General features: G+C 39.3%; 1 protein-coding gene across 4 annotated transcripts; it reads left to right on the top strand.

Annotated features, from left to right (window-relative positions):
* Positions 1–32,857: 32,857 nt before the first annotated feature.
* SEPSECS (Sep (O-phosphoserine) tRNA:Sec (selenocysteine) tRNA synthase) lies at positions 32,858–71,341 on the top strand. 4 transcript variants are annotated; one of them, XR_008717028.1, is made up of 12 exons: positions 32,999–33,186; positions 34,558–34,712; positions 36,462–36,580; positions 36,895–37,053; positions 39,544–39,697; positions 43,817–43,919; positions 52,016–52,145; positions 52,276–52,367; positions 64,715–64,808; positions 66,261–66,351; positions 67,064–67,197; positions 67,704–67,842. XR_008717028.1 is itself a non-coding variant. In XM_055588169.1 (11 exons), the coding sequence occupies exons 1-11, from the start codon at positions 32,935–32,937 to the stop codon at positions 68,005–68,007; spliced, it is 1,458 nt and encodes a 485-aa protein (XP_055444144.1). In that variant the 5' UTR covers positions 32,858–32,934; the 3' UTR covers positions 68,008–71,341. The 4 variants fall into 4 exon arrangements, 3 of the variants coding, with proteins under 3 accessions (XP_055444144.1, XP_055444143.1, XP_055444145.1); XM_055588169.1 differs by lacking the exons at positions 32,999–33,186; positions 67,064–67,197 and adding an exon at positions 32,858–32,991 and having other exon boundaries at positions 67,704–71,341; XM_055588168.1 differs by lacking the exon at positions 67,064–67,197 and having other exon boundaries at positions 67,704–71,341.
* Positions 71,342–72,089: the final 748 nt, after the last annotated feature.

Below are 72,089 nucleotides of genomic sequence, written 5' to 3'. Positions count from 1 at the left end.
TAATAGAAATTATATAAACTGCTATAACATTTCTAGAGAACAGATTAGAAATAGTTATCACTATTTTAAAAATACATACCCTCCACCCATACATTCAACCACTAAGAATATATTCCAAGGAAATATTAATATATTAAGCCAAGAGTGCAAAATGCATATCTTAAATGTTCATTAAAGTATTGTTTAATAAATTTGGAGATAACCAAAAATATCTATCAGTAGGAAATGAGTTCTGATATAATTTCTATTAGGCAGTGGAATACCTAGCACTTGTTTCACGTGCTATTATGTTGCTGGGCTGATGACTCTCTTAATCTATAATTTTTTCTTTCTTGTGGAAATGGAATGAACAGACCAGGATAAACATCTATATTTCTTATACACTGCCAGAACCTGTTCCCAGAAGACGGACTGTGTATTTTTGAAGCAAAGGAGGAGAGTGTGTGATACTTGTGAATTCCTTTGCAGTAGTTCCTCTTTGTTAGAGGTTGTGCTGAATTGCTTTCTATGTGTCTATCTGGGACCTTTTCATATTGTTCATGGGGTTCTCAAGGCAAGAATGCTGAAATGGTTTGCCATTTCCTTCTCCAGTGGACCACGTTTTATTAGAACTCTCTACTATGACCCATCTGTCTTGAGTGGCCCTACACGGCATGGAAAAAACAAAGCTAAAAAATGATATACGTTGTGATTTATACTTTTTATATTAAAAAGCACATAAGCTCTTTCATACTCAATGGACATGGGTTTGGGTGGCCTCCGGGAGTTGGTGGACAGGGAGGCCTGGCGTGCTGCGGTTCATGGGGTCACAAAGAGCTGGACACAACTGAGCGACTGAACTGACTGAAGCTCTTTCATAGACAAAATATTTTTGATGCACATATGACCAATGTAGTAATGGTGGCTATGCCCGGGTGGTTTTTTTAGAAGTGATCTTATTTTCTTCTATGTACTCACTAGTGTTTGATGCCTGCCACATCCCCATGAGCATATATTACTTTTATAAACAAGAAACACAACTATTTTTAAAAAAATATGCCAAAGTGAGAAAGCCAGGTAGGTGGACTTTGGAGCCTGGCAGGTCCATGCAGACACATGGAAAGCACAGAGAAAAAGGTCAATTGCAGATTGTTGGGCAGAGGGCATTTACTTTCTGACCCATTTATACCCCGCATTAGATGCCAGGGGTCATGTTTCTTCCTGAGTTATGTGGAAGTAAAAGGGATGTCAGAACTAGTCTGCTTAATGGAAGAGTGTGGTAGACTGAATTCTATGCCCCTAAAATTCCTATATTAAAGCCCGAATCCCTAGCACCTCAGATTGTGACCATATAAGGTCTTTATTTTTTTTACTTTTTATTTTATATTGAAGTATAGCTGATTAACAATGTTGTGATAACCTCAAGTGGACAGCAAAGGGATCCAACCATACATATACATGTATCCACTCTGCCCCAAACCCATCTCCCATCCAGGCCGCCACATAATATTGAATAGAGTTCCCTGTGCTAGACAACAGGTCCTTTATGGCCATCCATTTTAAACAGCAGTGTGTACCTGTCCATCCCAAACTCCCCAACCAACCTCTCCCCCTAACCTTTCCTCACGCCCCAACCATAAGTTTGTTCTCTGTGTCTGTGAGTCGGTTTCTTTTTTGTAAATAAGTTCATTTGTATCATGGACATAGGGTCTTTAAAGAGTGATTACATTAAGATGAGTTCATTAGAACGGGCCCTAATCTAACCTTACTGGGGTCCTTATAAGAAAAGGAAATTACACACAGAGAGACACCAGGAAGGCACAAGCACAGAGAAAAGACCAGCTGAGGACGCAGCCAGCAATCAGCCATCTGCAAGCCAAGAGGAAAGCCTCAAAGAAAAATCAACCTGTCGACGCCTTGCTCTTAGACTTCCAGCTTCCAGAGCTGAGAGAAATAAATTACTGTTTAGCCACCCTGTCTGTGGAATTTTGTTATGGCAGCCCTAGCAAACTAAAACAAGGATATTCACAATTTTAAGTTTTTGCATGCTGAAATGTGTAAATATTTCAGCCCAAATATTTTCACAGATGCTGTCTTTTTTTTTTTTTTGCTTTCATTCAGAGTGCCTTTCTTCAACAAATATTTCATAAGAAAAACCTCATCAAATAAGTTGTCTCTACTTATGATTGTGCATAATTACAGGCCTCCTAAATTTCATTTTATTCCAGTACAGAACATAAATTTATCCAATTAAAAATAGGTGCTTTAGCAAATGATTCATTCTGCAAGTTGAGATATCCCAAAATGCAATTACAGAATTTTAATATTAATATTGTATACCATTTGGAGGCTCACTGTTTAATTTGTTCAGTAGGTCCTGTGCTCATGAAAGGACAGATTTCAAGTCTTCGTGTTTGCAAACCTTGCTTCTAATAACAGCATTTTGGCATTTCATTTGATAAATATTTTGATCAAACATTTTCATAAGCACACAAAAAGATGTCCAACTCTATTGGCCATCAGAGAAATATCAGTTAAAGTCACAATAAGATACCACTATACACTAGAATGGAGAAAGGGAGAAACAGTGACCCTATAAGTATTGGCAAGGATGTGGTGTAACTGGAACTTTCAGATACTGCTCGTGGGAATACAGTCACTTTGGCAAACAGTATGGCATTACCTTAAAAAGGTAAAGGGTCATTATCATACATCTACATCATACAAGTAGGAATTCTACTTCCAGGTATTCACCCAGGAGAAATGAAAATATATGTCTAGACAAAACATGTATATGAATATGAATATGTAGCAGCATTAGTCATAATAGTGCCAAACTGGAAACACTTAACATGTCCATTTCCTTTAAGTGAGTGGATACACCAAGTGTGGTATAGCCATACCATGGAAAACTGCTCAGCAATAAAAAGGAAGGAAATGTTAATATAGACAACAATGTGGATACATCTCAAAAAATATTATTCAAAACTGGTCCCCTTACTTGGAGAACATGGAAAGAAAGAGGCAAATCATTGCAGATTTGGTGGTGGCAGTTTTAATAAGCAAAGGGCCTTACATATAAGGTTTGCCTTGTTTGGTCACAACACTAAGTAGATCTCCCAAACTACCCACCAGAATTTTAAGAGTTTGTGCAGAAGCCTTAATGGGGTTCAGTTATGTATACTGTCTGCAGGCATGCTCAGTTGCTTCAGTCGTGTCCAACTCTTTGTGACCCTATGGACTGTAGCCCACCAAGTTCCTCTGTCCGTGGAATTCTCCAGGCAAGAATACTGGAATGGGTTGCCATTTCTTCCTCTAGGGGATCTTTCTGACCCAGGGATCAAACCCACATCTCCTGCATTGGCAGGCAGATTCTTTACCCACTAAGCCACCTGGGAAGTCTGATACTGTCTAGATGGTCTCAATAACACATTGCTTTCTCAAGGCTGTGTCCTTAAAGTTGCTCTTAGTGCAGGTACAGTGGGGAAAATGCACATTCCAAGGACAGAGGAGCAGGGGACAAGGAGCCTTGACCGCTTGGGTCCAGATTGAGGGTCAACTGGGGTCACGTCCTCTCAACGACCTCCTCCAACATGATGTGATTCCAACATTGCTTTGAGGGAGTATGATCTTCATCTTCAAGTTGTTAAAGTGGACTGAGAGAACATGAGTAACCTGCCCAGGGAAAATGGCTAGTAACTGGTGAGGCTGGGATTCAAATTAGGTCTGAGTTCAAAGCTCACATTCCATCTACTACATGCCTTTGATTCCTTAATTGAATCTGACATTAGCATTTAACATGATTTGGGGGGGCCATTTGGACATGTCATGAATAGAATTTAATGATAAATCTCATGTTTAGCTTGTTTTAAATGTTTTTTTCCTCTCCCATCCTCTACCACAATCACAATGCTCTAGCAGTGGTCTGAGAATGTCTCAGGTGTCCTCCACCCCTTGGTCTCCTCCATCTGCATCACCGTCTCACATTCCCCTTTGCTATCCATCAGTGGTTCATACCTTGTAAAGTACAGCCCTCCAGGGGGTATTTGGGAATGTGGCTGTCAAGGAACATTTAAATGCCTGGTACTTAGTGGGCAGGAGTCAGGAGTGCCAAGCACTATGTCATGCATGAAGCATGAATGAGTCATTTAGCCCCAAACTGCCAATAGCACTGCCTCCAAAACTTTGGCTAAATCCCATCTTTAAAGACCTAACTCAAGTCATCTCTACAAGGCTTTCTCTGTCCAACCCAGCCCCAAGTCACCTCTCCTTCTTGAATGACTCCTTGCTACCACTGCTGCTCCTGCATAGTCTTTAGTTTTACATTTTCTAGTTTTCTTCTCTTCTTGATGTAAAAGCCAATGTATTGGAGTGCATTGGAGGTACTCTGCCTTTAGGAAGCCAGTCTGCTATTCAGTTGTATCCACCACTTCAGAAGCACAGTGGTTTGCTTGCTCAGTCAGTCCAAAAATGATTGAAAAAGGCTTCTATACGCAGTGCTGTAGGGATTTCTTTAGGGTTTGTAGCTCGGGAGACATGAACAGTGGGCCCTTCTACAGAATGAGTAGACACATGCATGCTACAGTTGCCAGGGAGACTTGGGGGTGGGGGTGGGTTGAGTAGGGGGCCTCAACCATGGCCGAACTTTGCATGGGGCTCCAGGCAGCATCAGAGATGGCTCTCCCGAAACCTCCTGGTAGCACATTATTCTGAGCGAGCTGTCACCATGATTCATGTACCAGGCCATTAATCCAGTAAGAAGCTGCTAAATGGGCAGACGAACAAAAACAGGAAGCCCTTCTGAGAGCTGTAAATTATCTCTTACAACAGCTTTATATACTTGAAAGTGAAGGGTATTCTGAGAGCACTGTGGAAAGTACCTGGAACCTCAGCTTCTAATAGAAACCTAGGAAATTGATTCAACTATTAACAAATTGAAGACTTATTTTTGTACAAGTGGCTGGGCTGGTACAGAGATGAATAAAAAGACAGTACTTAATCCTTCTGGGGTTCAAAAATGAGAGAGAGAGAGAGAGTAATTTTAAAAATCTACTTTTCCCTCTTCTCTGACCCCATAGCTAGTCCTAAGAACTAGCCCCTTAATACCCTCTCCAGACTTTCTGCTCCTCATCACCACTACTGCAGGCTTTCCAAAAGCCTGGATAGATGGATGCAACAGACTCTCAACATGATTTCCTTGACTACTTCTGCCCCATCCATACAGCAGCACATGAACATTTCCAGAGAGCAATTTGATCACGTGAAAGCAGTAAAAGTATTAGTCATTCAGTGGTGACCGACTCTTTGCGACCCATGGACTGTAGTCTGCAGGGCTCCTCTGTCCATTAAATTCTCCAGGCAAGAATACTGGAGTAACTAGCCATTCCCTTCTCCAGAGGATCTTCCTGACCCAAGGATCGAACCTGGGTCTCCTGCATTGCAGGCGGATCCTTTACCATCTGAGCCACCAGGAAAGCCCAATCTGATCAAATCACTTAGTCATGAATGAAAACCCTTTAATGGCACTCAAATGTTTTTAAGGATGAAATCTGAACCCCTTACCAAGGCCCTTCACCATCACAGGTCTGTTTGCATCTTCAGTTCAGTTCAGTTGAGTCGTTCAGTTGTGTCCGACTCTTTGCGACCCCATGAACTGAAGCACACCAGGCCTCCCTGTCCATCACCAACTCCTGGGGTTTACCCAAACTCATGTCCATTGAGTTGGTGATGCCATCCAACCATCTCATCCTCTGTCATCCCCTTCTCCTCCTGCCCTCAATCTTTCCCAGCATCAGGGGCTTTTCAAATGAGTCAGTTCTTTGCATCAGGTGGCTAAAGTATTGGAGTCTCAGCTACAACATCAGTCCTTCCAATGAACACCCAGGACTGATCTCCTTTAGGATGGACTGGTTGCACCTCCTTGCAGTCCAAGGGACTCTCAAGAGTCTTCTCCAACACCACAGTTCAAAAGCATCAATTCTTCAGCACTCAGCTTTCTCTATAGTCCAACTCTCACATCCATACATGACTACTGGGAAAACCACAGCCTTGACTAGACGGACCTTTGTTGACAAAGTAATGTCTCTGCTTTGTAATATGCATCTTCAGCTTTTCTGTAATATAATTCTCTAATCCACATATACCAACCCAGTTTCCCAGTCTTCATGTTCTCACTTGCTGCTCCCTGATGTTAGGTGCCCCAACCTGAAATCCATCCAACCACATTTTCGAGATTCAGCCCAGATTCCATCTCCTCCTCCTCCTTCTGTTCACATAGGTCAGGGATGCCTCTATTTGTGCTCCCATCGCCACTCTGCTCTCTCACTTGTCACATGCACCATAGCTGACTCCTTATTTGTCTCTCCAGGCAACTTTGACTTTTTCAACTAAACCACAAGAACTATATTTGACTCATCTCTGACTGCTCAACACCTAGCAGTGAGTCTGGTGTTTGCTAGGTGCATAGTAAGTGCTTGCTGAATGGATTTGAATGAGTCCTATATGAGGTCATAATAAATAAGACTAGAATGGCTTATTCAGAGATGCTGTATTGTGCTTATTTCTCTATGTGGTCCCTGCTTTGTTTCTAATATTGCACTTGGTAAAGCTGTCATGGACAGTTGAATGCCTCATTGTTCCTGAATGATGTATGGGAGGGGTATGATGTTGAAAAAGAGACAAGGTCTGTTATCCTTGGAAATCAAAATACAGGTTTCCAATACAATTCTGTCTCACAAATGATAGGAACATTCATGTTCACAGTGATATATGCATTTGTTGTTGTTATTTAGTTGCTAAATTGTGTCCGACTCTGCAACCCCAAGGACTGCAGCAAGCCAGGCTCCTCTGTCCTCCACTATCTCCCAGACTTTGCTCAAATTCATGTCCATTGAGTTGGTGATGCTATCTAACCATTCCATCCTCTGCTGCCACCTTCTCCTCCTGCCCTCCATCTTTGCCAACATCAGGGTCTTTTCCAGTAAGTCAGCTCTTCGCATCAGGTGGCCAAAGTACTGGAGTATTCAGCTTCGGCATCAGTCATAGAAGAGCTATAGTTGAGTGAACCAGTGAAGTTGCTCAGTTATGTCCAGCTCTTTGCGATCCCATGGACTGTAGGCTCCTCCATCCTCCTACCAGGCTCTTCTATCCATGGAATTTTCCAGGTAGGAGTACTGGAGTGGGTTGCCATTTCCTTCTCCAGGGGATCTTCCCGACCCAGGGATCGAACCCAGGTCTCCTGCTTTGTAGGCAGATGCTTTACCATCTGAGCCACAAACATTTTAGTTAAGCAACTGACTTTGATTTGTCACAATTTTGTTAAACGATCTGCTTTGATTTTCACTCTGTTTTATTTATTTTATTTTATTTTTTTGGACTGTCTTGTAGTTTCCTAGGGATACCATAACAAGCCACCACTAACTTGGTGACTTAAAACAACAAAAATGTATTCTCTCGAAGTTCTGGAGGCCAGAAGTCCAAAATCCACATGTTGGCAAGCTGCCTCCTCTGAAGGCTCTAGGGGAGGATGCTTCCCTGCCTCTTCCACCTCCCTTCCTTGGCATAGGGTGACATCACTCCTGTCTTGGCCTCCATCTGTACATGGCCATCTCTCCTCCCAGTGTCTTCTCCTCTTCTGTCTCTTCCGAGGACACTTGCCATTGACTTTAGGTAATTCCCCAGGTAATCCATGATGATCTCATCTTGTGATACTTAAATTATGCCAGCAAAGGCCATTTTTCCAAATAAGGTCACATTCACAGGTTTCAGAAATTAGGGTGTGGACATAATTTTGTTGGGGGGAGGTGCATAATTCAATCCACTATAGGCTAATTTAAATACATTTATAAATGCCATCTGGATGGAATTCTAGGAGGCTAAAAGATTATTTTGTAATTATAAATTACAAATAACTTTTGAAATGTTTGAAAGGGGTCTTATTTCCTAAAGTAAGGGGCTGTGACTAGGTGAGTATTCATTATTAATATTAAATGGAAATGCCACCTACTGGTGGCTAAGATCCATAACTGGCAGAGCTTGGAAGTAACAACACAAAATGCAGAGTAACATGTGATAGCACAGATAATACACTTAATTACATGGTGTCTGTTAGCATTCTTGAAAATGTCAAATGGCTATTCAAATACATTGGATGTGTTGGGATCAGTAAGGACAATCAGCAAGTCTATTTTTCTCTTGGGCTTTGAAGCCCTGAGTTGAATGGGCAGGGTTAGAAGCCTTTCTCCTCTTGGAGCTGATGATATTTCATGCTCATTAAGAAAGAAGCAAGGAGAGGCAGATTCTTTTGGAATCACTGAGTATTAATTCAAAAGTCTACAAGAAAGGGGATAGGAAAAGTAGTGCATAGATATTACTATTGTGCCACGAAATCAATCAGTTTATCCAGTCCAGGGGTTGGCAAGCTAGGCTCTTAGGCCAAATCTAGTCCACTGCCTGTTTTTGTAACTAAAATTTTATTGGAACATAGCCATGCCCATCCATTATATGTTATTTGTGGCTATTTTTTTTTTTGTCTTCTTCCAGTTTTATTTAGATATAGTTAACATACAGCACTGAATAAGTTTAAGGTGTACAACACAATAATTTGACTTATATACATTATGAAATGATTATCATAGCAGAACATCCATCATCTCATATAGATACATTGAAGAAATTGAAAAAAATATTTTTCCTCAAGACGAGAATTCTTAGATTTACACTCTTAAAATAAAACTTTCATATATAATATAGAGCAGTTTTAATTACATTTATTATGTTGTACATTATCCAGTGGCTCAGTGGTAAGGAACCTGCCTGCAATGTAGGAGACACGAGGTCAATCCCTGGATCAGGAAGATCCCCTGGAGAAGGAAATGCAACTCACTTCAGTATTCTTTCCTGGGAAATCCCAAGGACAGAGGAGTCTGGTGGGCTACAGTCCATGGGGTTGCAAGTCAGACATGACTTAGCAACTGTTAGCAAGCCCAATTACCACAGGACAGGACAGTGAATCCGAGAGACATGGTGTTGAGGCAATGAATACATGGAAACCTTAAAAATTCAGAGCAGAACTGTGACTATATGCTATTGCCCACCTCATGCAAATTCTAACCATCCTTTTAGATAATGGGAGGGGGAAAGTACACTTAACACACTAATAGCCACATATCATATGTGACTATTATGAAAGTACAATATGAAAGTACACTTAACATATTAATAGCCACAGTTCCCAAGTTGTGTTCCCATGCTGTATTAATTTAGGCTTCCTAGGTGGCACTAGTGGTAAATAACTCGCCTGCCAATGTGGGAGACATAAGAGATGCAGGTTCGATCCCTGAGTTGGGAAGATGCCTGGAGGAGGGCGTGGCAACCCACTCTGGTACGCTTGCCTAGAGAATCCCATGGACAGAGAAGCCTAGCAAGCTGAAGTCAATAGGGTCGCACAGAGCCCACTCCAGTACTCTTGCCTGGAAAATCCCATGGATGGAGGAGCCTGATAGGCTGCAGTCCATGGGGTCGCTAAGAGTTGGATACGACTGAGCGACTTCACTTTCACTTTTCACTTTCCTGGATTGGAGAAGGAAATGGCAACCCACTCCAGTGTTCTTGCCTGGAGAATCCCAGGAACGGGGGAGCCTGATGGGCTGCCATCTATGGGGTCACACAGAGTCGGACACGACTGAAGCAACTTAGCAGCAAAGTGACTAAGCAGCAGCAGCAGCACTAGATGTTGTGTTGTTCTGTATGCATTGTTTCATGTAATTTTATTTCATATTCAAGGGGACACTCTGAATTGGCTGTTACTACTGACATTTTATAGATGAGGAAACTGAGGCATAGAGGACCAAGTAACTTGCCCCAGATCACAGAGCTGCTAAGTGACACAGGTGGGAATAAACTGTTCTGTTTGGTTACTGAACTAGATTTCTCATTCATAAATTAAATGCAAACTTTTTGTATCTTCTAATTATCTAAATTAGCACAGAAAAGTTTTTTTTAATTTAATTTTATTTTTAACTTTACAATATTGTATTGGTTTTGCCATATATCAACATGAATCCACCACAGGTATACACATGTTCCCCATCCTGAACCCTCTTCCCTCCTCCCTCCCTGTACCATCCCTCTGGGTCGTCCCAGTGCACCAGCCCCAAGCATCCAGTATGGTGCATCGAACCTGGACTGGTGACTCGTTTCATATATGATATTATACATGTTTCAATGCCATTCTCCTAAATCATCTGACCCTCTCTCTCTCCCAGAGTCCAAAAGACTGTTCTATACATCTGTGTCTCTTTTGCTGTCTCGTATACAGGGTTATTGTTACCATCTTTCTAAATTCCATATATATGTGTTAGTATACTGTATTGGTGTTTTTCTTTCTGGCTTACTTCACTCTGTATAATAGGCTCCAGTTTCATCCACCTCATTAGAACTGATTCAAATGTATTCTTTTTAATGGCTGAGTAATACTCCATTGTGTATATGTACCACAGCTTTCTTATCCATTCATCTGCTGATGGGCATCTAGGTTGCTTCCATGTCCTGGCTATTATAAACAGTGCTGCAATGAACACTGGGGTACATGTGTCTCTTTCAATTCTGGTTTCCTCAGTGTGTAAGCCCAGCAGTGGGATTGCTGGGTCATAAGGCAGTTCTATTTCCAGTTTTTAAAGGAATCTCCACACTGTTCTCCATAGTGGCTGTACTAGTTTGCATTCCCACCAACAGTGTAAGAGGGTTCCCTTTTCTCCACACCCCGAAAAGTTTTATATACCAAGGATCATAAGAAATATAGTATATAATGACATATATTTGTTGTTGCTTTTTGAAAAATACAAAAGTGTTTTTTAAACCCATTGAAACATTCTAAAATAAACTTTAGCTTTAGTTATTTAATATCTAGTATTTAACTATTTAAACTATATTATATGCAGAGGGGCAGTGAATTCACTTGTGGAGTGCACCCTCTTCTCTTGGTGATAAACATGATTAAAGAGAGAGCTCATTCAAAAGCTACACATGGGATGGAACCTTGGCCAACAGGCTTCATATAATATTGTGGTTCTGTTGGTAAGACAGTGAGGAGAACTGTCTTAAGCCTTGTCATCTGGGGACCAACTTCTAAAGTCTCCATACCTGACTCTCCTCACCTGGTTCCAACCAACCTATTAGTTATTCAGGGCTGGTGTACTGCACAGTATGGTGGGGGTTATACCATTCTCACTGCAGTCCACACAAATGCCAACCCTAGGGTTATGCAATACACAGCCTGGGAAGCTATATGTAGGTGGCTCTGAAAAGAATGGACAAGTCTTTCTGATACCTGCAGTTTGGGTGAAATTTACGTCGCTCGTAAAATAAATTGTCATCCAGTTGTCTGCACTGCTGTCTGTGAACCAGAATTAATGTGAGTCCACCTCTGAGACAGGTCCATATTCTCTGTTCTCATACCACCAGAGTTTTGGATTTGGAAGACCATGAACCAGTCCCTGGAGTGCTGTAACACTGTTGAAGAACCAGATGCCATTATGAGGTCTCTAGGCTTCCTTGGCATGACCATGACTAAACTACATGTCCTCCCATTTGTGGAAGATGTTTTGCTGTGCCACTTGGGAGAGGAGGACTAAATCCCCAGCTGTTAAGACGGCATCAGCTAAGAGGGCTCCCTTGTCCCCTTGGGACAGCTTCTGAGGGTCCATCTGGCTTCAGAATTCCTTGTAAGGTTGGCTGAAGCTCCTACCAGGACTGTGTCATAGCTCAACTTCTCCCACTGCCCAGTCCTGCTCTCTTCCTTTTCTCCCACAGGTGCTAATAAACAACCTGTATGCTCATCTCCATCTCAGAGTCTGCTTCCTGGGGAATCTACCCTGTGATACCACTCAAGCCTCAAAATTCGAGACCCCCAACCTTAGGGATTGGGAATTGTCATTATGGAAACAGCAATGGAGAACTCTCCACTTATTCATCCGACAGTTATTTATTGAGCACCTGCTATGAGCCAAGTCCTTCCTAGACATTAAGAACAGAGCAGTGAATAGGAAAAGTGTCTGCTTTCTGGAGAACTTTCTAGTGTGGGAGGCAGACAAAAACAAATAACAATTTAATATGTTAGGCAGAGATGTGCACTTGAAGAAAAATAGAGCAGGGTGAAAGGCTGGAGTTTTGGGGTGGAAGGAACTGCCTTAGGATGGTTCAGAGAAGGCCTTTCTGATGTGCTGACATAAAGCAGAGACCCAAAGGAAGTCAGCAGTGCAAAGATTTGGGAGATGAGCACTCTCAGCAGAGTCACCTAAAAAGCAAAGGCCCAAGGTGGGAATGAGTGCTGGGTTTGAGAAACAGGAGGAAGACCAGGATGGCAGAGTGGAGTGAGCAAGGTGACAAGTAGTAAGCTGGAGAGATCAGAGGCCCAGAAGGGTGTCTGAGCACAAGGGGAAGCCTTAAAAGGTTTTAAGCAGAAAAGCAACAGAATATGACTTATGTTTTAAGAAGATCACTCTGACTGCAGTCAGGGGAAGAGTGGAAGCTGGGGACTAGTGAAAAGGCCCTGCAATAATTTAGGAGCGGGATGATGGTGACTTAGACAAGTGTGAGGGTGGTAAGAAGTAGCTGGATCTGGGGGTGTATTTTGAAGGTGGAACTTTAAGACTTGCTGATTGTTATGGACTGAATGGTTCTGTCCCCCTCCCCCCAAGGTTCATATGTTGAAGCCCTAATCCCCACCACCCAGTGTGATAGTATTAGAAGGTGGTGCCTTTGAGAGGTAATTAGAATTAGATGAGGTTATGAGAGTACAGCCTCCATGATAAGATCAGTATCCTTAAAAGAACTTCTTCTCACCACCCTGTAAGAAAGCCGCAAGAACTGAGCCTCCAGCAAGCCTGGAAGGGGGTTATCACCCTAACCAACCAGGCTGGTACTCCGATCTTTTATTTCTCTCCTCCAGATTGTGAAAAAGAAATTTGTTGTTTAAGCCACCCATTCTGTGGTATATTGTTACTACAGGGAGAGCTAAGACACTGATGCATCAGATGAGGGGCTAGGGGTGGGAAGAGAATCAAGGTGGCTCACTGACATCTTGGCCTGAGTACATGGACGAATGGTGGTGTCTTTACAGAAATACACATTCTCCCCATTTGTAGACTTCTAGAATCTTTTGTGCACAAGTCAGAGGGCCCATATGGCCATTTGTATTTGCAGGAAAATCCTTCACTGCATGTCTGAGAAGACATATGATGAAGAAACTAGAGGAGATAGCATTTAAATTAAAACAAATATGCACTTATTGTCTTAAAAGAAATATTCCTTGTGGGAAAGAGAGAGTGAGTGAGAGAGGTTGCAGTCAGAGGCATTCTGCTTTTATTATCACCAGGAGAACTGTCATCTCACTTGTAGAACAGAATGTGCTGTGTTAGTCGCTCAGTCATGTCCGACTTTTTGCAACCCCAAGGACTGCAGCCCGCCAGGCTCCTCTGTCCATGGGGATTCTCCAGGCAAGAACGCTGGAGCGGGTTTCCATCCCCTCCTCCAGGGGATCTTCTCAACCCTGGTATTGAACCCAGGTCTCCCACATTGCAGGTGTATTCTTTACTGACCGAGCCACCAGGGAAGCCCCGAACAGAATTAGGTATGATAAATAAGGTTCGGCTTCCCTGGTGGCTCTTGAGAGTCCCGTGGACTGCAAGGAGATCAAACCAGTCAATCCTAAAGGAAATCAGTCCTGAATATTCATTGGAAGGACTGATGCTGAAGCTGAAACTTCAATACTTGGTCCACCTAATGTGAAGAACTGACTCACTGGAAAAGACCCTGATGCTGGGAAAGATTGAGGGCGAGAGGAGAAGGGGATGACAGAGGATGAGATGGTTGGATGGCATCACTGACTCGATGGACCAGAAGTCTGAGTAAACTCTGCGAGTTGGTGATAAACAGTGAAGCCTGGTGTGCTGCAGCCCATGGGGTCGCAAAGAGTCGGACATGACTGAGCAACTGAACGGAACTGAACTGAAATAAGCTTCAAAGCCAGGGTACTGCAAATGCAGTTTGGGGTCTCTGGTCAGTTTTGCTGGCATTTATTGATATAATTATAGTTTTCTTAACTTTATGCAATAAATTTTATTTCAATGAATGTTTAGGACAGTGTTCGGCAAAAACTGATCTCATAATTTTTATAAATTCAAATGCAACTCAGTGTACCATGGGCAGAGAATTGTCCTTGATGTCTTAACCAACTGCTAACCAGAACTCTGCCTCTGTTTGTATTCACTTTTACTTTGACTGGACATCTCCTAAAATCCCAAGAAGGAAATATTTCTAAGCTATAAAGAACTTGGGAACTTGTTTTTCGAAAGTACATTTCTTTTTTTTTTTCTTTTTCTTTTTACTAGTCAAGGAATTTTCAGAAATGTGCCATTTGCCTAAGGGCAGATAATTTAAGATCTCTCTTGTGATGGCTTCAAGTAAGTCAGTGATTGGAAAGCTGATGCATGAATATAAGACATTATTATTCTACACTGATGCTTCAGAGGAGGAAACTAGTTAAGGGAATATTTTCCTCCCTAACATTTTATCCCTGCTGAAATAAGTCAAAATACCCAATGTTCTTTGTATTCAGAGGTGACACTGGCACCAGCACAACTGTCAGCTGCTGTCAATCCCAGGCTATTGGAAGCAATGTCATGGTACTTGACTTGCTTTTCACTTTGCTCAGCATGTCTTGGAAGCATCGCCTCTACTCGTCTCTTCCACAGCTCACTGTTCAGCCAAATTGCACTATTTCAGCAGGAACTCAGCTAAATACTTTAAAGCTAGTGGACCAGCCTCCTTCTTGTTGAGGTTTTAAGTCTGTTTTTCAAAGAGAGATCCTCAGACAGGCACCAGCCACACTGCCTGGGGAGCTTGTTACGTTGCCTATTCCTGTACCTTATCTCTCAATGGAAGGATTCAAACACTGGGAATGGGAGAGCAGATAACCAGCATATTAAGCAAATGCCCCCGGTGCTGTCTATACGCTGATGGTTAGGACCTCTGATACAGTCACCAATTATGTTTTGGTTGAGCCTCATGTATTCCTTTACACACTGGGCTGGGGCATCAACAGTCTGTAGAAGCCTATTTCCAGAAATACATCTGGACATCTTCACAAAAGGCAGGTTGGTTCATATGACTCAAAGCTTTGCAGAAAACCCCCTGTCCCTTAAATATTTAATGGCTTATATTTTGAAAATGTCCCATGTGCAATCAAGTATATGTCTTTCTAAATGGCTAAATAGATCTGGAACAAAGAAAACAAGCCAAATCCAAAACAGTAACATATTTTGAAAGAAGAAGTACCATATTTCACATATCAGTAACTCTGATATGTTACTGATTTACATATCAGTTACTCTCATTGAATAGTAAGAGTAGAATTATGACCTTTGGTGGGAATGGAAGAATGCCTCACCTTGGCTGATACACAGGCAAGAACTCTTTCAGATATTCGTTAAGAAAATGAAAGTAACTACAGTATCTTGGGCTTCCTTCCAGACAGGTATCTTCCTCGCCCTGCTCAGGACAGTCTGCACTTCGTCTGGTGACCCAGATGCAGCTCCCCAGGCTCAGAACTTCCTTTCCATCTGTATTGTTTCTGCAACCACTGAGAACATTTCTGCCCATTTTTTTAAAAAGAACTTTTGATTGTGAAATAATTACAGATTTGTTGGAAATTTTTTAAAAAAAAGAAGTATAGGGAGCTTTCATATGCCCTGATAAACCCAGCTTCCCCATGGGTAATATCTTGCACAACTGTAGTACAGCATCAAAGCCAGGAAGCTGATACTGGTGGCTGGTATGATCTACGGAGCTTCTTCAAATTTGACCAGTTCTACCCACACTGTGTGTGCTGTATGTGTGTGTGTGTGTGTGTGTGTGTAGATCTATGCGAATTTATCACACATGTAGATTAGCATAACTACTTCTGACACTAAGCTACATAACTCTTCCATCACCCAAGGCTCCCTTGTACTACTACTTCACAGCCACAGCCAGCCTCCTCCCCATCATCTCTGTGTGTGTACGTGCTCAGTCACTCACTGGTGTCAGACTCTTTGCGACCTCATGGACTGCAGCCCGCCAGGCTCTTCTGTCTGTGGAACTGTCCAGGCAAGAATACTGGAGTGGGTTGCCATTTCCTCCTCCAGGGGATCTGTCCGATCCATGGATTGAAAGCATATCTCTTGGGTCTCCTGCACTGGTAGGCAGATTCTTTACCACTGTGCCACCTGGGAAGTCCACTACCGTCTCTAACCCTGAGCAATAGCTAATCTGTTCTCCATCTCTATAATTCCATACAATTATTTTTAATAGCATTTTAATAGCCTTGGAGCAACTTCCAACCATGCTGAGCTTCCTGCCTGAACTGTCCAAGTTGTCTCCCAAGGCACCAATGACTGTTTTTGTTCATGCTCTCGTTATAAACTTGCATACATTTTTAGTGGTCTGACTATAAATATAATATTCCTAAAAGCATTATTTTGAATGTATAATTTTGCTGAATGTGTGGTTTTTCAGCAACGTTTATTATGGGAGAGCAGAAATATTCGTATAATGACTCCAACATAATTGAGTTTATTTTTTACCAAAAGAAGAGTTCAAGGAAGATCTTCTGTTCAGTGAGCATTTCTCCTTCAACTGGCAATCAAGTACCTACACTCTCTTCATCTTCTGACTCTGTCACTTTGATGGTTAATTTTATGTGTCAGCTGCACTGGGTTGAGGGTGCCCAGAGGTTTGGTTAAACATTATCTCTGGGTGTATCTGCAAGGGAGTTTCTGGATGAGATTATATTTGAATCAGTACATTGAGAAAAGCAGATTGTCATCCCTAATGTGGTCAGGCCTTATCGAATCCATTAAAGTCCTAAACAAAATAGAAGGCTGATTATGAAAGAATTCTTTCTCTTTCCCTCTGTCTATATATATCTTATAAGTTCTGTTTCTCTAGCAAACCCTGCCTAACATAGCTACCCTCGGGGGCCACGCACAGCAGCAGCTGTACCTCTCTAGAGGATGGGTACACAGAGAATGGGGCAAGCACAGCTACTTCTTTGAGATTTGACTAGAAATGGCCTGATTGCTTTCACTTACACCCCATTGAATGTGTGAACTCAGTCATGTGGCCACACTAAATCACAAAAGGGGTTGAGGAAAGTTGTCTAGTTCAAAGGACATCTCTCTTCTAACTTCTAAAAATTGAGGTTTCCTTAGGAGCAAACACCAGGAGAAGAAATGGCTTTGGGGTAGGCAAAAATAATGTCTGAAATAAGGATGAATGCAGAGATGATGCTATACAAATGTTCACCACAGAATTGTTTATAACAGTGAAAATATTTTAACAATCTAAATAACCTGTAATAGGAGATTGGTTAAATACATTATAATGAATTCATAACATTATAAAATATGACGTTTAAAATGGTATTACAGAGGAAAACATGCTTTAGAATGACATGGAAAATGTTTATAATGCATTGTTAAAGTATGAAAGGCAGGTAATGAAACATATACAATATATTTCCTCTTTTGTAAAACAACAACAGAAGTAGTAGATATGGGCACAGAAGAGAGACTGGATGAGTATATACAACAATTTTAATAAAAACGGTTATCTTTCTCTGGAAAACTATACATGATTTTTATTTTCTTCTCTTTTTTAAAATCTGAATTTTCTAATTTGGGGGGTATATACCAAAAATGTATTACACTTGAAATGGAAATAATAAAAAGTTAGTTAAAATGAAGATCATGAGTATAGATGACCATTTAACTGGTGCCCTGGTTTGAATCCTTACTCTATCACTTACTAGTTATATGACCTTAGATGAGTCATTAACCTTTCTAAGTATTGATTTCCTTATCCACAAAATGAGAAGAGTGGTAATAAAAATACTGACCTCATTATCTTGTTATGAGGCTTAAATAAAATATTGTTCTTATCGTTCAGTACCAGGCCCACAGTAAGTGCTCAAAAAGCTTAACTATTGTTACCATGATCATTATTAATAGTAATAGTACAGTGTCTTAGGGCAACTCAAAGTCATAGGGTTGGAAGGCACATGGAAGTCATTGATGGGTTTTTCCATTCCTGGGCCAAATATCAATCTTCATAAATAAATTCTTGCTTCCCTCAAATCTACATTGCTTTTCATTCACCTCAGTTTGGTATTATTCTGTTCATAAACTTTCAAACATGTTCTTTGTTATCATTACTATTCAGCCTAAACTCCATCTAATTTTTCAAAATCACAAATTACAATATTATTTCCTTTTAGCAAAAGATTACACCATCAATCAATCATCATTACACATCATTTCTAAAGAATTTGGCTCTTAAGTGACTTCTAAGCAATTAGGATGACAACATTCTTTTTTCTTTCTTTTCTCTGTTGTTATCCAAGTGGTGATAGGGGCAGAGAATGAAAGTCGCTCAGTCTTGTCCAGCTCTTTGCGATCCCCTGGACTATACAGTCCATGGAATTCTCCAAGCCAGAATACTGGAGTGGGTAGCCTTTACATTCTCCAGGGGATCTTCCCAATCCATGGATCAAACCCAGGTCTCCTACATTACAGGCGGATTTTTTTACCCCCTGAGCCACAAGGGACGGAGAAGGCAATGGCATCCCACTCCAGTACTCTTGCCTGGAAAATCCATGGACAGAGGAGCCTGGTAGGCTGCAGTCCATGGGGTCGCTAAGAGTTGGGAATGACTGAGCAACTTCACTTTCACTTTTCACTTTCATGCATTGGAGAAGGAAATGGCAACCCACTCCAGTGTTCTTGCCTGGAGAATCCCAGGGACAGGGAAGCCTGGTGGGCTGTCGTCTCTGGGGTTGCACAGAGTCGGACATGACTGAAGCGACTTAGCAGCAGCAGCAGAGCCACAAGGGAAGCCCATGACAACATTATACAGAACTTATCTCTCTTACCACCACCACACATATACTGGTATCTGTCCCCATTCCCAGAGTTTCTTTTATGCACAGGCAACTCTTCTGGCTCTCTCCAGCACTTCACTAACTCTTCCCCCTCCCCTAGCTAGAACTTCCTTCTCCTTCTCTTTGGGGAGACTGCCCTGGGCCAGCACTTACTATGGTTGCTACTACTGCTGCCACTAAGTCACTTCAGTCATGTCCAACTGTGTGTGACCCCATAGACGGCAGCCCACCAGGCTCCCCCATCCCTGGGATTCTCCAGGCAAGAACACTGGAGTGGGTTGCCATTTCCTTCTCCAATGCATGAAAGTGAAAAGTGAAAGGGAAGTCGTTCAGTTGTGTCCGACCCTTCATGACGCCATGGACGGCAGCATACCAGGCTCCTCCGTCTGGTTAATACTGGATGCTGCAGGGGAATCCCATTTGTGTTTGTGTGGGGGTTAGTAGCTCGTCTGGCCCAACTCTTTGCAACCCCACGGACACTTGTAGCCTGCCAGGCTTCTCTGTCCATGGAATCCCCCAGGCAAGAATACTGGAGTGGGTAGCCATTCCCTTCTCCAGTGGATCTTTCCAACCCAGGGACCGAATCCATGTCCTTTGCATTGTAGGTGGATTCTTTATGGTCAGAGCCACCAGAGAAGCCCATTTGGCACGTCTTTAACCTAGACTTTATCAGTGATAAGGAAAATATTTTATCTCCCTTCTGCTTTATCCTTTGTCTTATTTCCTAATTAGTTCAAAACCTGGATGGGGAAATAAAACACATACATACAGTTTCTTGATAATATCAAAGGATAATGGTGGGTTTTTGTTGTTGTTTTGCAGGGGGGAGGGTTGATGTGTGTGTTTTGTTTTTACTAAAGCTATAGTAGGAAGCAGGCAGGAAGAAAGGTATTCTAAAGCATCTAAAGAAGTAAAACTAACTGACTAGGAAAGGAAAGACTAGGTTAGTGGTCAATGTGGATTCAGTTTGCATTTTTAGGACACATTAGTGCTTCTCAAACTTTAATAGTGCAAAAGAATTACCTGGGAATGTTGTTGAAATGAACAATTATTTTGCTTAATCTAATATTTACAATGTGCCTACAATTTCGAAAGCATACAGCTATCTGCATAGCATGTCGTATTTGCTCACCTGCCCCCACCTCTGAATATCTCTCATTCTCATTATCAGCAGGCTAATGCTGTTTAACAAGCCACGCCAAATGCATTGGCTTAAAACAACAACCATTAACATGCTCACAGTTCCCTGGCGTCGGCCCCACTGGGTGATTCCCTTGCTGGTGTTGACTGAGCTTGCTCTTGATCTATGGCCAGCTCTAGGGAGCTAGACTGCTGTTCCCCTGGCAGTGCTGACTGTTGACTTGGGCAAAGCAGAGTACTGGACCACGTGTTTCTCATCACCATCCAACTGTCTAAAGCAGGATTATTCACGTGGCAGCAGGGTGGATCAGCCTACACATATCAGCTCTTCTCACGTCTCTACCTCCGGTACTCTTGCCTGGAAAATCCCATGGGCAGAGGAGCCCGGTAGGCTGCAGTCCATGGGTCGCTAAGAGTTGGACACGACTGAGGGGCTTCACTTTCACTTTTCATTTTCATGCATTGGAGAAAGAACTGGCAACCCACTCCAGTGTTCTTGCCTGGAGAATCCTAGAGACAGGGAGCCTGGTGGGCTGTCGTCTATGGGGTCACAGAGTTGGACACGACTGAAGTGACTTAGCAGCAGCAGCAGCAGCAGCAGCAAGTCTCTACCTGAATCACATTTGCTGCCATCCATCCCACTGGTCAAAAAGAGCTGCATGACCAAGTCCAGTGTCAGTGTGGGATACAATTACCTAAGTTGTGGATGTTGGATGGGGAAGCATTTGTGGTTGCTTTTGCAATCCGACTGTTCAAGTTCGAGTTGGCCTTTAAGGTCCCTTCCCTACCAAAGTCCCATCAGGCTTATTTTTATCTCCATACTATTACTCTTCTACTGCCCTCCTCCTGGAACACTCCTTCTACCTATCACTGGACAGAGACCTGGTCCACTTTCAAAAAGTATGTCCTACTTAAGCTTATTGTCTAAGTTGGATGGGATCTTGAATTACACAGCACAGCTCATTCAGACATTCAGACTCATTGTTACTTATACACGGGTTGTATATATTAGATCAGATATTTCTAAAGGATTTTGATTATGGCTTGCTCATCTTTGCATTCCTGTGACATTCAGCAAATAATTTAAATTTGAAGTCCATTCATGTCACTGGGAATGGAAAAGTTTCATTCTTTTTTATGGCTGAGGTATGAGGTAATATCAAGAGGCTTTTTTAGTTCCTCTTCACTTTCTGCCATAAGGGTGGTGTCATCTGCATATCTGAGGTTATTGTTATTTTCTCCCAGCAATCTTGATTCCAGCTTGTGCTTCTTCCAGCCCAGCATTTCTCATGATGTACATTGCATATAAATTAAATAAGCAGGGTGACAATATACAGCCTTGACATACTCCTTTTCCTATTTGGAACCACTCTGTTGTTCCATGTCCAGTTCTAACTGTTGCTTCCTGACCTGCATATAAGTTTCTCAAGAGGCAGGTCAGGTGGCCTGGTATTCCATCTCTTTCAGAATTTTCCACAGTTTATTGTGATCCACACAGTCAAAGGCTTTGGCATAGTCAATAAAGCAGAAATAGATGTTTTTCTGGAACTCTCTTGCTTTTTCTATGATCCAGCGGATGTTGGCAATTTGATCTCTGGTTCCTCTGTCTTTTCTAAAACCAGCTGGAACATCTGGAAGTTCACGGTTCACGTATTGCTGAAGCCTGGCTTGGAGAATTTTGAGCTTTACTTTACTAGCGTGTGAGATGAGTGCAATTGTGTGGTAGTTTGAGCATTCTTTGGCATTGCCTTTCTTTGGGATTGGAATGAAAACTGACCTTAACCAGTCCTGTGGCCACTGCTGAGTTTTCCAAATTTGTTGGCATATTGAGTGCAGCACTCTCACAGCATCATCTTTCAGGATTTGAAACAGCTCCACTGGAATTCCATCACCTCCACTAGCTTTGTTCATAGTGATGCTTTCTAAGGCCCACTTGACTTCACATTTCAGGATGTCTGGCTCTAGGTCAGTGATCACACCATCGTGATTATCTGGGTCATGAAGATCTTTTTTGTACAGTTCTTCTGTGTATTCTTGCCACCTCTTCTTAATATCTTCTGCTTCTGTTAGGTCCATACCATGTCTGTCCTTTATCGAGCCCGTCTTTGCATGAAATGTTCCCTTGGTATCTCTAATTTTCTTGAAGAGATTCCTAGTCTTCCCCATTCTGTTGTTTTCCTCTATTTCCTTGCATTGATCATGCTGCATAAGATCATGGCATCTGGTCACATCACTTCATGGGAAATAGATGGGGAAACAGTGGAAACAGTGTAAGACTTTATTTCTGGGGCTCCAAAATCACTGCAGATGGTGATTGCAGCCAGGAAATTAAAAGACGCTTACTCCTTAGAAGGAAAATTATGACCAACCTAGATAGCATATTTAAAAGAAGAGATATTACTTTGCTAACAAAGGTCCATCTAGTCAAGGCTATGGTTTTTCCAGTGGTCATGTATGGATGTGAGAGTTGGACTGTGAAGAAAGCTGAGTGCCGAAGAATTGATGCTTTTGAACTGTGGTGTTGGAGAAGACTCCTGAGAGTCCCTTGGACTGCAAGGAGATCCAACCAGTCCATTCTGAAGGAGATCAGTCCTGGGTGTTCATTGGAAGGACTGATGCTGAGGCTGAAACTCCAATACTTCGACCACCTCATATGAAGAGTTTACACTGGAAAAGACCCTGATGCTGGGAGGGATTGGAGGCAGGAGGAGAAGGGGACGACAGAGGATGAGATGGCTGGATGGCATCACTGACTCGATGCACATGAGTTTGGGTGAACTCCGGGAGTTGGTGATGGACAGGGAGGCCTGGCGTGCTGCGATTCATGGGGTCGCAAAGAGTCAGACACGACTGAGCAACTGAACTGAACTGATGAGGTAATATTCCATTGTGTATATATATGGAGAGAGAGAGAGAGCACATCTTCTTTATCCATTAATCTGTTGATGGACACTTAGGTTGCTTCCATATCTTGGCACTTGTAAATAATGCTGCTATGAATATTAAGGTGCATGTATCTTTCTACTAGTGTTTCTTTTAAAAAAAAATACACCTAGGAGCGGATTTGCTGGGTCATCCAGTAGTTCTGGCTTCCCCGGTGGCTCAGACAGTAAAGAATCTGCCTGCAATGTGGGAGACCTAGGTTTGATCACTGGATTGGGAAGATCCCTGGAGAAGAGAATGGCTACCCACTCCAGTATTCTTGCCTGGAGAATTTCATGGACAGAGGAGTCTGGTGGGCTACAGTCTTTGGGGTTGCAAAGAGTCAGACATGACTGAGTGACTAACACACACACACACACGCAGTAGTTCTACTTTTAGTTTTTTTTGAAAAACCTACATAGCATTTTCCGCATAATGACTGCATCAATTTACATGCCTACCAACAATGCAGGAAGGTTCCCTTCTCTGAACATCCTTGTCATTATTTATTATTTGTATTCTTTTTGACAATAGCCATCCTGACAAGTGTTAGGTGGTATGGCATGGTGGCATTGATTTGCCTTTCTCTAATGATTAGTGATGTTGAACATCTTTTCATGCACTTGTTGCCATCTGCATTAAAAGTAGGTATTCTTACTGCTTCCTTTTACACATTCAGTTCAGTTCTGTTCAGTTCAGTTCAGTTCAGTTGTTCAGTCTTGTCTGACTCTTTGCGACCCCATGAATTTTAGCACACCAGGCCTCCCTGTCCATCACCAACTCCCGGAGTTCACTCAGACTCACATCCATCGAGTCAGTGATGCCATCCAGCCATCTCATCCTCTGCCATCCCCTTCTCCTCCTGCCCCCATCCCTCCCAGCATCAGACTCTTTTCCAATGAGTCAACTCTTCGCATGAGGTGGCCAAAGTACTGGAGTTTCAGCTTTAGCATCATTCCTTCCAAAGAAATCCCAGGGCTGATCTCCTTCAGAATGGACTGGTTGCATCTCCTTGCAGTCCAAGGGACTCTCAAGAGTCTTCTCCAACACAACAGTTCAAAAGCATCAATTCTTCGGTGCTCAGCCTTCGTCACAGTCCACCTCTCACATCCATACATGACCACTGGAAAAACCATAGCCTTGACTAGAGAGACCTTTGTTGGCAAAGTAATGTCTCTGCTTTTCAATATGCTATCTAGGTTGGTCATAACTTTTCTTCCAAGGAGAAAGCGTCTTTTAATTTCATGGCTGCAATCACCATCTGCAGTGATTTTAGAGCCCCCAAAAATAGGAAAATAAAAAACAGAGAAGTAAAGTAACTTGATCACAGAGCCAGGAAGCCTAAGATCAGGATTTGAATCCATATCTCTTGAACTCAAGAGCCTAGCCTTTTTAATTTGGAGAAGGAAATGGCAACCCACTCCAGTACTCTTGCTTAGAGAATTCCATGGTCAGAGGAGCCTGGCAGGCTACTATCCATGGGGTCACACAGAGTCGGACATGACTGAAGCGACTTAGCAGCAACTGCAGCAGCCTTTTCAATTAGTTTCCTAATGGAATGAAAATAAATGGTGTTGAGTATTCCATATGCAGGTAATTAGGAAATGAACAAAGAGAGTATGTTTGTCCACTTTGGAATGCAAGTCACGCTTTTTAGGGCTTCTCATAGAGATGAGCTCAGAGGTTTGATTCAGATCAGTAGGTTCACAAGATATTCTCACTTCTCTGTACAAAGTTTTCAGACTCTGGAAAACTGAATCATTGATAAAATGATTCCAGCTTCACAAAAAGCTGAAAAAAAGCTAGAATGCTAACTCATTAGCATCTAGGGAGAAAGAGAAGTTACAACCACACCAGCACAGGTGTCAGATGGGTAGCATGGTCTTTTATCAACAGGGAAACCAAGATGAAAAGGCTGCAGAGTGTATTTACTTCCTTCCTTCTGAAGAAGATTTGAGTCCATTGCAAAGGGAGTGGTTATTTTAAAGCAATACAGTCGCTGATGAGGCATGGTGAGTCATTCTTGATGAAAAGGCTAAATCTGCCAAGCTGACAGAAAGACTCATATTGAGTCATTAGTACTCCATCTCTTTTGAGCAGTACTGGGGAAATTCTTCTTTGTCAACAACCACACTTTCAATATTCCATAAGGACATCAGTATTGATTGGGCCCCCCTTTCTTGGTTTGGGATTGTGAAGTCTGCTCTATTCTGATTCTTCTAACTCTGATTACACCCTCCCCGGCATCACAGTAGCAATTTGGGCAGCTGTCACCAGGAGATGACAATGCCTCAGACTTAGTTACACAGGGATGGGGTAATTGGTCAATCTTCCAGGAGGTGTGAATAACTCAGGGAGGATAATGTTACCAGATAAAGTGAATGATGCTTTAAAAACACTTCTTTCTTCACATGTGAAAAATGTGACAACTGAGATTGTGAAAGAAATAAATCCAAACACCTAGTGTAGTAGACATGTGGTAGTGGACATGGCTCTAGGTATTTAACTGTGAAGGGACTTAATGTAGGGAATAAGGTGTTTACAAAATCATTGAGGGGTCAAGGGATATGGACTCTAGACTGGGCCTCTGGAAATGCATTCTAGAATACTACAGAACTGACCTACCAGGGGAGCTACCACCTCTGCGGCTACTGCTAGGGCTGCTGATGTCAAGAACCCAGAGCTGAGACTGTGTTCCTGGTATCAGGAGGCCATACCACCTCTGGATCCCGGGACGAAAAATTCCATGTCTCTACTGCCTTGTTTGCCAGTGACAATCAACAGTCAAAAAAAAAAAAAAAAAAAAGCAGGAAATGTCTTCCACCTTCTAAGTCTCATGGAAGTACATCTAATTGGCTAAACTTAATTTGTTTCTATAGTGCTAGTTGGGAGTCCAGAGAATGTAGTTTGTAATTGTCCAGTTTTTAGTAAGGGGGCTTCCCTGGTGGCTCAGACAGTAAAGAATCTGCCTGCAATGCAGGAGACTTGGGTTGGGAAGATACAGTGGAGAAATGAATGGCAACCCACTCCAGTATTCTTGCCTGGAGAATTCCATGGACAGAGGAGCCTGGCGTGCTACAGTCCATGAGGTTACAAAGAATTGGACAAGGCTGAGCGACGAACACTTTCACTTCTAGTAAGACCAATGAGAAGGAGGCTGAGCAAGACAGTCCACACTCTCCACACTCAGGGTCAAGTGACACACTCACTGCCATGGCCACAAATGGCTGCAACAGCAGAAACCAAGGTCTCCCACTTGCTGAGTGCTCCGTCAGTGCAAGTACTGGGCTGAGTTCTTTACACCTGTCATTCCTTCCCTGCACTATTATTAGGATCCTTTCATAGAGGAGACAGCTGGGGTCTTTCTAGAGAGACAGGTAAATTGCACAAGTTTATGCTGGGGCTGACTTTCCTATAGCTCAAATGGTAAAGAATCTGCCTGCAATGCAGGAGAGCAGGGTTCGATTCCTGGATAGGGAAGATCCTCTGGAGAAGGGAACAGCAATCCACTCTAGTTATTCTTGCCTGCAGAATCCAATGGACAGAGAAGCCTGGTGGACTACAGTCCATGAGGTCACAAAGAGTCGGATACAACTGAGTGACTAACACACACATGCTTGAGGAAGAGGAGGAGCCAGCCTCTGAGTTCCATCTGCCTGATTCCAGAGGCTACTTTCTCACTGCTACTTGACCACCAGCCACCCAATTCTTTATCACTGCTCCCCCACCCACCATCACTCTGAGCCAAGGGCCTCTGAGCCAAGGGCGTCTTCACTCTCTGTTAAGTGCAGCGAGCCTCAGGCTCTGGGCCAGTTCACAGACTCCTGAGAAGTCTCCCACAGCTTTCTTCTTGGTCCCTGCTTTTGAAGTTATTGCAATAATCTCAGTTTTCTTGCTTGGAAGAAGCTTTCTCTACCCACCTCTCCTTCTGGAGAAAGAATTGCTTTACTCATCCCAAGGAAGGTCTTCATTTCCCTTCTGCTACATCCACATCTACTTTTATTTCATCTCTCTCCATCTGAAATACAGATGAAGGCAAGACCAGGCTCTCTGAATTCTGAGTCTTAGCAAAATGCAATTACTATATTTCTTTTTTCTTGTTCTAATCACAGGAGACTTTTCTGAGAAACCTAGTTACTGATTCTACCACTCCCTTACTTCCTACTTCTGACTCCTCTTTGAAGCTTGACATTGGTGTGAAAGGTATTTTGCTTCAAACTGCTTAAGAGGTCTCATTAATGAGGTTGACGACAGCCATATCCTGCCATGCTTTGTGAGACTTGTCATTTCCCCTACCCTGAACATTTAGAACACATGTGAAGGGAATGACAAAGTGATATGGTCATTATTTGTTTATTTGCATCTGTCTTTGGAAAACATCTCCTTAATTTGAAATACCCTCATCTCATGAGGTATCACTGATTTGTCCCTGGCTCTCTCCCCTCTCTTCATATCTGGGTTCATTCAGCAACCACCAAATGATAAGCAATCTCTGGGACTCATTCTAATTATTTATTCATTCAAATCTGTGAATGCTTACCATGTGCCAGACACCATGCTAACTGCTAGAAAAGTAGGTGAATAAATAGTCATAGTTTCTGTTTTCCAGGAGGTTTCTTTCTAGACATCACCAATGCAGTTTAGGCAAGAATACACAGAAGAACTGGACAAAAAAGATCTTCATGACTCAGATAATCACGATGGTGTGATCACTCACCTAGAGCCAGACATCCTGGAATGTGAAGTCAAGTGGGCCTTAGAAAGCATCACTACGAACAAAGCTAGTGGAGGTGATGGAATTCCAGTTGAGCTATTACAAATCCTGAAAGATGATGCTGTGAAAGTGCTGCACTCAATATGCCAGCAAATTTGGAAAACTCAGCAGTGGCCACAGGACTGGTAAAGGTCAGTTTTCATTCCAATCCCTAAGAAAGGCAATGCCAAAGAATGCTCAAACTACCACACAACTGTACTCATCTCACACGCTAGTAAAGTAATGTTCAAAATTCTCCAAGCCAGGCTTCAGCAATACGTGAACCGTGAACTTCCAGATGTTCCAGCTGGTTTTAGAAAAGACAGAGGAACCAGAGATCAAATTGCCAACATCCGCTGGATCATAGAAAAAGCAAGAGAGTTCCAGAAAAACATCTGTTTCTGCTTTATTGACTATGCCAAAGCCTTTGACTGTGTGGATCACAATAAACTGTGGAAAATTCTGAAAGAGACGGGAATACCAGACCACCTGATCTGCCTCTTGAGAAATTTGTATGCAGGTCAGGAAGCAACAGTTAGAACTGGACATGGAACAACAGACTGGTTCCAAATAGGAAAAGGAGTACGTCAAGGCTGTATATTGTCACCCTGTTTATTTTACTTATATGCAGAGTACATCATGAGAAACGCTGGACTGGAAGAAACACAAACTGGAATCAAGATTGCTGGGAGAAATATCAATAACCTCAGATATGCAGATGACACCACCCTTATGGCAGAAAGTGAAGAGGAACTAAAAAGCCTCTTGATGAAAGTGAAAGTGGAGAGTGAAAAAGTTGGCTTAAAGCTGTCAACATTCAGAAAACGAAGATCATGGCATCCGGTCCCATCACTTCATGGGAAATAGATGGGGAAACAGTGGAAACAGTGTCAGACTTTATTTTTCTGGGCTCCAAAATCATTGCAGATGGTGACTGCAGCCATGAAATTAAAAGACACTTACTCCTTGGAAGAAAAGTTATGACCAACCTAGATAGCATATTCAAAAGCAGAGACATTACTTTGCCAACAAAGATCCGTCTAGTCAAGGCTATGGTTTTTCCTGTGGTCATGTGTGGATGTGAGAGTTAGACTGTGAAGAAGGCTGAGCGCCGAAGAATTGATGCTTTTGAACTGTTGTGTTGGAGAAGACTCTTGAGAGTCCCTTAGATTGCAAGGAGATGCAACCAGTCCATTCTGAAGGAGATCAGCCCTGGGATTTCTTTGGAAGGAATGATGCTAAAGCTGAAACTCCAGTACTTTGGCCACGTCATGAGAAGAGTTGACTCATTGGAAAAGACTCTGATGCTGGGAGGGATTGGGGGCAGGAGGAGAAGGGGACGACAGAGGATGAGATGGCTGGATGGCATCACTGACTCGATGGATGTGGGTCTGGGTGAACTCCGGGAGTTGGTGATGGGCAGGGAGGCCTGGTGTGCTGGGATTCATGGGGTCGCAAAGAGTCGGACACGACTGAGCAACTGATCTGATCCAATCTGATCTGATAAGGAATCTGCCTGCAATGCAGGAGACATGGGTTGGATCCTAGTTGGGGAAAGATCCCCTGGAGAAGGGAATTGTTACCCACTCCAGTATTCTTGCCTGGAGAATCCCATGGGCAGAGGAGCCTGGCAGGCTATAGTCCATAAGCTTGCAAAGAGTCTGACAGGACTGAAGTGACTTAGCATGCACACGTGCATGCCCTCTTCCTGCAAAGAAGTAGGAATGCATCTAAAGTTTACCAACTTGTCCATTTTTAAAATGAGACTTCCAGCACTGTGCTCAAAGTCAGGTACTACTCCAAAAGCTTACATTCAAGTATGTTTACTGTCTGGTCTTCGGTTAACTGACTAGCTCTATTAAGTGCAATAAAGTTCTGCCATTTGGGCTGATTTTTACCTCAGGCAGAGGACTGATTTCCAAAGGAGAGATTACGTTAGTGATCGTATATCCTGCTTGATAACCTCCAGATTCAGTTTTGAGGTATGAGCCATCAACAAATAATATTAGACCTCAGTTCTCAGTGGCATTCTCTAATACATTTGAGTCACGTACAGAACATCCCCTAACAAAGGCAAGACAATTGTGCTGTTCACCTTCCTCTGGCAGAGTGGCAAAATTCAGTGTTGGAGTGGTGATTAGTTAGTAATGTGAGAGTACAAGAGTAATAATGTCACAGGAGGTTAATCAGCTGGCTGAAAAGTGTTGCATGTTCTCAGCCAGCATTAATGTCTGTCCTATATGAGGAACTATGAGGTCAAATGAGGATCCTAGTTCAGTAAAACATCAACAATTACTTATTTTTTTAAGCAACAGCTACTACTATGGGGGATAAATCTTTCCAATGAGGTCAAGGGTCTAGCAATAGATTTTTGATGGTTCCCATGAAGTTGAATTAAAACCCCAAGGGTTTGTCCAGATTACTTATGCACATATAGACAAAAGGGATTTTTGTATTTAGAAATGCCAGTAAATGAAGCTATTGAAGAACTTTTTTCCTTTTTCAGAGAACCTTTCTGAAAAAGGAAAACACTTTCAATATACTGACTTATCTTTGAACACTTGAGGTGAATAAATACAGATAGTTCAACAAAAATGACAGGGTTTAATTTAGTAATAGTAGCATCCCTGTCTACCGGGAATTGATGAGGCTGACCATCTGCACATAAGCAGCAGCCATTTTTCCTGGAGGAAAAGAGACTCTAAGCTTAGACGACCTCAGGAGAGCTGGCAACAGTTGGTTAAAAGAGATGTTTGGTCTCTTTGTGTTTCAAGACCACTCTGAACATAGACCCAACAAATTTTCCACCCTTGGCAGGTGAGTGAATTTGAGTGAACGCCCTCTAGATCAAAGGCAAACTCTCAGAACAAAAATCAAGATGAAAGTTGAATCTCATCCAGTTTCGCTGGTGACTCACGACAAAATTTGTCCAAGTGGATGCTGGTCTGGTAAGAACAGCCCTCATTAGATCAATACTCATCAGTCTGCGACACTGGTTCGAACAACAGTTTAGAGGACCTGTGCCTGTGTTCTACCTTATGATTCTTCTTCTTATAACAACACTTTCAAACAGCACAATACAAAATAGAAGTATTAAAGAGAACCAAAAAGCATGGAAAGGAATGGTCTGATTCCAAGGATGTCAAATATATGGGAACCAATAACAAAACCTGGGTACCAAACTTATAATAAATAGTTGAAGAACTCAACACAAAAACAGTGGAGCCCAGATTTGGCACTTACTTACCATGTTGACACAGACTTGACAGCCAGAAGCAGGGGGCACTGGGGTATCTGTGAGAATCTCATCTGGCTGAAGGCTGGGGTCCATGGTGATGGACAGTTCAGATCGTGTCTCAGTGGAGTCTCCAGGAAAACTATGGAAATGAATGAAAACCATCCAAATAATAGAAACTTCAGAACTAGCAAGTTCTAAAACAAATTCAGAACTTGCTAGTGTAAGAGATTTAGTCATCATCACTTGCATTTGGCAGACTCAAAGGCAGGCAGGGGAGTGGAAAAGCTTTATGTTAGAAAAGGGGAAGGGTTCAGGTGTGCTCTGATTGGAGACTGTTGGCAAGGGGAAGCTGTTGAACATCTATTATATAGATGTTCAGTGCTGTGCTTTGAACACAGGTGTCATACATAACCCTCATCAATAAGGAGCTCACAGTCTAGTTGAGGAAGACAGAAAATTATCAACTGAAATGCAATTTGGCAAGTATCATGGCTGATAAATGCCAGGATGGTCTGGGAACACACAGTAGGAACAGTGGTTGAGTGTGAAAGCTTTAGTCATTCAGTTGTGTCCTTTGGGACCCCATGGACTGTAGTCCACCAGGCTTCTCTGTCTATAGAATTCTCCAGGCAAGAACATTGGAGTGGGTTGTCATTTCCTTCTCCAAGGGATCTCTCCAACCAAAGGATCAAACCTAGTTCTCCTGCATTGCAGAAAGATTCTTTACTGTCTGAGCCACCACGTTACCTGTTAAACAATGAGTCCCAGGGGAGTGGGGTGTGGTGGGGGTGGGGGATTGGGAGGGAAGGGTCTGATTTGTAAAGATTACTGATTTCAGTGGATTTCCATGGTGTAAATACTCCCACCCTGGCCAGTTTTAATTTACCAGTAGGATGCCACTAAACAGGTAGTTGGAAAGAGATGTGAAGTAAGGTGCCATTATATCCTGTTTCCACCATACAGTACAGTGGATGCAAATAATCTCAAGAGCACAGATAATAGTAAAATGTAGAAAAATAATTAGGAAATTACGAGTTTGAGTGTTTACCATATTTTGCTTTTAAAACAATTGGCTTAATTGTAAACTTACAATTAAGAGCCACTGTATTTAAAAACCAACTCACAAAATTATTGAACATTTGACAATCACCTCTTGAAAGAGAATATGAACTATTGTAAACAGACCCCAGCATACCACTAGATAAGAGTAATTTCAAGAATTATTGTAGGCTCACCTAGAGTGAAGACTGCAAGGAAATCAATGGGAGGGATCCTGCCTTTTCATCTCCATCTCAAGCACCTAGTGCTAGGTTGTTGAAAAGTCAAAAGTAACTCATTAATTCAATATTTTTTTTTTTTTTTAATTTGAGCCCCTACTATATTCTGGGCACTTTTCCAGGCATTTGGGGAGTACCACAGCAAATACCAAGGCCCTGCCCTTTAGAGGGTTTACATTCTTTTGGGTGTAGGTGTGTGTATGTGTATGTTTGTTATAAACGTCTCATCAGGAGGTGGATGATAAGTGTTATGGCCAAAAATTTTGTGGTACAAAGGAGAAAAGGAGTGGGGGCATTGCTATTTCAAATGGGGTTTCCAGACAACTGTCAATGTTGAGATCTATGAAGGAAGGGATGAACGGGTCTGGAATCTGAGAAACATGGCTTGAGTAAGGCTGAAGAGCAGACTCAGATATCTCACCATTCAACAGGACTGGAATAAAGCGTAACCTAGGAAATTTTTTCTTCAGGGAAGACACTCACTTGGCCCTGACTCTCCTCAGCCGCTGCTCTCAGGTGCAAAGTCGTTCCTTCAAATCTATGGGCAGGGATAATTTTCTGTACTGGTTGAAGCCTGACAAACGACCTGACACCCTTGCGCAGGCGCAAATGCTTCGTCTTCAGGCACACTATTAGGAGCGGTTCGCGCATGTGCGAGAGCGAGACGGACGTTTTTGTCCCAAGGCCCTCCCGTACCGTCCAGGAGGTGAGTCGCCTCCTGGTTCCGGGGTGTATTTGTTGTGTGTCAGTTGTTCTCCGGTCTCCGACAGCTGTCGCCACTACGGACATGAACCGCGAGCTCTTCGCGGCGGGCGAGCGGCTGGTGTCGCCGGCTTACGTGCGGCAGGGCTGTGAGGCCCGCCGCTCGCACGAGCACCTCATGCGGCTACTTCTGGAGAAGGTACTGGGCTCTGGGGTCCCTCCCCAACCGCCGCGCCCCCCAGGCTCCGGCTCCGCCCAGCGCCCCTGTTAGTTCCAGGATATGCCCCACCCGCTCGTATTTGCTGTCTGAACCCTGTCCCCAGACCCTGTCGCAGATTGGCATTGCCCTGTACCGGCTTGCACCGCTCAGGTCCTTCTCAGCTTCGCCAGTGCCGCAAAACCCAGCGTTTTTAGGGGATACGAGGTTTTCGGGATTTTGAGCTCCCCCCCTCCCTCCCCCCCTCCCTCCCCCCCCCCCCCAACTTCGGGTTGGAGAAGCGAGGGGGAGAGGCCACATGATTTAGTTTTTTGTTTGCGGGTAGGGCAAAGTTCGCCTCTTCCAACTTTCACTACTCCCAGGAAACACGTGATGTTTAAATAAACTTAGGTTTATTAACTGGAAGGACTTACCTGGTGGCAAAGAATCCGCCCGCCAATGCGGGAGACGTGGATTCCATTCCTGGGTCGGGAAGACCTCCTGGGGAAGGAAATGCCATCCCACTCCCAATTTTCTAGCCTGGAGAATCCAGGCTCCATGGACAAAGGAGCCTGGCTTACTACTGCTGTCCGTGGGGTCTCAAAGAGTCAGACAGGACTTAGCAACAAAACAACAAGGCACTTAAAATCAGTCAATCCTAAAGGAAATCAACCCTGAATATTCACTGAAAGGACTGATGCTGAAACCCAAATGCTTTGACCACCTGATGCAGGGAGCCGACTCATTGGAAAAGACCGCGAAGCTGGGAACGATTGAAGGCAAAAGGAGAAGGGGGCGGCAGAGGATGAGATGGTTAGGTAACACCCCGGGATGGACAGGAATTTGAGCAAAGTCTGGAAGATAGTCGAGGACCGAGGAGCCTGGGGTGCTGCAGTCCTTGGGGTCTCAAAAGAGTCGGACCCGTTAGTGACTGAACAACATGCTAACTCACAGCAAGTATTGCTGAGGAACTTCACAGTTCTCCTGGTTCTTGCCAGCATCCTGAATTTTAATCTCAGTAGTTTGGCAACCCCAGTTTTAACACCCTGGTTTGAAAAATCCTAGTTGAAGATAAGGTTTATTTGTCTTCAGTTACTTTTGTTACAGCTTTAAACCTGAGTAAATCTCATTGTATGCATTTATCATCACTTCTTGTACCAGTCTGTAGATAACTGTAATGGATTGTAACAAACATTTTGCCTCCTGAGAGTTTCTTCATAGTGTTGAATTCATGTCTGAATTTTAAAAAGCAAGGAGCATGGCAGAATGTGCATTGAAAAGTTTTAAAGTTCGTTGAAGTAGAGTTCTAGGGAATGATTTTTTTTTTTTTTTTTTAATATAGTCATAAGCTTTTTTTTTCCCTCCTTTTTTAAGGGCAAGTGTCCAGAGGATGGTTGGGATGAAAGTACACTTGAACTCTTTTTACATGAACTTGCAATTATGGACAGCAACAATTTCCTGGGCAATTGTGGTGTGGGAGAAAGGGAAGGAAGAGTGGCATCTGCATTAGTTGCTCGGCGACATTACAGGTATGTTTTTTTTTTTAAGTACAAAGCATTTCTTTTTTCTTTGTTAAAAACCATGGTGGCAGTATTAATAATATTAAATTATAAAATGTTCATTTGTAACCTACTTGTTTAAATGGACATGTGAGCTAGCTGCAACAGGGAGACGGAAACAATTTATCTGAGTAGGTGTTTTTTAAGACAGTAGGGTAAAAGTTCTAGTATGTGGTGGTTATCCTGTCAGGTCTGGGTTGTTAAAAATACTGGCTGTATGTTGTGTTAACAGTGTTTAACCTAACCTATTTGGTTATAAGAGTTTTAAAAGTGTTGGGGTTGTTTATAATTTTCCATGTTTCTTTTCTAACATTGCAAATTTTTTTAATAGAATGCTATATGGATAGAACTTTCCATCATTCACTCACATCTAAATTGAATCCCATTATATGAGTATCCTGCTTTGTTGCAGTAGGTGTAGGAAAGGTATATTTTATTTAATTTCAGGTCATTAAATCGCTTTTTTCTTTTGTATTATTTCAGAAACATTATTCCATCAATTCTGACAATGATTTAGTTATCAGTGGTTCGAAATATGATTTCTCTGTTCTCCAACCTTTCCTTGAAAAATAGGTAAACTCTTTAAAACTCATGTGTTCCGTGATTTTAAATCATGATGAAATTTTCCTCGGGATAGTAGAATTTTATTTCAGCCCAAACTATTGTCAAAGCTAATGATAATGAATGTATGAGCTAGATGAAAAATTCATGGTTAAAAATAAGCTGATAACACGGTTGATAATATATGTTAAAAAAAAAGCTTTGTACCTGAGGTTGCAGAGGTAATGGAGTATGACACTAGTGTTCTGTGATAATTCCTATGTGCAGAGTTTCTAATCTAGGCAACTATAAATGATAAATAAATCAAATTTAAAATGAATGGTTTGTACACTAGTTTTCAAGGAGCATATAATTCTTCTAAACTTAAGGCAATGTTTGAAACATCAGTTCATCTCTGTTGGAACTTAGCTCACTGCTCTGATTAGGGAAATGGAAAGAAAGAAGATAATTTAGTATTGCATATATTCTGGTTTTCCATTGCTGTATAACAAACCACCTCAAAACATAGTGGCTTAAAGCAGTCACTTATTGTTGTCTCTCATAGTTCTATAGGTTACCTGGACTCAGCAGGTAATTATTGCTTCAGGTCTCTCAAGTATACAGTCCGGCTGAGAGTTTAGTCATCTGAAGGTTCAACTGGGCAGTTTATCCAAGTTCAGTCACTTAGATGGCTGGGAATTGAGATGGCCTCTCCAAGTGGCTTGACTTGGGTTTCCACCAGCATGGCAACTGAATTTGAAGAGAGAAGCCCTCTCCTCTTCTCCCCAGCCTCCCCCTGAGCAAACCCTTCAAGAGGCCAGGTAGAAGCTTTAAGACTTGTTATGACCTAGCTCAGAAGTTCCACACCATCATGTCTGCTTGATTCTTCCAGACCAAACAAATCACTGAGGCCAGCCCAGATTCAATCTGGGGAATTAGATTCCATCTCTTGGTCTGGCAGTGGCATATGGGCATAGAGAGAAAAGAAATCAATAGTGGCCATCTTTGAAGACTAGCAACCACAGCATAATTGATGAATTTGTTTTGATTTAACTAGATATTTCCACATTATTAATAGTCAAATATAGTGTTTATTTGGTTATTGTATTTGTATACTGATACAGTGGATTACTTAACACTGAACATTTTTGTCCAGTTGTTGGCCCATTTTTTGCTTAGGTTCATTCATGGAATTGGACGATCAGGTGATATTTCTGCTGTGCAACCCAAAGCTGCAGGTTCTAGCCTTTTGAACAAAATTACCAATTCTTTGGTCCTGGACATCATAAAATTGGCTGGTATGTACTGTGTTAATCATAATACTTTTGGCTGACCAGTCACACAAACCTTTGCCTAATTTCTTTTATTAATGCTTCTTTCTAAAAGGAGTATAAATGGCTTTTGAAAAGATATATATAAAACCTTAGAATAAGATGGAGAATAAGAGCCATAAGCCTGAAGGATGAATTTAGCAGTGAGCTTCCTGAGCAGGAATACAGAAGAAGTATTAAGTCTATAACTCTTTTTATTTGATAGAAGTATATAATTTCTTTAAGAAGGATGCTAGTTTTTCAATGGAATAACTAATTTCTGTTTTTCTTCTTATTTGTAGGTGTCCATACAGTGACCAGCTGCTTTGTAGTTCCAATGGCAACTGGTATGAGTCTAACCCTGTGTTTCTTAACGTTGCGACACAGAAGACCAAAGGCAAAGTATATTATATGGCCACGAATAGACCAGAAGTCTTGCTTTAAATCCATGATCACTGCAGGTAAAAAAACAGAAGTGGCATATGTCTTCAATACCACAGAAAATTCAAACATTTTATATAGAGGCAAATAAGTGAAAAAGAAACTAAAGTGAAGTCACTCAGTCATGTCTGTCTCTGTGACCCCATGGACGTAGCCTGCCAGGTTCCTCCATCCATGGGATTTTCCAGGCAAGAATACTGGAGTGGGTTGCTGTTTCCTTCTCTAGGGGATCTTCCCAACCCAGGGATTGAACCTGGATCTCCTGCACTGCAGGCAGACTCTTTACCATCTGAGCTACCAAATAAACCTGTTCCTATTCCATTTTTTTAATTATGGTAAAACATACATAACAAAATTTATTATTTTAACTGATTTTAAATATATAGTTTCTTGATATTAAGTACATTCATCATGTTTGAACCATCACTGTCATCTCTCTACAGAACTTTTTCATCCTCTTAAACTGAAACTCTACCTGTTAAACAATAACTCTCCCCTGCCCTCCACCCCAGGTCCATAGAAATCACTATTCTACTTTCTATGAATTTGTCCTTCATATAGGTGGAATTATAGACTGTTTGTCCTTTTGTGACTGGCTTATTTGACTTAGCATTATATCTTTAAGGTTCATCCATGTTATAGCATGTACCAGAATTTCCTTCTTCTTTTAAGACTCCCATTGTGTGTGTGTGTGTGCGTGCATGCGTGCATATTACATATATATATATATATATATATATATATATATCTCATTTTGTTTATTCATTTATTCATTTACTGGTGGACACTTGGGTTGCTTCCACCTTTTGGCTATGGTGAATAATGCTGCTAAGAACATGGGTATACATATCCTGTTTGAGTCCCTGCTGTGAATTCTGAAAAGTATACACTCAAGAAGTGGAAGTGTTGCATTTTATGCCCCCGTTCTTTAAAATGGGGATATGATTACCTACTTCAGAAGATTGTTTTCAGGATTAAATGGGATAACATATGAAATGCCGGCAATAATCGCTGGAGCATACAAGGTGCTTCAGGAATGTTTGTTGTATGTACATGAGTGGAATACCCATAAATAATTACCATGAATCAAAGTACAGGAATACAGACATCACTGAGTATAGATGAGAAGAAACTTTAAATGGGCATTTTAGTATTTGGCTTTGTGATTAGGTCAAGTCAAATTTAAGAATTTAAAGTTATTTTTGAATGACCTCAGTCTGTTGTATGAAATGAACCATATTGGACTATAATTAAACTGCTTAAATAATTCTAAAGAAACTCGGGTAAAGGGATTCATAATAAGGTCATATAGCAGAAATAGACTTTTAACTGGCATAAATCTGTCAAGTCTGTTAATTTGCAAACTATTAACCAAAAATCTGATAACCAAACTTATGGAAAGATTGATATATTGAAAAACTGGAAACTTTTTCCAAAAGGTGTTATGATTTGGACTACATTATGTTCTTAGGAAGCAAGATGGTTGTATTCATAGAAAAACAACACAAACTTGCATTGTAGTTGTTTGAAAGCAAAAATAGGGTTGAATCTAGAGAATTTGATAATAGAAAATTAGCTATCCTTAGGATGTTATTTATTTAAAGTTTTGTTTTAGTAGCTGCTTAGATATGAAATCTATACTTCTGTGGACCAGTATATGTGAATTGATGATTTTATAGTGGCTGAAGTTTTATATTTCTGTAGGTAGAATGCAGACAACTTGTTGTGGATTCTAAAACAGAAATGAAAACTACTTGCACTTAACTCTGCTTTAAATTGCTGTGTGACCTTGGGGAAGCCACTTAATCTTCCTAAACTTTGGCTCCCTTATCTTTGAAATGAGTAAGTTGAGTTAAATGGTTTCTAAATCCCTTATAGCTTTTAAATCCATGAATCTAGCCTACTGCTAGATCTGGTATTTGGGAAGACTTAAGATGTGAGTACATAATAACTTTATGTGCAAAACAATTTTTATATTTAAATTATAGAAGGCTGTTATAAGCTATGAGATGGGTCTCCTAAAATGTGTTTTATTTTTCTTTAGAGGTAAAACATTAAGTGCATGATTGTGATTTGTTCCAGTACTTGAATTATATTATTTTTGTTCATCTCTGAAATAAAGTGAACTTTAAAATAAAACTTGTGTTGCCAGAGATTGAGTAGATTTACTTCTCGGTCGACTGAAATTGAACAGAGCTCAGTGACCTCTTTTGTCATCAATGACTGTGTTATTACTTTCCTAGGCATCTATTCAACACTTGTTTTCGTTTCTTCCCAAAATTAGTCTTTCTTGTCATATCAAAATATTAAATGGATTTGTGATCCTAACTGTCCTTTACATTGTTTTGACCTGCCTTTGCTTCATGCCAGTATTAAGCCAGGTCTTTATATTAGAGAAGGGTCCATTGACCAAAATAAATATTTAAGAGTTCTGTATAGAATAGGACTGCTTCCTAGAGTGCAGGATCTCCCCTTATTCTAACATTTTGGTTTCTTGTTGACTTGGTTAGGTTTTGAGCCTGTGGTGATAGAGAACATTTTAGAAGGTGACGAGCTGCGCACAGACCTGAAAGCAGTGGAGGCTAAAGTCCAGGAACTTGGGCCTGATCACGTTCTGTGTGTTCATTCTACCACGTCCTGTTTTGCTCCAAGGGTGCCTGATAGGTAAATGATTTGTGAACTTTGTCTTTCACTGTTCATCAGTCTTTAAAATGCACTTACACTAATTCTGAGAGATGTCTAAGTAACATTTGGCAGTTAATGCTACTTGAATGGACTGTTGAAGAAACAACATAATGGTTTCAGAAAATAAAAATATGATATAGAAGAAGGAAAAGCAACTAGTACCAAGTGGAGACCCTTTTTATCACCTGAAAAAACGCAGAGCATCTCTGTTTTCTTGCTCTTCATTATGTTTCTGGCTTTCTAGCATCCTTTTTGTCATTATTTAATAGAAGTTTCTAAGCTAAATTTTGTATTTACATATTTGGTTTTATTGCCATCTCCACTTACTTGATCTTACAGTTAGTTTTCATATATAGAAACTATCGGTATTATAATAACAGATTTTAAATAGAAAATTTTAGGATTATTTATTGTCCACTGATGCATGTTGATGTATGGCAAAACCAATACAATATTGTAAAGTAAGAAATAATAATAATAATAAATAAATAAATAAATAAATAAATTGGAAGACTAACCCAGATATACAGTTAGGTATATAATTATCCTTGCATTTAGAGAAAATGCAAATGTTTAAAAATGGCAACTGTTTCCTTTACTAAAGGACGGCCACAAGCTTTTGCTCTGAAAATGGGGTAGGCTTAGGTATAGTAATATATATTTCTAGTTTTGACAGCAACTGTTTGTTTCATTTTAACATTTTTAATAGAAGTACTAATAATTTATAAAAACTACATTGACTTTGGACTATTTTCATAGCATCAAGTTACACTTTGATTTTAGTTCATGAAGTCACGTGATTTGACAATAATGAATGCATATTAGCTTTCTTTATAGGCAGATTTTAAGACTTTTTAAGGCACTTGCTTCATTCATGAGCTTGAGTGCTGTTTTCAGATTATGTTACATATGCTTGAGTTGTTTATTCATTACTTATCAAATTTTAAATTTGTATTGAAATATTAAATAAACATCTTTATTTCTTCATTGATGTTTTTGCTATCTAGAAAAATTTTAATGTGATGGAAATAAATTACATTTCTAAAAACAGCATATGGATATTTGTATTATTATAGATTATTTATCCTTGAGGATATTTTTGTGAGGATATTTTTGTTTTTGTTTCATTTTGACTTTTTTTTAAATTGACATATGGTTGATTTGCAGTGTTGTGTTAGTTTCTGGTGTACAGAAAAGTGATTCAGTTATACATATACATATAAAAACAATATACATGTTATTTTTTTATATCTTTTCCATTAGGGTTTATTAAAGGATATTGAATATAGCTCCCTGTGCTATACAGTATGACCTTGTGGTTTATCTATTTTACATATAGTAGTTTGTATCTGCTGATCCCAAACTCCTGATTTATCCTTCCCCCACCCCCTATCCCTTTTGCTAATCATAAATTTCTTCTCTGTGTCTGTGAGTTGTTTCTGTTTTGTAAGTTTGTTCATTTGTATCATATTTTAAATTCTGCATATAAGTGATATCAAATTGTAATTTTCTTTCTCTGACTTGCTTCACTTAGTATGCTAATCTCTAGGTCAGTCTATATTGCTGCAATTGGTGTTATTTTGTTCTTTTTTTATGGCTGAGTAGTATTCCATTGTATATATAGGCCACATCTTTATCCATTCACCTATAGGTAGGCATTCAGGTTGCTTCCATGTTTTGGCTATTGTAGATAGGGCCATTATGAATATAGCTCAGTCACTGAATCGTGTCTGAATCTTTGCGGCCCCATGGACTGTGTAGTCTGCCAGGCTCCTCTGTCCATGGGATTATCCAAGAAGAATACTGGAGTGGGTGTCATTTCACACTCCAGGGGATCTTCCCACCTCAGACACCGAACCTGTGTCTCCTGCGTTGGCAGGGAGATTTTTTTACCACTAATGCCACCTGGGGAAGCCCTCGTTATGAATGTAGGGATGCATGTGTGTGTTTGAATTAAGAGTTTTGTCTGCATGCATGTCCAGAAGTGGGAATGCTGGATCCTATGGCAGCTCTAGTTTTTTTAAGGAATCGCCATTCTCTTTTTCCATAGTGGCTGCATCAGTTTACATTCCCGCAAACAATGAAGGAGGGTTTCCTTTTCTCCACACCCTCTCCAGCACTTATTGTTTGTAGATTTTTTTAATGATGGCCATTCTGAGTGGTGTGAGGTGATACCTCATTGAAGTTTTGATTTGCATCTCTATAATAATTAGTGATGTTGAGCATCTTTTCATGTGCCTCTTGGCCATCTGTATCATTTTGAATAACTTTATTACCTGGTATAGGATAAGTACATTTTGTGTGTATTATTCTTTAGAAAAAATCAGGTTTTTTTTTTTCAGTCAGAATTCTCATGTTTATTCTTATGTTAAATGCTACTGTTATTGGTGTTATATAATGAATGTTCCTGATTAGAGTGAACTTTAGGAACATGATGATGCTCAGTTATTAGTAATATGTTTGAATTTCTGATTTTATTAAATTTAAAAATACATTTTGATTTCCTTACATTAAGTTTAATTCCTTTATAGTTTTAATTTGAATGTATATATTATCTTTATTAATTAATTGGACAGTATTATGGGGCAGAATCAAAGAAAATGTTTTTTAGAAGTATCATTTCTTAAATTGATAACTTAAATTGGATTCTGAGTTAGAATACAATCCGATTCACATCAAAAATATTTTTTTGCTTCTCCTTGCCCTCTTAATACACATTGTAAATATTAGCAATTTGATCAATTCAGAATATTTAAAACTACTCAAGTCCTTTTTTTAAAGTACTTTGTTATTATGATGCTTTATTCTAAAAGAAGTTTGTTCCATTATTAAGAAATACTTTCATTAAAATACAAACATGTGAAAGTGTCTTTTATAAAAAAAATACTTGTGTGTATTCCAGAAGGTCTGTTTTTGTTAAAAACAACATCTGATTAGTTTTCTGCCTTGATTTGTGAGGTTTATGAAAATGAGTGATAAAATAAAACAAAACTTTAGGGATATAAATTGAAAACTTCTGATGTTGAATAATGTTATTTCTATTTGTAGTTTAAAAACATATTAGTGTACATCTACTGTAAAAGGAAAATGTGCTATGGATAAATAGATAATTAAGCTATTATATATTTATGATACATTCTTATGGGGAAGAATTTTTTACTTTTAACATGCTTTGTTTTCAATTTTATATTGTAGAGAGCATTTTTTAATAATTTTATCAAGCCATAAGGTTTTGTTTTAGCTTCATAGCATGAAGATATTTCTGTTAGAGATGACCTCAGTCACAAGTAGTATTTAGTTTTACAAAAGAGCATTATTTATTACACTCCAGTTGAAATTTATTACCTTACTTTGCATAAAGTTAGACTCTCAGATTGTCTTAATATGAGAAGTGTCAAATGAAAAAGTAAGAGTGAATTTTAAACCAGCAGCTATTTAAAAGATTCTTTAGTATCCAAGTTGTTGGAAAACGTTATTTTGGTACTCAAGTAGTTTAATGTTCTGTATTTTTTAATACATTAAAGTCTGTTTGAAAATGTATTTTTTACTTTATGAGATGCTTCATATGAGACTTCTTAGGATTTCAAGATATGCTAATTATTTTGCAGATATTAGCTTTGGAGTGATAAGCAACTGAAAGCATTTAAAAATGAGTATATCAACCTTGTAAGAACTGTATAAATAATCTGCTTCTTGCTTTTTATATAGAAAATTTTCAAGTGATTTAAAAGCTGCCGTCTATATAGATTTTTCTAAACACTTGTTTTCTTATTTTTATTGGTAACATTAATTTAAAAGCTTTTTCAGGCTTATCCCTAAGTACCTACTATGTATATTAAAGGTGCCAAATTATATGCTGAAATACTGCTGTAAAAATGTCAGTTTGTCATTTTTTCCCCTAGTATACTTTTTTACTATTTAGTCGCTAAGTCGTTTGTGACCCCATGAATTATAGCTCACCAGGCACCTCTGTCCATGGGATTTCCCAGGGAAGAATCCTGGAGTGGGTTGCCATATGGATAACTTAAATTTTAAAACTTTTTTTGTAGTTTATTAAAGCAGAGTATGAATACATCTTTCTATTGAATATGTTTATAGGTTAGAAGAACTGGCTGTGATTTGTGCTAATTATGGCATTCCACATATAGTCAACAATGCTTATGGAGTGCAATCTTCAAAGTGCATGCACCTCATTCAGCAGGTAAGAGCTTCAAAAGATATGTCAAGAAAAAATGTATTTTAACATACTTGGGATTATTACTTTGTTTTTCTTGCAACCTAATATAGAAAGACAGTTAGTTTAGCATCTTCATTTTTATGGAGCATTAGGAATTTGCATCCAGTAGTCACTAGTGAAAGTCATTATTCGCTGCTAGTGGCATTGGACTATAGCTATGCTCAGAACGGATATAAAAATGTTTTGCCACAGAACACAGAGCTGAGCTTCCTATACTATAGAGCAGGTTCCCAGTAGCTCTCTACTCTACACATGGTAGTTGGTAGTGTGTATTTATCCGTCCTAGTCTCTCAGTTCATCCTACCCAAGGTGGGAGGTGGGAGGGAGGTCCAAGGTGGGGGGCTGTATGTAGCCAATTCACTTCATTGTACAGCAGAAACTAATACAACATTGGACATTACCAGATGGTCAATACTGAAATCAGATTGATTATATACTTTGCAGTCAAAGATGGAGAAGTTCTATGTAGTCAGCAAAAACAAGACTGGGAGCTGACTGGGGCTCAGATCATGAACTCCTTATTGCAAAATTCAGACTTAAATTGAAGAAAGTAGGGAAAACCACTAGACCATTCAGGTATGACCTAAATCAAATCCCTTAACGATTATACAGTGGAAGTGACAAATACATTCAGGGGATTAAATCTGATAGAATGCCTGAAGAACTATGGACAGAGGTTCGTGACATTGTACAGGAGGCAGTGATCAAGACTATCCCCAAGAAAAGGAAATTCAAGAAGGCAAAATGGTTGAAGAGGCCTTACAAATAGCTGTGAAAGAAGAGAAGGAAAAGGCAAAGGAGAAAAGCAAAGATACACCCATTTGAATGCAGAGTTCCAAAGAATAGCAAGGAGAGATAAGAAAGCCTTCTCCAGTGATCAATGCAAAGAAATAGAGGAAAACAAGAGAATGGGAAAGACTAGAGATCTCTTCAAGAAAATTCGAGATACCAAGGGAAGATTTCATGCAAAGATGGGCTCAATAAAGGACAGAAATGGTATGGACCTAACAGAAGCAGAAGATATTAAGAAGAGGTAGCAAAAATACACAGAAGAACTATACAAAAAAGATCTTCATGACCCATATAATCACGATGGTGTGATCACTCACCTAGAGCCAGAAATCCTGGAATGCAGTCAAATGGGCCTTAGGAAGCATCACTATGAACAAAATTAGTGGAGGTGATGGAATTCCAGTTGAGCTATTTCAGATCCTAAAAGATGATGCTGTGAAAGTGTTGCATTCAATATGCCAGCAAATATGGAAATCTCAGCAGTGGCCACAGGACTGGGAAAGGTCAGTTTTCATTCCAGTCCCAAAGAAAGGCAATGTCAAAGAATGCTCCAACTACTGCACAAATGTACTCATCTCAACATGCTAGCGAAGTAATGCTCAAAATTCTCCAAGCCAGGCTTCAACAGTATGTGAACAGTGAACTTTCAGATGTTCAAGCCGGTTTTAGGAGAGGCAGAGGAGCCAGAGATCAAATTACCGTCATTGAAAAAGCATCATTGAAAAAGCAAGAGAGTTCCAGAAAAACATCAATTTCTGCTTTATTGACTATTCCAGAGCCTTTGACTATGTGGATCACAGCAAACTGTGGAAAATTCTGAAACAGATGGGAATACCAGACCACCTTACCTGCCTCCCGAGAAATCTGTATGCAGGTCAAGAAGCAATAGTTAAAACTGGACATGGAAGAACAGACTGGTTCCAAATCGGGAAAGGAGTACATCAAGGCTGTATATTGTCACCCTGCTTATTTAACTTATATGCAGAGTATATCATGCAAAATGCTGGACTGGATGAAGCACAAGCTGGAATCAAGATTGCCAGGAGAAATATCAATAACCTCATATAGGCAGATGACACCACACTTAATGCAGAAAGTGAAGAAGAACTAAAGAGTCTGTTGATGAAAGTGAAAGAGGAGAGTGAAAAAGTTGACTTAAAGCTCAACGTTCAGAAAACTAAGATCATGGCATCTGGTCCCATCACTTCATGGCAAATAGATGGGGAATAGTGGCAGACTTTATTTTGGGGGGCTCCAAAATCACTGCAGATGGTGACTGCAGCCATGAAATTAAAAGATGCTTGCTCCTTGGAAGAAAAATTATGACCAACCTAGATAGCATTTTAAAAAGCAGAGATGTTACTTTGCCAACAAAGGTCCATCTAGTCAAAGCTGTGGTTTTTCCAGTAGTCATGTATGGATGTGAGAGTTGGACTATAAAGAAAGCTGAGTGCCGAAGAATTGATGCTTTTGAACTGCGGTGTTGGAGAAGACTCAAGAGTCCCTTGGACTGGAAGGACATCCAACCAGTCCATCCTAAAGGAGATCAGTCCTGAATATTCATTGGAAGGACTGATGCTGAAGCTGAAACTCCAATACTTTGGGCACCTAATATGAAGAATTGACTCATTTGAGAAGACCCTGATGCTGGGAAAGATTGAAGGCGGGAGGAGAAGAGAATGACAGGATGAGATCGTTGGATGGCATCACCGACTCAACGGACATGAGTTTGAGTAGGCTCTGGGATTTGGTGATGGACAGGGTAGCCTGGCATGCTGTAGTCCATGGGTCACAAAGAGTCGGACATGACTGAGTGACTGAACTGAACTGAACACAACATTGTAAAGAAACTATACCTCAATTTTTTTTTTTAATCTGTTTTTCTTAAAAAAAAAAAAAACAACTTCAGTAGCTTATTTTATTTAACTTTCTCAAAATGTTCCATTACCAGTGTTCTCATTTTTCTAATGTACTTGATTATAGTATTCATAAAATGTTGAATATTTATTCTAGCATATAACTGTGGAGTTGGCAAATAGGAAAGAACTGTTTTCTATTAGGGAAAGGACTTTGTTCACTATTATGTCCTCAGTCCTTGGGACAGAACCTGGTACATAATTGGCACTCAATAATTGATTACTCCAAATTGAATTATATTTACTTGCAGTGATTATTCATGCTATATTAGTATATAGATAGTTATTATTTAGGTATGATACAAGTTTTATGATTTGTGTTCATAATGATGTAAATCAAGTACTCAGTTTTGACACACATGTAATTTGTGTTATGTGGTTAAGAGTTGCTCACAGATTATCTGTGGTCTCCCACGTGGTGGTGAATGCTTCTTAGATCTGTAGGTCCTATCTTATAAATTTTTTGTTTTCTTTTTTATTCTTTTGAGTGTACTCTGATATAAATATGGTTTATATGATAGTATTAGCCGATTTTCTTAATTTCTTTACTCAAAGGTTGTACCTGTTAAGATGTAATTGACTGCAGGTAACAGAAACCCAACCCAAATTAGCTTAGTCAATAAAGAAATAGATTAGCTTGCATAACAAAAGAGGTCCAGAGGTGGGGTGGTATGCCAGGTTTTTTAAAACCTTTGTGGAAAACCGTTTACTGTTTCCTCGATATCCTTTTCCATAACTCCTTAACTTTTTAAGCCTTCATCACAATTTTAGATTAGATTATATCTAATTTGAATAGTGGCAGAGGAACTCTTGAAAAAACCATGATTTCAGTGATTCATTTTTATTCCATCTCCCTTTCCCCCTTTTCCTCTCTCTTCCTCTTTAATTTTTAGCAGCCTCAGTTCTTTTAAAAGTTAAATATACCAGCATTCCTAAAAGTTTAGAAAAATGAGGAAGGAGTAGAAGATCACTCATAAACCTGTTACCCTAACAGTTACCCTTAGTAATTTCTGTATCCCTTTTCTCTCTTTTTTAAAATACATATATGGTTATAGCTGTTTTGTATACTTAGTATTAACATTTTCAAATTTAGTAAAAATATTTAATTTTTAAATTTAAATATTTGTGTTTCTATACTCTCCACATGCTTATGAAGTTTTCATAATAATCAGTTTAATGGTTCCTTAACATTTATCCAGATGTTACATACTTAACCCAGCAATGTTCATGACATATTTTTGAATACTGGAAAATTTGATGGTGTAATTGAAGAATTTAAGACTACGAAAGCTTCCCGTGGGGTTATACATCACAAATAGACTACTTTGTCATCACTTCTCTTCATTTGTGAGGTGGTTTTACTAAAATTTTAACCAGAAAATAACATTATAAGATGGTGAATGAATTTTTATGAGGTAGTTGTTGTATTGTTGCAGATACTGTGTTACCTTCTAGAACTGGTAGTTCTTTAAAAAAGCGAAGAACCCTACATGAACATTGACCCTTAGAAAAAGAGGTGGTGTCCCTGTTGCTTTCAACCAAACGAATATTTGGGTCTTATTGGTGCTAGTTGTTTCATGACATTCTAAAAAATTAAAATTAACTTTATTTCAGTAGTTTTTATTCATTGTACATGCCATTTACTCAGTATACACCATGTGTCAGGCATCCTGCTAGACTTTTAAAATTTATTAAATTAATCCTAACAGTTTAAGGTATACTTCTTATTGTTTCTGTTCTGCAAATGAAGAAACACACTCAGAAGTATTAAGTGACTTGCCTAAGGAACGAAGCTGCAAAATGGCCCATCTAGTTCTGTGTGACTCCAAAGCCCTTATTTTCCTCTAAAAAAACAAAGTACCAAAACTGCTAAGCTTTCTTGAGAAGATAGTATTGCAATAATCAAGCAATCAGGGAAGAAAGAGATATAACTAAAATGTTTCCGAATTCTTTTTTTTTTTTTTAAGGGCAGTACCCCAGAATCACTTAATGCTGAGCATACCGTGCATTCTGATGTGCATATATGGCCAGGAAATTAACTTTGCAAAACGTATAATTCTGATATATATTAAACTGACTAATTTAGGAGACTCATAGAATATGGGTGTGAGGACACATTACTAGATAGGGTTGTAGTAGAGTCACAAAATTACGTAGAATTAATTTAAATTTTAGAGTTAGAGTGGATTGTTAAGCTCCCAAAGTGTGGGAAGCAGTGAGTGTTTTTATTGAGAATTTGAGAGAAGTAGGTGTTATACTGCTTATTCATAGACCTGTCAATTCATTCAACACATATTTGCACGGTTCCCACAGATGTGCCAGGCACCAGGGTAGGTGTTGGGGATGCAGTAGTAATTGTAACAATCTTCATCCTCATGGAGTGGAAGCAGACAGTGAGCAATAAGGATGACAGGTCTTCATAAATGCTCTAGCGTTTGAGACGAGGGGTGTCAGATGGAGTGATCCAGGAAGTCCTCTCTGAGAAGTGACATTTGAGCAGAGTCCTGAGTGATAATGAAAGAGTGAGTTGGGTGGTACTCGAGAGAGATTCCAGGCAGAAAGTAACGCTGAGGCCAGGGTGTGCTGGGAATGGGTGAAGAAGAGCAAGGAGGCCGGTATAGCTGGGCCAGGGCAACTGAGGGCGGCAGTGAGGGTAAAGAGGTTCTGAGGTGGGGTAAAGGTTTGAGATTTTATTCTTGGTATGATCATCAGGCAATGGAAGGCTTTGAACAGGAGAATAGCCTGTGACTGACTTTTTTAAACCATCGTTTTGGCTGTGCTGTGGGAAATGGCCTGCAGGAAGACAAGTATGGAAGGTTGTTGCAGCTGCCCACGTGAGATGTGTTGGTGGCCTAGGCCAGGGTGGTAGCTGTTGAGGTGTTAAGGAACAGTTTGATTCAGATGTATTTTGAGAGTCGATCTTATAGGGTATGCTGATGAATCAGATGCAAGAAATGAGGAAATGAGGATTCAGGGCCTCCAAGACTTTTGTGAGCTGCTGGAAAGATGAAAATGCTGTAGGATACTATTTAATTCTTTAAACATGAGTTCTTCATCGCACTTACCTAGGTTTTTGCCAGGGTGACTTTCAGCATGTGCATATGTGCTCAGTTGCTTAGTCGCGTCTGACTCTGAGACCCCATGGACCGTAGCCCACCAGGCTCCTTTCCATGGGGTTCTCCAGGCAAGAACGCTGGAGTGGGTTGCCATTTCCTCTCCAGGGGATCTTCCCAATCCGAGGATCAAACCCGCATCTCCTGTGACTCCTGCATTGGCAGATGGATTCTTTACCACTGAGTTTCCTGGGAAGCCCCAGGTGACTTTCAGTAAGACTCGTCAACTACATTTCTGACCTTGGGCACATCACTTTAATTTCTTTGTGCCTTAATTTTCTTATCTGTAAAATAGCTATTATTGTGACATCTGCCCAGAGGGGTATTGCAAAGGTTAAATGAGTTAAGAATGTAGAGTGCTTAGAACAGTGCCTGATGCATAGTAAGTTCTCTGTAAATTCTAGCCTTAATTATTGTATGAACAATCATCTGTTTTATTCACTGCTGCTGTGTCCAGGAACTGGAGCAGTGTATGATAATAGGTGATAGGTGCCCCAATATTTGTCCTCTGAATTAATGAGTAAGTGAATGAACTGATAAATGGCCACTGTTAACTTCATAGGACGTGCTCCTGTGTTTCCTATCCTGTTTAAGCCCTTCTAGCCTTGTAGTGTTTTTCTTTCCTCCTCAGTAATAGCCTCAGACCTTAGTGTGGAGAGTGAGATCTATACACCATTCCTGGCCTGTTTGTTTTCCTGCCACAGAGTTTGCTGCCCTTTGACTGCTTTCTGTGTTTTAGTAGTGAAAGGATTCTAGCAAAGTCTTGTGGACTGATTGCCCTCTTAGTACTCCTGCTCCCAATTTAAGTTCAGATTTCTCTTGGGACATCTTGGGCAGTACTTAAATGTTGATGAAAAGGTAACTCTGTTCCACTTTATATTTATGTGCTACTACCTTGCATAGTTTTCAGTTATTTGTTCAGTGACTTTGCATGGTTTTCAGTTATTTATTCAGTTAGTCTCATATGCTTCTCTCTGTTTTCCTGTGGTAAGATGAGATTTTCTCTGATCATAGTTTATGAGGAAATTAGAAAGGAGAATGATGGGGAATGTTACAATTGAAACAATCACAGGATAGCCGCCAGAGTGGTCTGTGCCCTTTTTCTGATTTTGCTGCTTCTCTCTATTGCCAGAATCTGGTCTCTCAGATTAGGCTACCTATCTGCTCCTTCTATTCTCCCTGAGATATGGATGTGGATATAAAGTGGGAAGATGAAGGTCAAATGTGGTTACAATATTAATAGGAATGTAGATTGAGAATACAGATTGAAAATCTGTGGCTATAGATAAAGAAGAAAAACTATCTTAGCTGAAATTTAGATAGTATCTCAGTTTTTAAGAGGAGAAAATTGAAACACATTAGGCAGAAGGTCATGGACTGTGTTGCATGGGACTAGAACTTAGTTTTACATTTCTAGCAAGTATTCCATTTTTCACCAGAATATGAAATTTTCACTTGAAGTTCATTTGCAATGGAATAGGATCATCCAAGATTATGACATTAGGAAACAAAAGTTACGTAGAACCATTGCCAATAGTATACTTCCAAAAAATTCCATTAGTTGATATTAAAAATAGAAAATTTCTTTTCTCTGTTATTATCCAAGTGGTGGTAGGAGCAGAAAGTGAAAGTCGCGCGGTCATGTCCGACTCTTTGCAATCCCCTGGACTATACACAGTCCATGGAATTCTCCAGACCAGAATACTGGAGTAGGTAGCCTTTCCCTTCTCCAGGGAAAGTCGCGCAGTCATGTCCGACTCTTTGCAATCCCCTGGACTATACACAGTCCATGGAATTCTCCAGACCAGAATACTGGAGTAGGTAGCCTTTCCCTTCTCCAGGGGATCTTCCCAACCCAGGGATTGAACCCAGGTCTCCCATATTGCAAGCGGGTTCTTTACCAGCTGAGCCACAAGGGAAGCCCAAGAATACTGGAGTGGGTAGTCTATCCCTTCTCCAGGGGATCTTCCTGACCCAGGAATTGAACTGGGGTCTCCTGCATTGCAGGCAGATTCTTTGTCAACTGAGCTATGAGGGAAGCCCTCCAGTTATAAGAAGCAGCATTTAAAAACTCTGTTTAATACTAAAAAATATTTTACTGGTGTTTATACAAAGAAAATAAAAATATTTGATCTGTGTTTTTATTTCTGTGCATTGTTTTAATGACATTTATTAACAACAGTTGCTGTCCTTTCTTCTGGAAACTAATAATGTAATATTGCATGTTACTCTGTTCTAGGGAGCTCGTGTTGGTAGAATAGATGCTTTCGTTCAGAGCTTGGACAAAAATTTTATGGTTCCAGTAGGTGGTGCTATAATTGCTGGCTTTAATGATTCCTTCATTCAGGAAATCAGCAAGATGTATCCAGGTAAATAAATCAGTTGCTCTTCCGAAAAAGTAACTAACAAACAAATATCCATTTATGTATTAGGCTACTGTAATAAATCTTACTTTACAAAGCTTTTTCTCCCTAATGTAACATATCATCCTTATTTCAGGAAGAGCTTCAGCTTCACCTTCTTTAGATGTCCTTATTACTTTATTATCACTTGGATCAAATGGCTACAAGAAGCTATTAAAAGAAAGAAAGGTAAGCTTTCCCTGTAGGTATAAAATAATATCCTTGACTAAAACAGTACTCCAGAGTATTGGTGTTTCTGTCTATTGGTTTATCAATTTGGGATATAGATACCTAGCACAGTCCTAGGGGATTGACTTTGATTTGGTTTTCAATTAATCATTGTTATCCCATCTATTCAGATATCCTGAGAAATCTTGGAAAAGCAATTTTGTTTTTGTGTTTGCTTTTTTTGAGAAAGTCCTGTATCAGGGATTCTATTAATTCGGTAAAATTTAATTCATTTATCACTTATAGGTAAATAGAAGCTCTTAAAAAACAGATGGACAAGTTTTTTTCTTTTTAGTTTTGGAAGACTTGTTTGGATGTGACATGTCATTTGCAGGAGGAAAAATACAGCTCAGAAGTTGACCAGCTTCTCTTTCTAAGTAATAAATCCATCTTTTGCCGTTATTGGAATGCTGAACTCATTGATTATGTTGATTATGAAAAGTGACATTTGTGCTTGAAAACTGAACTTTGTCTTCAACACTAAAAGCTAGCTTAATTCAGGGCAGCTTCAAAATTGTAGTCAGAGACAGTGTTGCTAGGGCAGGTCAGATTAAGATGTTTTATTCATCTCTAATCTGGGAGGGCTAGAGGTTCCTGGTATCGTTTTTGTATCTATAACTTTCTAATACTTAGTAGCAGTTACAGTCCCTAAGATTTATCATATTAATTTACATATTTTAAAATATTTTCATGTATATCATCTGATAGATCCTCTCAACAAACAGCCTTATGAATATCTAACAGAAATTTAAAACTTCTGTGCCCTGTTTTCTCCTAGTCCCTTTCTTCCCACTAATTCAACCCATAGGAAAGTAATTGCTTACTTTTTATTGTTAGGACATCTCTTAAGATTTACATGATATAGGAAAAAGATGGTCAACCTCAGTCTTTAGGGAAATACAAATTAAAGTGAGATATCACTAATATAAAAAACAAAAACTAATATAAAATCTAATCAGCAACGTTGATAACGCTTTGGCAGTTTCTTGTATGCTTACCACAAAAACTAGTGTCCCACTCTTAGCTGTTTAGTCAAGAGAAATGAAAAATTGTATGTGTACAAAAACCTATATGTGAATCTTCATGGTGATTTTATTCATAATTGCCAAAAGCTGGAAACAACTCAAATGTCCATCATCTGGGGTATAAACAAACTGGTACATACATACTCTGCAATAAAAAGGAACCAACTACTGACATATGCAACAGCATAATAACTCTCAAATGCATTATGCTAAATGAAATAAGCCAGACTCGAAAGGCTACATATTGTATGTAGCCATCCTTTTTGTAAAAGGCAAAAAGATATCAGGACAGAAAAGAGATCAGTGGATGCTAGAGGCCTGGGTTGGAGAGGGGATTATTAATGGTAGAGAAATGTTTTGTATCTTGATAGTGGGAGTAGTTCCATGACTGTATGTTTGTCAGAATTCACAGAAGTGGACACCTGAAATTTTACTGTGTGTAAATTATGCCTCAATAGACCTGAAAAGAAATTCTAGATGATTAGACTAAAACTCCAGTTTGATGAACTCCAAGAAATAATCATCTTGTTTTAGAGAGAGAAAACCTCAGCAGAATCTTTCAAGGCTCCTTCCCCATAGGACAGATGGAGACTGTTGACTGAGGAAAACCGTCACCTGTTTATGTGAAAGTTGTATCAGACACCAGGGGTCTTAGCTCTCTTGTCCCTAGTTGTTTCACTATGGTAAAGGTACTTGAACTCACAAATTTTTTTCCCTTATTTGTGAAAGAAACATTTGACATCTAGGCCACTTCTAATTCTGAAAGATTATAGAATATTTCTTAAAATGAAATAGCTGCTTTCTGGGCCTTGGGTATTATAATCATGGGAATTGGCCTGTAATTTAGTAATCCAGCACAAGTCATACTTTATATGACTTGTAATTTCTATTAAGCATTTTTTAAGTTTGAAATTTTTAAGATGATCTCTTCAATTTCATGGTATCTCATATCCATTTCCACCCCTATTAAGCCCTTTTGACCCACCCCCTCCCCCAATCTGAACAGTGACAAGCTCATTTAAAATAGCATGGTCTAATGTATGGACCAGTATTTCTATGAAATAGAAATAAATAGTGGAGAACTTTGATTGTAGGATAAGTTTCACTGAGTAAATAATTTACTAAGTATCTGTTAAGCATATATTATGTGTCAAGCCTATAATATTGATATAATAACCAATAAGATAGACAAAAGATACCTGCTCTTGTGGAGCTTACATTTTGTATGAACGATACCAGCAGTAAACAAATAACGTAAAATATAAATTATAAAGTTTGTTTAATACATAAGTTATACAGGTGAAAGCACTGTGGAAAAGAAGAACAGAGTAAAATAAGGGGGGTTAGGGTTGATGTGAGGGGGGAGATGGTCAGAACTGATTTTTAAAATACAGTGGTTAGTGCAGGCCTCATAGAGAACATGACTTCTGCGTTGACTTGAAGAAGTTTGAGGGAGTATACTCCGTCAAGTGTATGATGGAGAAGAGTATTTCAGGCAAAAAACCAGTACCTGAAATTAGGGCAGAAGACCAGGAGCTGACTGTGGCTCAGATCATGAACTCCTTGTTGCCAAATTCAGACTTAAATTGAAGAAAGTAGGGAAAACCACTAGACCATTCAAGTATGACCTAAATCAAATCCCTTACGATTATATAGTGGAAGTGAGAGACAGATTTAAGGGACTAAATCTGATAGAGTGCCTGATGAACTATGGACAGAGGTTTGTAACATTGTACAGGAGATAGTGATCAAGACCATCCCCAAGAAATAGAAATGCAAAAAAGCAAAATGGCTGTCTGAGGAGGCCTTGCAAATAGCTGTGAAAAGAAGAGAAGTGAAAGGCAAAGGAAAAAAGCCAAGATATACTCATTTGAATGCAGAGTTCCAAAGAATAGCAAGGAGAAATAAGAAAGCCTTCCTCAGTGATCAGTAGAAAGAAATGGAGGAAAACAATAAAATGCCAAAGACTAGAGATCTCTTCAAGAAAATTCAAGATACCAAGGGAACATTTCATCCAAAGATGGGCTCCATAAAGGACAGAAATGGTATGGACCTAAAAGAAGCAGAAGATATTAAGAAGAGGTGGCAAGAATACACAGAAGAACTATACAAAAAAGATCTTCATGACCCAGATAATCATGATGGTGTGATCACTCACCAGAGCCAGACATCCTGGAATGTGAAGTCAAATGGGCCTTAGGAAGCATCACTACGAATAAAGCTAGTGGAGGTGATGGAATTCCAGTTGAGCTATTTCAGTCGTAAAAGATGATGCTGTGAAAGTGCTGCACTTAGTATGTCAGCAAATTTGGAAAACTCAGAAATGGCCTCAGGAATGGAAAAGGTCCATTTCCATTCCAATCCGGAAGAAAGGCAATGCCAAAGAATGCTCAAACTACCGCACAGTTGTACTTATCTCACATGCTAGTAAAGAAATGCTCAAAATTCTCCAAGCCAGGTTTCAACAGTACGAGAACCGTGAACTTCCAGATGTTCAAGCCGGTTTTGGAAAAGGCAGAGGAACCAGAGACCAAATTGCCAACATCTGCTGGATCATGGAAAAAGCAAGCGAGTTCCAGAAAAACATCTATTTCTGCTTTATTGACTATGCCAGAGCCTTTGACTGTGTGGATCACAATAAACTGTGGAAAATTCTGAAAGAGATGGGAATACCAGACCACCTGACCTGCCTCCAGAGAAATCTCTATGCAGGTAAGGAAGCAACAGTTAGAACTGAACATGGAAGAACAGACTGGTTCCAAATAGGAAAAGTATGTCAAGTATGTCAAGGCTGTATATGTATGTCAAGGCTGTATATTGTCACCCTGCTTTTTTAACTTATATGCAGAGTACATCATGAGAAACGCTGAGCTGGATGAAGCACAAGCTGGAGTCAAGATTGCCAGGAGAAATATCAATAACCTCATATATGCAGATAACAGCACCCTTATGGCAGAAAGTGAAGAGGAACTAAAAAGCCTCTTGATGAAAGTGAAAGTGGAGAGTGAAAAAGTTGGCTTAAAGCTCAACATTCAGAAAATGAAGATTATGGCATCTGGTCCCATCACTTCATGGGAAATAGATGGGGAAACAGTGGAAACAGTGTCAGACTTTATTTTTCTGGGTTCCAAAACCACGGCAGATGGTGACTGCAGCCATGAAATTAAAAGACACTTACTCCTTGGAAGGAAAGTTATGACCAACCTAGAAAGCATATTGAAAAGCAGAGACATTACTTTGCCAGCAAAGGTCCATCTAGTCAAGGCTATGGTTTTTCCTGTGGTCATGTACGGATGTGAGAGTTGGACTGTGAAGAAAGCTGAGTGCCGAAGAATTGATGCTTTTGAACTGTGGTGTTGGAGAAGACTCTTGAGAGTCCCTTGGACTGCAAGGAGATCCAACCAGTCCATTCTGAAGGAGATCAGCCCTGGGATTTCTTTGGAAGGAATGATGCTAAAGCTGAAACTCCAGTACTTTGACCACCTCAAGCGAAGAGTTGACTCATTAGAAAACACTCTGATGCTGGGAGGGATTGGGGGCAAGAGGAGAAGGGGACGACAGAGGATGAGATGGCTGTATGGCATCACTGACTTGATGGATGTGAGTCTGGGTGAACTCCGGAAGTTGGTGATGGACAGGGAGGCCTGGTGTGCTGCGATTCATGGGGTCGCAAAGAGTTGGACACGACTGAGCGACTGAACTGAACTGAACTGAAAATCACTGCAGGTGGTGACTGCAGCCATGAAATTAAAAGATGCTTGCTCCTTGAAAGAAAAGTTATGACCAACCTAGTAGCATTTTAAAAAGCAGAGATATTACTTTGCCAGCAAAGGTCCGTCTAGTCAAAGCTGTGGTTTTTCCAGTAGTCATGTATGGATGTGAGAGTTGGACCATAAAGAGGGCTGAGAGTCAAAGAATTGATGCTTTTGAACTGTGGTATTGAAGAAGACTCTTGAGAGTCCCTTGAACTGCAAGGAAATCCAACCAGTCCATCCTAAAGGAGATCAGTCCTGAATAGTCATTGGAAGGACTGATGTTGAAGCTGAAACTCCCATACTTTGGCCACCTGATGTGAAGAACTGACTCATTTGAAAAGACTCTGATGCTAGGAAAGATTGAAGGCGGAAGGAGATTGAAGGGGATGACAGAGGATGAGATGGTTGGATGGCATCACCGACTCAATGGACATGAGTTTGAGTAAACTCTGGAAGTTGGTGACGGACAGGGAGACCTGGCATGCTGCAGTCCAGGAGGTCGCAAAGAGTTGGACACGACTGAGTGACTGAACTGAACAGTGCATTTGAGAAGCAGAGAAGAGGGCAGTGTGGTTAGGGCAAAGAGATTAAGGAGAGTTGTGAGAGTTGAGGTCAGGATGGTAATGGGGGTGGTGCTGGTCATGTAGGCCTTTCTAGGCCATGTAAGGTCTTTGCCTTGTATTCTGAGTAAAATAGCCGTTAGAGGATTTTCAATAGAGAAATACTGCTTGTTCTTTTATAACTCTCATCAGACTTGTAATTATTTATTTGGTATGTAAATTTCCCCTGCAGTATAAGTGCAGGGTCTTAACCACTGGACCACCAGGGAAGTCCCTAGTCACTGTATTTTTAACAAACTTCCCTGACAAATCTGATGCACACCCAAGCTTAAAACCCATTATTTTGGGGTACACAAATCATTTGTATCTATAATGGAAGCTTGGAACAGAAACCTGCAATGTTATAGTGTTGTAGTGTTTATGAAAGTGAAAAGTGAAAGGATATTTGGGAACACGTAAGTCCACTCTTCAGTCTTGTTTTACATGGAATAAGTATCTTGACATCTCTTATGACTTAGATGTTCTTATAGAGACATTTCTCTATAGGGATATAGTTGAAAACTTGTGAAAAAGGAATGACTTAAAATGGTGATTACCAGTTGTATGTAGCATTTACTGTACTTGAATAGGGCTTCCTCCCTAGCAGATACTCTTCTTCCAAAAGGACTTTTCTTACCCCTAAGAATTTTGAAATTGTTGATTTTAGGGATGTTCTGTCATCTTTTTGCAGTCTAGGAGTTTCTTTTATGCCATGCTTCTTACTTTTGGCATTTAGAGTTTGACTTTAAAATTTTAAGTTACTATTAGATGATGCCAAAGTCCCAAGCACGTGTACGTTTTGCTCAGCATGAATGAAAGTCCACCTGCTTTGAGACTGACTTGCAGGAATGTGTAGCTCAGCTGGTAAATGGATCCAGTAGGCAGCCCAGCTCTAATTTCACTGGGACTTTGTCCTTTATTAACCACTGGGTAAATATTTTGTGGGGAAATTTTATTTTTTAGTATTATGAATTGGATGAGTCCACTTTAGGTGTCAAGAGATCACTCACTTTGTAGCATCCAGAACTTTGTTATTTTTCTTTATGTAGATAGTGTAGAGTGGAAGGAACAGGGACAGGAAAAGAATAGGATTATAGCTTCAGTATATTAGCATGTGTCTGTATGAGTCCTGCTAGCTAATGTTAATTATTTTAGTCTGAAAACTGTTAGGCTAAGAGAAAAGTAGGTGGGTGGGAAACTAATATTTTTATGAATGTCTGCTGTATGTCTAGGACTCTGCGAGGTTCATTGTATTCATTATTTCATGCAGTGCATGTAGTACTCAGAGCAAGTTTATGAGGTAGATATTATGCCCATTTTACAGATGAAATTGAGGTTAGGAGAAGTTACGCACTTACCCAGAATCACACGTAAGTGCCAGAACTGCTGTTGAAACCCAAGTCTGTGTGATACTGAAGCCTCTGCACTGTCTTCCCACTCTTCCCACTTGCTTCCAGTCACCCATCAACTGTTGTGGAAGTGTTTGCCTGCTCTGTGCTAGGCATCTGAGCCATAAAAATGGTAATCTCATGACCCCTTTTCTTATTAATAGAGGTGTGTAAAATCCCAAAGGCTCTAATGTATTCATTGATTTTATTTAAAATTCTGTGTATTGAATTTACTTAGAACAGAGACTATCTATAGTAGTAATCTTCAGAGTATAAAAATGCTCATTTGAGAACTCTATCATTGTAAGAGAATAAAAGTTTGCTTTTTAACAACTTCATTCAACAGGAAAGTCTTTTTTTTGAAAAATGTGGATGTCCTCCATAAACCATAATTGCATATATGTAGCATAAATATTGTTTTTTTATTGGATTTGTTGCAGAAGTAAAACCCTCTTTTGTTTAAATGGACTTGCTTTTGAACTGTGAAAATTTAATCGTGATAGTTTATTGGTTCAGCTCTGGAGAAGCTGAGGCATAGCTATTTTGCTCCAGCCAGAGCTATTTTTATACCATCACTGAGAGCTGCTTTTTATATTATTGGTGTTATTGAGTACTAAAAAAGGAGTGTTAAAAGAAAACTTAGGATTTTTTTTAATTCTGTGCCCTTATTCACCACAATGATATTTTTAGAGGTTATTTCATCTAGCTATATCTCTTCCAAAAAGGCTTTATCTTTTTCACAGTAAAAGGAGACAAGAACTCAGCTTGAAGCCATTCCTTCTCAAGCTTTCTTATTTGAAGAGTGAAAGGATCTAAGAGAGTGGAACTGTGTGTGTGAATTGAACCTCTTTGCCCTTAGCCCCTTCCTGATCAACATGTCTGCTTCATTGAGGGGAGAAGTGACCACGAAGTTTAACTGAAGAGGCCTTTAAGAACAGGGATGAAAATTGCAGAAACTATTTCTTTGAGTTGCTCTATGCAAAAGAATAATCAGTCTTAGATGTTCATCCCTGCTTCAGGTTTGGTTCCAGAGAAGACCATTATTCTGCTTAGCTTTACTTTTTATAAGAGTGCTCTGCTGAACCGGACAGGCAGGTAATCGTTCATTGTTGCAAATATCTGCTGATTTGGAAAAGAGAATATCTGCAGAAAAGGAATGACAAAATGGCTGCTTCAGTGACTGGAATTTGTTTGCTGAAACTTGGAGAGCGTTAGACACATAACTCAAACAAACTTTGTAGCCTTAAGGTAGAGTAGTTGGATCCCAACAAAAGTGTCAGATTTTAGGCCTGGATATGAAGCATCAGTAGAAAAGTTTGAAAGCTTTAGCCTGTGCGGCGTGGAGTGTGTCTGGACCTGTGGCCTGGCCATTGTCATGGATAGCAGCATCCCACATTTAGTATGTTTGTCTTCACTTAGGAACATCTGTGTGAGTGGATATGTACCTCCAGTCTATTGTCTGTCCATCCTTACATGTTATTATCATTGAAATACCAGACTACTTGTTATGTTTCCTTTTTGATTTATTACCCACCTTATGAGGCATATTGTAATGATATGTGAAGTTCTCTTTCATCGTGTAACATGAAATAGTTATTTCAAAAGACGTGGTTACCTAAGACCCTTTTCTTTAAAATTTAGTGAATTATGTACATCTTGGATTATGGGAATAGATAAGCTAGATGTTGGGCTTCACAACTGCAAATCAATTTGCAAAAGGCTATATGAAAGATAATGCTTAATGTAATTCAACTTCTCTTCCATTAACACCTTGAGTTATGGTGTAAAGTTCTATATTTTTATTCTAGAAATGTAGCTGACATTAGCATTCAGGTGTACGGTTCAGCTTATCTCTGGTGAAGAATCTTTAAAATTAAGTTAAATACAGCACAAAAGACATAGAAAATCAATAATATTTCATTTCTTTTAAGTAAGATCTTTCTATATACATTTGTTTGGAGTGCTTATAAATTTCTCCCTTTACAGGAGTATTTTATAATAAATGTCAGTTATAGATTTAACTGTAGGAAAAAAATAGTGCAGGTTTTGAAATACCTTTAATATATCAGGTAAAAAACTGCTTAGCTAAGTATTAGTGTAGGAAATAATGGTACAGTCTCTTAAATGATATTTTTAAAGTGTAGTGATATTAATGGGAGAGCATTTAGGACCTTAATATGTGAAATACTGTTGGACTCAGTACATTGTGCTTTAAGATATTTTAAGCTGCTTTATTTATTGGATTACTTGTCATAACCCTTTATTCAGAGTAGAGATATTAAAAACATTTGCAGATGGATGTGAACTTGACTCACAAATATATTCTTTTTGTTTAATTACTCCCATACTAGTAATATGTGATTTAGTTACTTTAGCATTACATTTATAGTCTGAATATTTTTATTCTAATATTAGCTACCATTCCAGTGGTATTAGCAAGTGATTGATAGAACTGGTTAGAATTAATTTGTTAAGGTATTAGAAATTGAACACTGGAAAAATCTGTTTTTTAATAGCCATGTATGCATTAGTGAATTTAAAAGCACCCTCTAAGGGTGTTATTAAGGAACCATTTCCTTTCTTTTTGTTTTAAAGAAATAGCTAAGTACAAATTAAGGAGAAATTACTCTTTTCAGGTTCCTTTTATTCTACAAGTGTGATCACATTGGTGATAACTGTGGCAGTCATACTAGAGAGAAAAATATTTTAAATTTGTCCCTCACAATTGAAATAAGTTTTTTGTTGTTAGTGTTAGGGGGGAGAATGTGGGAGTCTGTAAAAGGCATTTCCTGGCTCTCAGATTTGTTTCTGCTTATGCGGAGAAGGCAATGACACCCCACTCTAGTACTCTTGCCTGGAAAATCCCATGGATGGAGAAGCCTGGTAGCCTGTAGTCCATGGGGTCGCTAAGAGTCGGATACGACTGAGCGACTTCACTTTGACTTTTCTCTTTCATGCATTGGAGAAGGAAATGGCAACCCACTCCAGTGTTCTTGCCTGGAGAATCCCAGGGACGGGGGAGCCTGGTGGGCTGCCGTCTGTGGGGTCGCACAGAGTCGGACACGACTGAAGTGACTTAGCAGCAGCATGGGAAGTTAATGAATTTGAGAGTAATAGAGAATTAGATGCCCATTAAGACTTTAATGTATAATATGAAGAATCAGCAGTTAACATCTAAATTAAAATATATGACTTTTTTTTTTCTTTTTTAAACAACACTGAACATTTTTAAAATTTTATTTTTAATGTTTTTGGCCTGTGGGATCTTAGTTCCCCAGCCAGGGATGAACCCAGACCACTGGCAGTGAAAGCACCAAGTCCTGACCACTGGACCTCTAGGGGAATTCCCAACACTGAGCATTATGATAGTGACCTAGTTACTTTATAGTAGAGGAAAATACATAAATGAAACCCAGGAATTTTGCTCTTCATTAACACTGGCATGGTACCTAAAAGATTACAATTTATTCCAGTTGTAGGAAAAACTCTTGATTTTAAAATTTCATTTGATTTTCTTATAATTTCACCTAGTGAAGTGAACATCAAAATATTAGTTTAAGACAGAAGGGCCAGGAAATCTTTATATGTCTAAGAAAAGATGCCCGCTCTTTTTTCTGTTACTGCAAATGGTGATAACATATGTCTCCTAAAGTATTTCTGTACACTTTTTTTTAATGACAGAAGAGAAAAACTTATTAAATATAACAATATGTTTACTTATAACTTCATTTGGTATGACAAATGTGGATGTTAACTTTTTTAATATAAAAAGAATCAGTATATTTTAGTGATCTAAGATTTCATAATTCTGGCATGCTGAGAATTGATCTTAAAAGATCCTAAAAATTTAAGAATGAGTATTAAAGTTTTTTTAGGTCAGAATATAAAATATACTGTGTTGACAAGGATAAAAATGCTTGTGGTCTTAAGGAGACTCATTCATAATCCATAAACCTGGTAGGAATTTTCCTCTTCTTTTAATCCTTACCTAACAAAAGACAGAGTTAGTCATCTACTATGTGCTTTAGACATGAAAAAGCTACTCTGGGTCCCAGTGTGGGCTCAGACTCGCCAATCCTTACCTTAGAGAAAACTGAAGCCGCTTATGTGGTCTTTGAAGTTCAAGTATGATTTCCTCCTGTCTTCACTTAGGTACTCTCTTGGCCCTTGGCATTTTGGTACATCATTAGAATTTATATGTCTTGACTATGGCTGGAGGAGGTCATTGCAAATGGGTTTGTTCAGCTGCAGACTTACTGGGGCAGATATTCATTTCAACACTTTTTAAAGTCCTTACTAGGAGAAGAAAAAACAATTTTAGGTCAAACAGTTGCCAACTTAATATTTGTTTGTAGCTTCATTAAATTCTCAAATGTGCCTGTGCACATGAAATTTTGTACTTGTAAAATAATATGTATTTTTACTTTTTACTACCAGATATACTTTTCAGAGTTGGATCAACAGTACAGTTTTTAGTTGTTAGCTGCTATATTTTTTTTTAATTGAGTTAAAAGGAAATTGTTAATTTTAAGTTGATAATATTAAAGGAAATTAATTTTTAAACTGTCTCTTCCCAATTCACTTACATACTAAAATCTTGGCATATTTTTCTTGATGTTGGGAAAACAGTGGTGAAGAAGGTAAGGAGTCCCAGCTTTCAAGGAGTTTTTCCATTCTAGTGGGTAGTCATAGGCAATATTTATTTGAGCACATAAAAGAGATAACTTCAGACTGTGTAAGTATAGTGAAGGAACCAAAATAGACAGTGGTGTTGGAGGGAGATTAGGAGCTGGAGGTAGGCAGGGTCTACAGTTACTTTAATAGGGAAGAGATAAGGTCTCCTTAGATTGTGACAAAAGGGACCACTCATGGAATGATCTGGGAGAAGAGCCTTCCCAGTCCTGGAGGAGCAGTCACAAAGGTTATGACGTGTCCAGGGATCAGAAAAGGAGGCTGATGTGGCTGGCACGTAGTAAGTGGAGGGAATGGTTGTTGGCGAGTTGGGCATGTTGGCTCGACTGGATCATGCGGGGCCTTATAGATGAGGAGTTGTTGTTGTTGTTTTTTTTTCTTTTTGTTTTTAATACTTACAGGAGGAAGTTGGGAGGAACATGATTAGATTTATGTTTTTGAAAGACCACTCTGGCCTCAGTCTGAAGAACAGATTGTAGAAGGGCGGGAAAGAAGGCAGAGAAGTCATTTAGAATCTATTGCTGTGGTCCAGAGGAGAGGTTGATGGCTGCTTGGACTAGAGTGGTAGCCCTGGAGATTCTGAAAAGAGGATGGATTTCTGATAGATATGTGATAGCACCTGAGCAGGAAATGTTCTGGTTCTTTACCTTTAAATCCTGTGGTTTCAGATCATTCTGGAAGCTCGGAATCTTACTATATTGTGGCAAAGGAAAGAATTGTCCCTAGGGCACATGGATGAGTTAATTTACAGCATAGACTAGACACCAGTCAGATTTGTTTTACTCCATCTGGCAAGTTGCAGTGAGTGTTTATTTGATTTTCTGTAAATGTAACATTTTGTTGTTGCAGGAAATGTTTTCCTATTTGTCCAACCAACTAAAGAAGCTGTCAGAAGCCTACAATGAAAGACTATTGCATACACCTCACAATCCCATATCTTTAGGTAATTTTTTTTCTTTTTTAAAACATTAGTACTTCTGAACCATTTCCAGTGGGAAGCTGGTATTTCTCAAAAGAGTATGAGTTCTTCCTTGTTACAGTGATGTTTCTAATTTCATTACAGTACTAATTTGTAAATTTTAAAAATTTAGTTAGCCTTTTTAAATGCTTTAATGTATTTCAAAGGTAAAACCTATGTGCTGAAAGAATTCAAATCTGTATTATGTTACAATGAATATATGGAAAAAATACTTTGACCTCTTGCTTCTTACCAGAATAATTTGGTCAATAATAAGGAATCTATATAACTATTTAAAAATTTCTACCAGTTAAAAAAATACCATAACATTGGGTATTAAAGTTACTCTTATAATTTTTAATGCTATTATTGTTAGTTTTCCTTAGTATGCCTATGTTAGAGATATCAGTGTTTATAATAATTTAATATTGTCATTGTAGTACAGGAGCTACTAAACAGGTTAATATGAATGTTGACTTTTATGTATTTAACATTTAAGCTTCATAATTACCTCTTTTAATTTGTGAATATATATAGTATAATATGGCTCATATTTATGTATATCTGAGGAAAGTAAGGAAATTAATAATTTGTAGTTGAAGCCTTTTCCAGGAATGAACTTCCTTGGAAAACCTTTTGGCCACTGATAGATAATAAATCACCCTAGTCAGTCCTCTCTGTTGGTTTAAAATCTGGGTAGATGTTATAGAAGGTGATATGGTGTGATCTGAATTTCAGTTCTGCCATGTAGTAGCCTCTAACTTTCTTTTCCCTGTCTATAAGTAGAGATAATGATCCCTCACATACAAAGTTAAAAGTGGTTGAGATTATAACTGTAAAGTATCTAGTATGGTAAGTCATACTATTCATGTCATTGTTCCATGAATTTAATTGGAATATTCACTCTTTGGAAGGGTTGTATGGAAATTCTTTTCTGAGTATGTTAGCTTGTTTTAAAATATTTTTCTTTGATATGCAAGAAAATCCTTACTATAATTTATTAAGTGCATTAAAGTGAAATGGTGCCATGAGACAATGAATAAAAAGTGCTATCTCCATGGAATAATTCAGTTGCAAAAGATAAATGCCATATGATTCCACCTGTGTGAGGCACTTAAGAGTACTCAAAATCATGATAGAAAGTGTAATGCCGGTTGCTAGGGTCGGGGAGAATGGAGAATTACAGTTTAATAGGTGTAGAGTGTCAGTTTTTAAGAGAAAAAGAGTTATGGAGATGAATGGTGTGATGGTTGTTTAACAGTGTTTGAGTATTTAATACCACTGACATATATACTTAAAAATTGGGTAAGATGGTAAATTTTATGCTTTATGTTTATTAACACAATAAAAAAAAGTAGTGTCTTCATGGGTATTTGTTTCTTGAGTGGTTTTGTGCTGGTGAACCAGGGCTCACGGGAATACTGTTTTCTCTTGCAGCTATGACGCTTAGAGCCCTGGACAAACACCGTAGCAGAGCTGTCACGCAGCTTGGCTCCATGCTTTTTACAAGACAGGTTTCTGGAGCCAGGTAAGTATGTTTAAAAGGGAATTGGTTTTATTTTGTGTTACAAAGTTAATGAAGTATGTTTCCTTACCAATAAGTCCCTCAAGTATATGGTGAGCTACACCTGAGGATTCATCATGGAGGAAAATAGTGATGAGGTAGAGAATCTGTGAGGCTGTTACGCATCCACCTGTAGAGTATGAAATAGTCACAGAGGGATATGAATCTTGTTTAATAGATACACAAAAACAAAGTTCATTACCCTCTGTACAAATTTGTATTTTCTTTTGTTAGATAATCTTCAAATTATGGTGTTAGAAATAAGTTAGCTGCATTCTAAAGTTTAAGTGAAAATGTTTTTAAGGAAAAGTCCATTTCCTAAACTGAAAACAGCTATGCAATTCTTGTCTTGCCTTTGAAAAATGTCTTTTTTGCTTTTATAGCTTAAGATGAATTTAATTTTTCATTTTATATTTGATGAGGTCAGAGAAAGATGACTTGAAGTAGCTTGCTCTAAGTACTCTTCTTTACATGCTTCTACTAAAGAATTTCTCTCTGACTACCAGAGGTCAGAGATTTCACATCAAAGAACAACTTTTTAAAAGGAAAAAATCTCAGATTACTTCACCATTTTAACTTGATGAGCTCTATCTGTATGCAGCATAGTTTTGACACTTATAAAATGGTTTTCTTGGCCTTGCTTTTTAGTGTTGCTCCTATTTGTCTTTATGTTTAGGTTGATCTTAATTGGCTGCTTTTTTTAAAAAGTACCGTTAGAAATCTGCTTATATCAAGTATGCCAGTGAAATCAAGCTTTAAAAATGCATGTGCCATTGCTGAGTATTGCTAGTTGCTGACCATCAATCCACTGTAAGCAATTATGCGATTTCTTCTGGAGCCTTGCTCTAAAACCTTCCATGCATAATATGATCAGATAGGTGTAATTTTAGTCTATTGATTACTTGAGGAGATACATGGCAGTTAATCAAAGTGGTTTGATTTACAAACTTAAATATTCCATTGAAGTGTGTATATGTGAAGTATCAAATTTCCATATTTGGTACAAAAACAGAAATAATTTTCTTTCTACTTTTTTGAAGATGTGAAGGTGTTTTTGATTTCTAGAGCTTGTAGCTCTTTAATAGAAGATAAGTTAATGGTAAGCATCAGATAGTACCTTCCTGTGTGAAGTGCATTATATCGTATAATTTTATTTTAAGGCTGACAGTCTATTTTCATAGGCTACGATCTATGGCTGTTTTTAAACTTCTTAGTAAGTGGGTGTAAGGCTTAGTAACACAGCTTTCTTTTGTTTATGAGTGATACTCTGTTAACATCACCAGACATATTAAATTGGTAAATCTTTTCCCTTTCAGGGTTGTTCCTCTTGGGTCTATGCAGACTGTGAGTGGCTACACTTTCAGAGGCTTTATGTCACATACAAATAATTACCCTTGTGCTTACCTCAATGCTGCGTCAGCCATTGGAATGAAGACACAGGATGTGGACTTGTTCATAAAGAGACTTGACAAGTGTTTAAAGACAGTCAGAAAGGAACAAAATAAAGAGAGTGACGTATCTGGAGTTGACAATAATGACAAAACTGAAGATGTGGATATAGAAGAAATGGCTTTAAAACTAGATAATGTATGTCTTGACACATGCCAGGATTCTTCTTGATGACATGTGAAGGGTTTCTTTCTGATAATTTGAAAGAAGTGAGGAGGCTACAGTATAAGCTAACAGTTTAAAGACAAAATGTAAGATTTTTGAATTGAGAATTTCATGGAGAATATTTGGTCAAGGAATAGAATACGGTCTGAGCTAGCCATTGATGATTGTTACATTTGTTATTTTTAGACTGCTTCAATCATTACCATCCTCAACAGGTCATAATATACAATTAACATTTTTCCAATTGTTAAACATTTGCCAATTAAGCATTATGATTCAGATAATTCTTACTAATATGTTGATAGTAAAATTACACATGACCTCTGATTCTCTTGGAAATGTGTAGACTGTGTTCCTCTGACCATTCTCTGTCATTCACAAATTACTTAGTTTCTGACCACACAGAATTTAGAAAGATCACTAATGCTGCTATTTACTAGATGTTTGTCAATGTGTGTAAGTCATGGTATGCCTGTAAAATGGATATTTCCCAGGAAAGCAGAGTCAAGGTGTAAGCTTTAATTTTCACTCAATAGAAATGGATCTCAACTTCAGGATGATTTGCTTATATCTAAGAAACATTTAGGGATCTTTTTGATTGTCAAAACTAGCAGAATACTATTGATATCCAGTGAGTGGAGGCCAGGCGTGCTGTTCAACATCCTACAATGGGCAAGACAACTTCCCAAAATAAAGATTTATCTAGCCCCAAATCTCACTAGAGCTGTGGTTGAGAAACACTGCTCTAAATTCTCTCATAGCTCAGTCGGTAAAGAATCTGCCTGCGATGCAGGAGACCCGGATTCGATTCCTGGATGGGAAAGATCCCTTGGAGAAGGAAATGGCAACCCACTCCAGTATTCTTGCTTGGAGAATCCCATGGACAGAGGAGCCTGGCAGGCTATAGTCCATGGGGGTGCAAGAGTTGGACATGACTTAGCGACTAAACCACTAGCAAAGTAAGAGAACTCCTAAATAAAGAGAAGTTTTCCATAGCAACTTTACTTATTCACTAGTAACTTAATATAAAGTAGCTCTGTAAATGTTAATGAATTACACAGTATGCAGATTCTTAACTGATAACTGAGGTTACCTCTTCTGAGTATATAATTATAAATTGTTAATACGACATGTGTGCATTTTTCCATTTGGGAAAGTGAAAACTTTATTTCAGTGTTTTTGCCTCAAGCAGCCTTGGTTAGCTTGTTCAGGTGTTTTGTACAGCCATCATCAAGAGTGGTTAACATGGGGATTCTGAACATATTTTTGCTGGGGAGGTGAAAATGATGGAGTATGATGAACAGGTGTATTCCCTACCCATTGCCCATATGCTTCCTTCCTGAATCTGTTATTTTTGGTGTTGATTTTAAGACTGATAGGCTAAGGAATTAGTGAAGCTCCTGAATGCACCAAAGTTTCAAAACTGTGTTTCTTAAGACTTGCTCTGCGGAGCATTTATTCCTAAGAGATGCTCAAGGGTATGAAAGGTTCCATGAGCAAGTTGGGAACTTTGCAAACCTGCCTATTGGCATATTAAAGGCTCTAAGAATCCCTTCTATTTGAGTTTGAATATATCCTTGTCTAAAGATGGAACCTGTTTTTTTAATTAAATACTTACTGACGTCCCATTGAATGTATTTTTGAAAACACTACAGTAGAGAATGCCACTTTTCTTTCTAGATTGTGTTTTTCTCCATTGGTTTGGTACTGTAAACTGTGTTAAACATGAGCTCAGATTGCTGCCACTCCCACTGGTAAGTTAGAATATTTTATTGCCAACTTTGGAAGTCCACTGTTGAGATAAGTACTTAATTACAACTATCGTAAAGGGTTGCTTTGAAATTTTTGTATGTCTGGGGTTCAGATACTTGAAGTGTGTGGGTTCTTAAAATATTTCTTTCAAAGGTAAATCCTGGATTAAAAAGTTGTATAATGTTTTTAACGTGAATTTGGGACTGAATCGAAGAACTAGTTAAGATGAAGAGTTGCTATAGACCCTCTCCAGTCTGTGAAAGGAAATAAAGTGATGTTGTGGATGTAGATGCTGGTGATGCAGTATCCTGTCCACATAAGCCCAGATCGTTTTATAGAACGAGTGATCTATTTTACGTGATCATCATTTAACTTAAGAAAGGCCAGAGTCGAGAGACCCGCAAATGTTTTCTCATCTGTGGTGTATCAGCAGTTCTTGGGCTACAGCTGCTGAATAGATAATAATTCTAATTGAAGATAAATTACATGAACCCACATGTGAATGATAGATATGTTATAACATTTCATTCCTGGCGCATAATATCAGCTGCAGCTTTTACTATTAGCCCTTTCTTTTCAGAGGTTTTAGAATTCCAGCTATTCCTGCTGGTTTCAATTTGACCTTGAGGTTGTAGAAGTCAAGAATTTTTGAAGGGATATTATAGGTTCTGCACATTTAGGCTTTCCTTTGTCCCCACTCCAGTGTCCTTTGACTTGCTATCTCTGCTTTCCATGTACATACAAGTTATTTATTTTAATCTCCTAGTAATGATTGGTAAGCCTCATAATTGGCTTTAGTTATCGTCTCACTGGGGCAAAGGGCCAACCGATGATATCTTTTCCAATCAGTGGCTAAGATGACCTCTTCTATCTTTGTGATCCAACTGCCCTTATTAAGACTATCAGGTAGAATTTTGGAGTTTGGTTTTTAAAGTCATTGGGCTGTGTGGTAGTCTGCCCAGAAAAGAAAATTGAATAACATGAAATATTCTTTAGGTCACTACACCCAATGTGTTACTTATTATACACAGAGCAGGAAAGGGTATTTTCAATCCAATTCTCAATTTGGCTCTTAAGTTCTCTGCTGACAAATTCTCCCTCTATCAGGGAATGATATGTGATACTAGCCTTAGGAACTCTGTGTTCAACTATAAATCTTTTTATTTAGCTTTTTGCAATAGTTGATGAGTTGATCAAATGTGAATTATTGAAAACAGTTACGTTCAGTCAATGGGCACTTGATATACAGAATGATAACTTTAAATTGAGGTTTTTTCCCTGATATTTTGCCCTAGCTCATACCTCTATTGTGGTTCTGTTTCTTTAACCACTATAGTAAGTACTGTCATGAGGTCTAAGCTATAGGGCATGCTTTTGGTTTTAGACTAGACGGCCATGGTAGGTCTTAGTAAAATTAAACAGAGAGAATTTGTTCAACCAGTGATGTTACTTTAATACTGAATTAGTAGCTCATCCTAAGTTATATTCTTGTCTTCTTTCGTAGAGGAAAAATCCAACAACTGACAGGTATGGCAAACCCTGGTGAATCTCATTCAGGGAAACTTTTTTGAATACATACACATTTGGTGCATATAAAACTTGGGTTTTCTTTTCCCACTGTCTGAAATGTACTCATTTCTGCCAAGCCCTTAAATGGTTTTGTGTTTTGCATTCATGAGGCCAATCCTGTTTTGAAACTAAGTTTGTGTATGTAGAAGTTTAATTATTTCAGGGGTTTGATACCCTCTGAATAATTTGATAAAGCAACTGAATATGCTGTGAACATCTTTTTTAAGTTCCTGTAAATAGTCTTTTCTCGTCTGTCACATTGTGTTGATTATTGGTCTCTTACGGCCGCTCAGCATACAGGCCTAAGACTTCCCCGCTGTGTTCCTTCGTGCCTGCCTTTCTACTTTCATGCTCTTCTTGGTCATTATGGTGTGTACACGTGTAAGACGATGAGTTCAAGGCTAATGACTATATCTTTATAATTTTCCACCTAATATTTTAAAGTTCAATCTAAGGCCTTAAGCAAAATCTGAAACTATTTATATGGTCTTGTTTTTATCAAGTGATACTGGCGTCAACTTGAACATTTAGAGAACTGTGAAGAAAGGCTATGTTTAAATGTATAGTTGTGAAGGATTTTAGCTATTAGAATTGAAGCTGGTGTCAGCCTGCTAACTTATATGTTTTACTAAAAGAGAAAGGTATTTCCAAAAATATTTTTGCTGTAGACTATTTAAAAATAAGACTGAATTGTATAATTTATTATGCAATAAATTTTTAATAAATCATGGCAGTGTGTTACATTATTTTACCTAATCATTGCTACA

This window comes from Bubalus kerabau, chromosome 7 (assembly GCF_029407905.1).
Source record: "Bubalus kerabau isolate K-KA32 ecotype Philippines breed swamp buffalo chromosome 7, PCC_UOA_SB_1v2, whole genome shotgun sequence".
In the NCBI taxonomy this organism is placed as follows: Eukaryota; Metazoa; Chordata; class Mammalia; order Artiodactyla; family Bovidae; genus Bubalus; species Bubalus kerabau.
The sequence above is the reverse complement of the archived record's forward strand: the minus strand, read 5'-3'. Positions and strand labels throughout refer to the sequence as shown.

Coding starts and splice junctions, on each gene's coding strand:
- SEPSECS (XM_055588168.1), top strand. CDS start 33,073: ATGAACCGCGAGCTCTTCGCGGCGGGCGAGCGGCTGGTGTCGCCGGCT. Junction 37,054..39,543: donor TAAATCCATGATCACTGCAG/GTAAAAAAACAG, acceptor TGACTTGGTTAG/GTTTTGAGCCTGTGGTGATA. Junction 52,368..64,714: donor AGCTATTAAAAGAAAGAAAG/GTAAGCTTTCCC, acceptor TTGTTGTTGCAG/GAAATGTTTTCCTATTTGTC.